The 57,500-nt window shown below is 44.5% G+C and overlaps 5 protein-coding genes and 4 non-coding genes across 14 annotated transcripts in view; 2 read left to right on the top strand and 7 right to left on the bottom strand.

Annotated features, from left to right (window-relative positions):
• The window catches only part of fgf18a (fibroblast growth factor 18a), an 11,445-nt gene extending 10,833 nt beyond the window's left edge, over window positions 1-612 (top strand). The window contains exon 5 of the mRNA XM_062524513.1: window positions 1-612. This exon is cut by the window's left edge and continues 1,219 nt beyond it. The gene's annotated coding sequence lies outside the window, so the exon portion shown is untranslated.
• Window positions 613-2,469: 1,857 nt separating this feature from the next.
• Window positions 2,470-19,417, bottom strand: fbxw11a (F-box and WD repeat domain containing 11a). Of its 2 annotated transcripts, XM_062525300.1 has the most exons (14): window positions 19,268-19,417; window positions 17,122-17,226; window positions 14,376-14,447; window positions 13,923-14,142; window positions 12,671-12,857; window positions 11,397-11,487; window positions 10,420-10,557; window positions 10,053-10,171; window positions 8,523-8,772; window positions 6,897-7,015; window positions 6,524-6,634; window positions 6,291-6,369; window positions 5,706-5,870; window positions 2,470-4,119 (listed from the first exon to the last, which is right to left on the bottom strand). In XM_062525300.1, exons 1-13 carry the CDS (start codon window positions 19,367-19,369, stop codon window positions 5,709-5,711), a joined length of 1,755 nt encoding a protein of 584 aa, XP_062381284.1. In that variant the 5' UTR covers window positions 19,370-19,417; the 3' UTR covers window positions 2,470-4,119; window positions 5,706-5,708. The 2 variants fall into 2 exon arrangements, with proteins under 2 accessions (XP_062381284.1, XP_062381285.1); XM_062525301.1 differs by lacking the exon at window positions 17,122-17,226 and having other exon boundaries at window positions 19,268-19,411.
• Window positions 19,418-20,535: 1,118 nt separating this feature from the next.
• Window positions 20,536-28,914, bottom strand: etf1a (eukaryotic translation termination factor 1a). 3 transcript variants are annotated; one of them, XM_062525303.1, is made up of 11 exons: window positions 28,779-28,914; window positions 28,296-28,398; window positions 25,993-26,168; window positions 25,519-25,658; window positions 25,218-25,356; window positions 24,136-24,326; window positions 22,992-23,121; window positions 22,574-22,747; window positions 21,999-22,063; window positions 21,032-21,179; window positions 20,536-20,927 (listed from the first exon to the last, which is right to left on the bottom strand). In XM_062525303.1, exons 2-11 carry the CDS (start codon window positions 28,379-28,381, stop codon window positions 20,845-20,847), a joined length of 1,332 nt encoding a protein of 443 aa, XP_062381287.1. In that variant the 5' UTR covers window positions 28,382-28,398; window positions 28,779-28,914; the 3' UTR covers window positions 20,536-20,844. The 3 variants fall into 3 exon arrangements, with proteins under 3 accessions (XP_062381287.1, XP_062381286.1, XP_062381288.1); XM_062525302.1 differs by having other exon boundaries at window positions 28,775-28,914; XM_062525304.1 differs by lacking the exon at window positions 28,779-28,914 and adding an exon at window positions 28,561-28,614.
• LOC134069517 (small nucleolar RNA SNORA71) lies at window positions 21,365-21,485 on the bottom strand. The gene has a single exon (XR_009936818.1). It is a non-coding gene; the product is annotated as a small nucleolar RNA SNORA71 (small nucleolar RNA).
• Window positions 22,208-22,329, bottom strand: LOC134069520 (small nucleolar RNA SNORA71). The gene has a single exon (XR_009936821.1). It is a non-coding gene; the product is annotated as a small nucleolar RNA SNORA71 (small nucleolar RNA).
• Window positions 23,365-23,485, bottom strand: LOC134069518 (small nucleolar RNA SNORA71). The gene has a single exon (XR_009936819.1). It is a non-coding gene; the product is annotated as a small nucleolar RNA SNORA71 (small nucleolar RNA).
• LOC134069519 (small nucleolar RNA SNORA71) lies at window positions 24,809-24,930 on the bottom strand. Its single transcript, XR_009936820.1, has one exon. It is a non-coding gene; the product is annotated as a small nucleolar RNA SNORA71 (small nucleolar RNA).
• Window positions 28,915-30,210: 1,296 nt separating the features above from the next.
• On the top strand, window positions 30,211-41,038 carry LOC134069127 (NLR family CARD domain-containing protein 3-like). Of its 3 annotated transcripts, XM_062524993.1 has the most exons (17): window positions 30,273-30,287; window positions 30,779-30,808; window positions 30,936-31,012; window positions 32,008-32,103; window positions 32,204-32,299; window positions 32,771-32,866; window positions 33,127-33,171; window positions 33,302-33,388; window positions 33,542-33,643; window positions 33,776-33,825; window positions 33,960-35,733; window positions 35,837-36,007; window positions 36,102-36,275; window positions 36,445-36,618; window positions 38,901-39,065; window positions 39,158-39,204; window positions 39,320-41,038. In XM_062524993.1, exons 3-17 carry the CDS (start codon window positions 30,978-30,980, stop codon window positions 39,823-39,825), a joined length of 3,618 nt encoding a protein of 1,205 aa, XP_062380977.1. In that variant the 5' UTR covers window positions 30,273-30,287; window positions 30,779-30,808; window positions 30,936-30,977; the 3' UTR covers window positions 39,826-41,038. The 3 variants fall into 3 exon arrangements, with proteins under 3 accessions (XP_062380976.1, XP_062380975.1, XP_062380977.1); XM_062524992.1 differs by lacking the exon at window positions 30,779-30,808 and having other exon boundaries at window positions 30,211-30,287; XM_062524991.1 differs by having other exon boundaries at window positions 30,269-30,287; window positions 30,534-31,012.
• A 10,692-nt stretch (window positions 41,039-51,730) lies between these two features.
• spock1 (SPARC (osteonectin), cwcv and kazal like domains proteoglycan 1) overlaps window positions 51,731-57,500 on the bottom strand; it is a gene marked incomplete in the record, with an annotated part of 207,378 nt that continues 201,608 nt past the window's right edge. The window contains 1 exon segment of the mRNA XM_062524751.1: window positions 51,731-56,290. Coding sequence (XP_062380735.1) covers window positions 56,091-56,290 — 200 coding nt within the window.

Consider the following 57,500-nt stretch of genomic DNA (forward strand, 5'->3'; position numbering starts at 1 on the left):
GACTTGCAGACTTTGTCTTGTTCCATTCCCCTCTGTGCTTTGAGAAGTGAACTCATATGCGATGCTCATGTGTAAGTGAGCGAGTTGAGTGAACGAGTGCCCGTGAGGAAGTGCACCAAAGACCCTATTTGGACGCTACCACAGGGAGACTTTGAGGACGACTATTGGTGATCACTTCGCCACTCTCCTTTGAAGGACAGAACCCTACAAGAACTGGAATGTACAAATGAATAATACAAAAAAAAACATTAAGCACCCAGATATCAGCTGCACCAAAAAAAAAGAAAAAAATCCAATGACCAAAGACAACTGGAGACCAATGATGGACAAGATAGCCACACCCCCTTTTCAACCCTGCAACCAACAGCAAGCACTCAAACACAGGGGGTGGAGGCATATTCTCTTTGCATTTGCATCGCTATAGAAATGACACAGGGAACGATATTCCCAGTTTTGAGACAGTATGACATGCTGCTACGAGGACATTATGGATTAACCAAAGTCTCATACACAAATATTAAAGGGAACCCATTAAAAAACTATATAAAGATTCTATATATATATATGAATATATATATAAAGAGTAAAGGCTAAATAAGCAATATTATTATGATTGCTACTATAATTGTTGTTATTATTATGAAATTATTTCACTTATTTATTTCATCTCAGTGTATGGCAGCCTTTCTACAAGCCAGTAAATCTTCCAGAAAAACTGTGCATCAGAAAATGTTGCTCCTTTTTCCCCTCTCCTTCTTCACCTTCTCCACAGACAACTCTACCCTTTCTACCACTGAAAAACAAATCCAGGCTCTCATGGTTCAAACGCATAAGTTCACCCACCAGGTTTTTGCATGTTACTGAATAAGTCTTTTGTTAACAGATGTGTAGACAAGAAATCCCCCCAATCCATTTTTGTCTTCGGTCTCAGACACTTGTCTCACGAAGACGAGCGCCATGGCATGCTAGTTAATTGCCCCCCCTCCCTCCCCCTTCCCTTCTTCCCCTCTCAGCCTCATGTGGTGGTAACTGTAGATCTGTCACTTGAGGATGAGCCAATACGATCTGCAGGCACAAACAGCTGACTCAGTGGGAAAAAGCCGGAGGATTTCTCGATTCCGAAGGCAGGGATCCGGAGCGAGGGGGTTCTGGAACGGCGCTGGCGGAACGGTGGAAAGATTCGGGAGCCAAACCCAGGGTGGAAGGTGTATGGTAATGGTGTGGAGGAAGGAATTTGAAAAATGTGCGTGAGAACCGAGTAGTGACCTGAGACTTGCAGGAATTATGGGAAAAATCCCACAGACCCACAGGAAGCACACACACCCAGCAGACACATGCTCTCAGACACAGACACACACACGTCTGCCTAAGAGCAGACACACACACACACACACACACTAAGAACAAACACAGACAGGCACGAATATCTCGACAGATAAAAGGCTCCGATTGGATATGTATATGTACCACCCTGTATACAAACAAGAACCGATGTAGTCCACTCCACGCTGTCTTGTTTCTGCAGTCTCCTCACCAAAAACTATTCTGGCCCTTCTGCTGATATGTGCTGAGAAAACAGCTGAATGCAAAACTGGGCCCTAGCGTGCAGAAGTCCAGTGAGGAATTCCAGTGCTGTCTCAGGGTGACACAAAACTGCACTAACACAGCGCAGCACAGCCTGCAAATCTTAAAATGCGCCGACGGTGCCAAGACCACAACCGGTGCCAGTCAACCATAGGCCACTCATTCACAAAAGAAAGTCGAGGCAGCCAGGCTATCTCCCACGTTTCAGGTCTTTATTTCAGTCATTATGGGAATCGATACAGACATCTCGAAAACATATGGCTTTTGGACACTAATATCTTCAAAATGCTAGATGCCCTTGAGAGTAAACAGTCCAGTTCAGCTCAGGCATGCAAGGCCTTGGTTTGACTCAAATGCTCTAGACATGCCTAATGGGTTTTAAAAACTGAGGTTCTAGCACCATCTGGTGGACAAAAGACAAGCACGGCAGACAGCAAGGTTTGGCCATACAGACACACTTACATGGTATACTGTTCATGTTCTTTTGACAGGACTTGTAGCTGTTAAAGGTAGGCTAGGTGTGCTATCTGTAGAAGCTTTTAGGAACAGTGTAATTAAGACGGACCAGTTGTTGTGAGAAGGCCGTGGAGGTGACGGCTGGTCATGTTTGAGCAGTTGTGCTGGTAATACCACACTGAACCCCAACGCATACAAATACACACACAGATGGTTTCACGCAGCTCAACAAATACGTTTACATTCGCATATTTCTTCCGCTCAATAAATCAACAACCGCAATGGAGAAAAGAGAGAGAAAAAAACAAAAAAACAAGATAGCTTACAGACTAATGTCACAGAGATACACACGTAAGTCACCTCAGGCATAGCGCACGCACGCACACACACACACACACACACACACACAGAGATTATATGACGACACTCTTCCACAGTAAAGTGTTTTATTCACAATATTTTTTTTCATCTTTTAAAAAATCATTTTAATATACAACACAGTTTTTGACAAGACAGTTCTGTTTACAGCTAAACTCAGTTTCAAGACACAGGACTCTTAGAACAAAAGAAAAAAAGCAGGCAAGTACAGGCAAACCAGAGAGGGGGGAGAGAGAGAAGATAAGAGAGGAGAGAGTGAGAGAGAGAGAGAGCGAGAGAGAGAAAGAGAAGAGAAAACAATTGACACTGAATGAAAAGAGAATTACAATGTCTAGCACAATCTCACCAAGAGAGAAATGACATGTCCAATTTAAAAAGGGTGGAATATGAGGAAAACAATATGAAAGTAATAGGCAGTTACAAAAGAAGAGAAAAAAAATCACAGAGGCTTGGCAGGAAACTGCTTCTCCCTTTGGCCTCACATGCACAGCAATCTCCTTGATGAAAAAAAAAAAGAATTAAAAAGAAACAGAAAACACACACACGCGCACACACAAACATACATACACACACACACACACACACACACACACACACACACATATACATACAAACAAACAAACAAACAAACAAACGTCACGAGACACGGTGAGGGGCACACCCCCCCACCTGAAGTCGGTCACTGCAGTTCAATGCTGCAGGCTCGTCCGTGGACAAGTCCCGCTAGCAGTCCGTATGTCCCTCGCTCTGGAGAGAAGGCCGCCGCCGGGAGTGTCAGCTTTCCCCGGCCCCCAACGCACAGAGAGAAAGGAGGGGGTGGGCGCCAACGGAGAAAGACTCAATTTCCTCCATTTCCCTACTTCCTCACCCGCTCCTCACACAGTCATCCCATTTGCGAATCCGTCCGCCAATCACTCACTCAACCCAACCAATCAATCAATCAATCGGGTCCTCATTACCTGAGGCTTGCACAGAGTCTCTGTCTCTGACGTGCGGTTGTGTCGTGTGTCCATCTGTGAACGTGCAACAGTCCTGTCCATGGAAAGGAAAAAAAAAAAAAAAGAGCAAAACGAGGGGAAAAGAAAGAAAAAAGGGACGGGGCGCGCGGTGGAATAGAGTGTGAGAGAGAGAACGTAAAGAACAAGTGCCTCTGCAATATGGCTCGTGCCCTGTTTAAGTGAGACGTAGTGGGAGAACTCGGAACTCGGATGCTGTTTAAGTTAATGCTAAGCTTATCATCTTATCTACAGTGGCACCTCTACGTTTAGGACCCAACAGGCTGGACTTAGATGGAGAACCCCATCCCGAGAACTGGGGAGGGCTAGTGGTTAGGAGAGGGGGGCGGGGCAGGGTGGGGGGTGGTAAGAGTGCAAGTATGTGCTTTTCAGGACTTTTGTTTAAATAGAGCTGGCTTAAACACGATCTAGATCGAGGGCCGTGCTCCAATAGTGATCGGGGGAGAGGGGAGAAGAAAAGGGAGATGATCTTTCCCAGGTGAATGTAGTTAAGGTTGAAAGTACAGGTCAGCGTTCGTAAAGTGCCGTTTCGGATTGAGGAGCCACCACGGGGATGAATGCACAGCAGTGAGGAGGTGGATGATGATGAGCAGGAAGAGGAGGGGTCCCTGGGCTCCTGTCTGGGCCAGCCACAGCCAATCAGCTCTCAGCTTTCCCAGGACACACTGCCGCAGAGGAGAGGCACCTGGAGGACGAGAAACCAGATCACACACCATGCAGATAGAGTGTGTGTGTGTGTGTGTGTGTGTGTGTGTGTGTCAGAGATAAGGAAGCGGTGTAGGCATCTGCGGTGAGTTCCATTTTCTCTGCTAGGGGTGAGCTGATGTCACCACACTAGACACCAGTGCTGACCGCACATGTGGATTATGATGCGGCCGGTGAAACCACAGGCATTTTTATGGGCTTCTTGGGATGACCTTCCTTAGTCCATGTGGTACCTCACCACAGACACCGGGACCATCATTTGACCTCTGCAGTGCTATATGGGGTTGTAAACGCCGGTCAATTTAAGACCCCATTAAAACGCTCCTTCCCTTTAAACATGACTCCCCTTGTATCTCAATACGGACTCCGTAGGAATCGCCGTCCTACAGAAAAGCGTAAAACGGTGCCAGAAAAAGCGATTTAATACTGTAGCAAACAGTGCAGCCCCAGAGCACAGCTCGTGTTAAATGAAAACTCTAACAAGCGGTGTAGTAAGAGCTCAAAGCACAAGCAACAATAAAACATGCAGGGATAACATGCATTTTCATATCTCGTTTCATACTCTGCCGCATTGAAGCCAAAAGATTTAGTCTGATGAGAATGTGTGTGTGTGTGTGCGTGTGTGTGTGTTAAAGTGAGTGTGAGAGTGTTTTCCCCCCATTTACTGGCACTGAGATTAAACTTGTGAGGTGATTTATCAATGACAAGGTTTCTATATGAATTTTGCACAGTAGCTCGGAGCTATTGTGTTGTGCGGAGTGCGGTGTCGAATTTCAGCGGCACACATTACACTGGATACAGCGAGCGGCGCAGTCGAGCCTTGATGAGCTCATGGGATATACATTCTGAAATGATTCACAGCTCCACGTATGTTGTGGGCCGCAGGCGATATGCGCAGTGCATAAAAACAGCGCGCAGGACACACTGCGATGACGGACGGTGGGATCTCGTTGTGTTTTGGCCTCAGGCTCTAAACGTGCGGATACTATGTGCAGATGGCTACGGCTGGTCACGTGTCCCAGGCAATGGAGGACGTGGTGCTATGAATGAGTGGAGCGGAGGCGCATATCAGCGGTCTCCGAGTGCTCGTAAATTAAGACGCTTATAAACTCCGGTGCAACTGTGGAGGACCGAGGCGCTCGGAGAACTTTGGTCTCGTCTCCTCCGCCAGAGAGCCAGCCATGTGGAAAATGTAAAGGACGAGCGGACTATACATTAAACCGGTCAGTGGGATACTCGGAGGCTGTAAATCATTCCCAACTGGGGACACACTTAACGTTGGAATGGGTCAGCACTGATGTGCAGCGCAGTAGTCTTAGCATGGACACACACGGACACGCACACACACATTTGGGTGCAAAAGTTTGACAAAAAGTGTCACATAAAAATTGTGTTGACAACACATTTATTTATTTTATACCTTCTGTCATTTTAGAGTAAAGGGGATGCTGTATGTACACTTGTGTGTGTCTATGTGGTGGGATTGGTTGATAGAATGGTCTTGAAGGGCCAAGTGTGTGTGTGTGTGTGTGTGTGTGTGTGTGTGTCTTCAGAGTGCGTGCCTACCTGCTATCTGGAGATGTACGTGTAGGTGCGGGAGGGCGACCGGCCCTCCGACTGCCCGTTGGCCGACACGTTGAGAAAGTCCCAGATGAGGATGGTGTCGTCGTGGGAGCTGCTGATGATCTGGAACTCGTCGAACTGGAGCCGGAACACGCGGCCCGAGTGCTCCTGCCAGGTCGTCATGACAACAGGAATTAGAAACGGGAATCGTGGTGTCCTTCCCACCACCACCACCACCACCACCACCACCACAGAATTATTTTTCCCCTCACAGGCGGATGCCACAGAGAGAGAGAGAGCGCGGTGTTTACTTCAGGGCTACATGGGAATTGAGGGGGGAATTGGCTTGTGCTTTAATCTGGTTTTAAATCACCTGGCTGGGCAGAGGGCACAAACCGGTTTCACTGAAACTGCTATGTAACATCATCTCTGCACGGGCGGACGCTGCCAAGGAGCACTGGCACTCAGAAAATGCAGGCCTTCACCCGGCTTACTGGAGGAGATTTCTTTTGCATGAAACATACAGTCAAGTCACAGTATTGGTTGAAAGAAACACACACACACACACACACACACACACACACTTACCACTAGTGTACGCAGGCAGAGAGTACTGGCAGGGGCCCGGGGATCCAGGGCAGCTTGTAAGTCCCAAACTTTAATTTTACTGCAGAAGACAGAATGGACAAGAATGAGCAGCATGCAGCCGTAAGCAAAACTTGAGTCGAGTGTGTGCGAAAGAGAGAAAGAGGGACACATCTTGTTTGCGTGCGTGCGTGTGTGTGTGTGCCAAGATACACAGATGGGAGTGTGCTGCTGACCCGTCGTACGCTCCGCTGACGATGCGCTTGTTGTCGAAGCGAATGCAGCGAACCAGCTCCTCGTGGCCCTCCAGCACACGCAAGCACGCCCCACACTCTATATCCCACAGCCTAGAGAGAGAGAGAGAGAGAGAGAGAGAGAGAGAGAGAGAGAGAGAGAGAGAGAGAGAGAGAGAGAGAGAGAGAGAGAGAGAGAGAGAGAGAGAGAGAGAGAGAGAGAGAGAAAACAGAGAGGACACATGAGGACACATCCAATCATATGCACGAAGAGTCTTCAGAAGATCTCAAACCCACCACCACCACGTACTCACACGCCACTTCCAAAAACCAGAGCACAACAAAGAGTTCTGTCCAATAAAACACGCGTGTGTACCTGATGGTGTTGTCCGAGGAGCCGCTGACCACCAGACGATCCCGGTACTGCAGACAGGCGATGCCTCGTTTGTGGCCGTTCAGTGTGCGCACAAACTCACACGTGCTGGTGCTCCACACCTACACACACACACACACACACACACACACACACACACATTAACATCCTGCCCACATACAGCCATAACAGTCCTAATTAAATCAAGCCCCAACACGACCATTGTTTTTGAAAAGTCCAATCTCAAGGAGACCCGAACAGGACGGCTTTTCGTAACACGAGAAGGATCAGGGTCTCCAGCGAGTCCCTCGACCCAAAAGCCAAACAGGGGGAGAGAGGGAGAAGAAAATAAAAAATAAAAAAAAGAGGGAGAAACTGTCGAGTCCACAGCCCTGCCAACCAACACAGGCCGCCCTCCTGGCCCTCTTGGCCTGGCCGGCCGCTGAGTGATATTACAAGACCGGCCCAGCCGGGACACGCACACAGGGAGCGTATTGTTCTTGTGATGTTTTATTCATGCCGACCCGGCGTGGCCCGATCAAACGCCAGAGGTTCCCATGCGCCCCGCACGGAGCACATCAAGACGCCGTGTTCTGGCCTGGGATTGTTTGGAGTTCTTTTCTTTTCTCTACCCCTCGCTTTTTTTTAGATAATAAATGATGTTCCGGATGAATTTCGGCTTGGACGAAGGAGGAGGGAAACAAAAAAAAAAAATGGAGACCTTCCTGTTGCATGTTACCCATGCCCCTCTTGGCATGAAGTTCTTAAAACCAACACTGAAAATGTTCTGTTTTTCCCCCCATTTATTTGATTTGAATAGTACTTTTAAACACGGTTCTCCACCATGCAAACGGTGAGAACTACCAGTGAAGAAAAAGTGCCAGCCTTGTCAAACATGGGCCAGCTTCTCACTTCTTGAACTTCCTAACACTGTTCAATGAAAGCAAACCAAGTCATGGCCGTTAGTTTGGTTATTTTATTCACAATTACTCACAACATACTGTACGAGCGGATTTCAATGGTGCTTCCTGGAAATTCAATGTCTGCCTTTGCCACTGCTAGCTGCTAGGACTACCATATTGAGACGCACAGCTGTACAGGTGTACACCTCACTGCATACCAACAATCTTATGATAAACATGGACCCCGCAAAAGAAAGGGGAAAAGGCCACACTTAATTAATAAAGTTAATAGTTGTATTATACTTCTTCAGGAGCACACTGAAGGAATTGCGCTGAATTGCATATGCCGCGGCACATGCCGTTTTCCCAGCACTCGCTCAGAAGCTCAGACATACCACCACCCCCCAACCTTCCACTCACCTTAATGGCGGGGTCACCTTAGGTGGAGACGGTAGGGGGATTCGACTTGATGTAGCCGTCTTAAGGCGATTGCAAACGAGATTATTTCTGAGATTCTGATCAATCAACCATAACGTATGCACAATTCCGGTGAGAAAAACAGATCAGAATCTCAGAAATCATCACGTTTGCAGTCGTCTTAAGACGCCTACATCAAGTCGAATCCCCCTAATGTACTTATCCCTTCTGCATACTCCCAGACTTCTAACCTCTCTTCGCCTACACTTCCATCCCATCCACCCATCCACTCCCTCGGTCTCCGGCTCACCTTGATGGTGCGGTCGCCCGAGGCGGAGACGATGTACTTGTCGTCGAAGTCGACCACGTTGACGGCGGCGCGGTGGCCCACCAGCACGCGGCGCAGGCTGATGTCGGTGGGCGAGGCCATGTCCCACACGGCGATGGAGCGGTCCTTCGAGCACGTCACCATCAGGCCGTTGCAGAAGCGCAGGTGGAGCACCGCCTCGTTGTGGTGGATGAGCGTGTTGAGCACCTCGCCCGAGGTCACGTCCCACACCCTGCAGGACACCACGGGGGGGGGGGGACGGAGACAACCGGTCAGTGAGAGAGAAGGAAAGAGAGAGAGAAAGAAAGAACGAGAATAACAGAAAGAAACTAAATCGATATTGATAACACTAGACACAAAAGGAAACGGAGGAAGAAAGAAACAGACAAAAAAAACAGAAAGAGAGAACGAGAGAAAGGAAGGAGAAAGAAAGAGAAAAATAATAAGACGCACTTCAAGAGCGAGTGAAAGCATATGAAAGGGTGAACGGTGAAAAAACAGGGAGTGTGAAAAGAGAGGTAGCAAAACAGAAAGAGGGAAAAGACGGAAAGTAAGAGCAAGTCGGACTGAGCGAAATGTTAATGCACTTCCTCCACGTCTGAGCGAGTTAGCTTAATAACCCCCTGAGAGAGGGCTTCAAAGCGCCTACTTAAGTCAGAACATGATGCTAATGCTCTTTCCATTACAGGCTGGAAACAGAAGCTTGTGTGTGCTGCCACCTAGTGTCAGCTAAGCCCCGTTGACGGGGGGGGGATCGAATTTAATTCTACACCCATTAACGAGAGGGAAAAAATTCAAAACACAGATTTGTCTTGGCACTGGTGCGGGGAAGATGAGAAGCATCAAGAGAGATGTGTGCATTGAAGCGCACACACACAACACACACACACAATTAGCAAACGCACACGCAGACACAAACACATATTCGCACACACACAAACACACACTGGAAAACATGACACTTGGGCCATACACATCTGCCTGCCTGTCACAGCGCTGGCTCAGGAAGTGAAGTCAGCCTTTCCGTGGAGATTTCCCAGCGAGAGCAGAGCAGAGCAGAACAGAGCCCAATGTGCACTTTTAAAGGCCTTTGGTGTCACTGCTGCTCTCCACTGCACTTGATTGATGTTACAAGGTCTTATGCTCCCTCACACACACACACAGGCCGCGAGAGTTGTTAATGTTTTCTGAGGTCAGGGTCATCTCGTTTTGGATTGTTCAGGGAGTTTGTCCAGGACAAATATTAGGCTAAAGTCAAAAAATGCTAAAATCATGATGTCAGCCAGAGCAACACAAATGCACTTACAGTCTAGAGATGGCAAGGGAGGACCCAAACAAACAAACAAACAAACAAACACCAAACATAAACATAAACAGAGCATTTATATCCGTGTGTGTGTGTGTGTGTGTGTGTGTGTGTGTGTGTGTGGTGTGTACACTTTAGAAAAACACATGACAGAAAAGGAGTGTGTGCATGTGAGTGAGGGCACCTCCCTGCACGTGTCCACTGACCTGACGGTAGAGTCGGAGGAGCCCGTGACTATGACCCGCTCATCGTACTGTAGACACAGAACCGAGCCCGTGTGACCCGTCAGAATCTTCAGACACTCCAGAGACTGCTTATCCCAGATCTGTGGTGGAGGGAGAGATGGAGGGATGTAGAAGTAGAGAGATGTAGATAGAGAGAGATAGAAAGACAGAGAGAGAGAGAGATGGAAGGGCAGAGAGACAGTGAGATAGAGTTAAAAATAGAGGGCAGAAATGCATTATTACCTCAAAAACCAAATCACCAACTTTGAATTATCACCACCTACATCTGGGATCTCTTGGTAGATAGCAACTCTCTCTCACACACACACACACACACACACACACACACCTTTATGGAGTTGTCTCGTAGGCCGCTGATGATCTTCTCGTCGTCATACTGAAGGCAGTAGACCCCCTTACTGTTCTCTGAGCGGCACTGGATCCTCTGCAGGTTGTGCCTTCCACACCGCCAGTTCGCTTCAATGGTCTGAGGACAGAGAGAGCGGCATTAACTTTAGAGATATATACGTGTGTTTGTGTGTGTGTGTGTGTGTGTGTGTGTGTGTGTTAGAAATATGTACATTTGTGTGCATATGTATGTATGTATGTATGCAGCATGCATGTGTTTATTGACGTGTTTGTTTAAGGGATATTCCACCATTTTTGGGAATAAGCTCATTTTCCACCCCCCCTCGAACAAAACAATCGATATTTACCTTTTCCCTGTTCATCCAGCCATTCTGTGAGTCTGGCGATACAACTTTTAGCTTCAGCCTAGCATAGCTCATTGAATCGGATTAGACCATTAGCTTCTCGCCTGCTAGAATCATGCTTAAAAATGACTGAGATTTCTGGTAATTTTCCCATTTAAAACGTGTCTCTCCTCAAGTTAGAAAGTGCAGTAAGACCAACTGAAAATTAAACCTGGCGTTTTTCTAGGCTGATTTGACATGGAACTACACTCTCATCTGGCGTAACAGTCAAGGGAAGTTGCAACCATACCATGGGCGCAGTGATATCTGAAAATCGTCCCCATAGGCAACAAGCAGTAAGTAGTGCGTGATCTCACTTCGCCCATGGTACATTTGCAACTTCCCTTGATTATTACGCCAGAGGAGAGTGTAGTTCCATGTCAAATCAGCCATGTAAAATCAGCTAAAAGTTGTATCGCCAGACTCACAGAATGGCTGGATGAACGGGGAAAAGGTAAATATCGATCGTTTTGCTCGAGGGGAGGTGGAAAATGAGCTTATTTCCAAAAATGCTGGAATATCCCTTTAATATGTGTGTGTGTGTGTGTGTGTGTGTGTGGAAACAGACACTCACCTCTATGTCCTGGATGATTTTAGGATAAAGTGAGTGGTAGTAGGAGTTGGGCGGGACTTCTGCTGTGCGGTTCTTGAAGAGGTACTTCTCCCTGGTGACAGACAAGAGAAAGCAACCAATCATATCAATTCAGTCAGTCTTGGGATAATAAATACATTTCTGGGTGCCTTCTTGATCTCCAAAAGAGTTAACTCTTACAATAACGCCACAACCAGGTCCCAAGTTACACAACAGAGGTTCCAATGTACAAGTAGTTCACAAGTAAAAACAAGAGCAACAAAGTCTTGGACACCATTAGAGCCATTATTTGCTTATTATCAAGGGCACTGCTTGGTTGAATTGTTCTATTGTGATGCGCTCTTTATAAACATCAATTGACTTTCAGACATTTGCACACCTATCAAGCAGTTCCAGTTTTTATGCCACATTAGTCACTTCAACAAAACTCATTGTGCAGTTGAAATGAACCATCACATTGCAAAAGAGTGCGATCTCACAGATGTTTTGAGGAGAGAAGCATTGCAACATTTGACTGCGATGGCTTTTACCGGAGATGCACTGCATTTTGGAATAAGTACAACAGTGATTTTACAAAGCAGAATTCTGGGATATGCTAACTCAGCAACGATGGAACTAATGACTTGTCTTTGGCCAAAGCAGAAATCCATTTAAAACTAGTAATGGCAGTTTGCCCTGTAAACTGAAAAAAAAAAGAGTCAATGTGTGGCGGAAAGAAGTAGTTCTACAAATAACAGTTTTAGCGATCAAAAGGCGGAACTTATATTAGCAAATGAACACAACACAAGTCTGGCAACAGTGGTATAAGTGGGATAATGGACTCCACAGTATCAGAATTAATGCACCTTGAGGTGTAACGGCATTACCACCTCAAACGTGCATTAAACTGCTGATACCCAAATGCCTCGTCGTCCATTATGCCTTACATAAAGGCTAACATATACCATCAGCCATAAAATAGGCGGGTTAACGTCTTTGTAAGTCAGGTTCATTTTTGATACATTACTTTTCACCCCTGACTGACGACATGCGGCGGTCACATCCGTGCAGTCCTGCTCTGCATGCTCTGCTCTGGTTCCTGCTCTGCTCTGGTTCCTGCTCTGCTTTAAAACCCCTGTATCAGCACAAACCATTCAAGCCCTCCCCAAGCCCTCCCCAACCCAACCCAACCCAACCCCTCTGTGGCCGACAGAGCCAGGGTCTCCTGCAGCTGGGCAGCCAACTGTCGTGGACGGTGGACGGCGTGGTCCCCTCACCACTGGTGTCTTTCGGAGAGGCCCTTCCAGAGCGGGTCGGTGCGGACCATGCGCTCGATGAGCTTCTTCCACAGCATGCCCTCGGAGATGACCCGCTGCCACTCCTTGCACACCAGCTCGGCCGAGCACAGCGAGCGGGCGTCCAGGAACGACAGGATGTTCTCCGCTATGTGGTCCAGACCTCGGGCTGCGGACAGGGGGCAGTCGAGATGAGCGGTAGGGAAAAGCGACCGGCGACACAGTTAACATTACAGATACAAGTGGAATGCGAGGGGACAAATTAATCTGAATGGGACATTTCATTGGAATGCCACAGTTCCCTGTACGCCTCACAGAGGGATTTAACCGTTACAAGAACATCTTTAACCGTTACAAGAACATCTTTACCACAACCAACCAGCCAACTTCTGAAGTTAATCGTGACGGTGTAAACTGAAAGCAGAGATGTAATGATACTATTTCTGAATGCAAGACCGGCTTGTAAGGACATCAAAGCAAAGAGGTCCATTCATAGCACCGATTTCACAGGGCCTGTCTGCATGGCTGATTTTATTTGCTGTGAGCCCAGGGAATGCATGCTATAGCTGGGGCTGACCTCTCTGAATCTATGTGAACTGCTGCAGGGTCCATGCAGGGGGTTAGAGAGTTTACTAAAACCCTCAAGCAGCAGAGGGAATGTGGAGATTATGTTACATGCTGTGACACATAGGTAGGGTGCTCTGGCATGGTTTTAATGGGGTTGGAAAGCGTGTGTGTGTGTGTGTGCCTGCGTGCGTCCGTGCGTGTGTGTGTGTGTGCGCGCGTGTGTAAGAATGAGAACAAATGTGTGAAAAGTGTGTACCATAGCAGCATGGCCTTGAGGCAGAATTTGAAGAATGGGTTTATGAGTCTGTGTGTGCAGTCTCTGAGGTCGAGCTCATGTGTGAAGCTGCTGCATACACCTACCATGCCTACGCCTGTTTCTGTGTGTGTGTGTGTGTACGCCGGATTCTGTGCAAAAATGGCTGTGTTTACGCTTTTTTTTTAGCTATTTGTTTGAGAACATTGAATGAATGTGTATGTGTGATGAATGTGTATGCGCGAGATGTGCTTGAGTGAGAATGTGTTAGTGTATATTTACATATATTCGTATCTCGCATAAACATATATATATGCTGCTATTTGGAGAGCATTGCTCCAACAGAATTTCGCTGCATCACATGCGACGATAATAAAGATCCATCTGTCTGTCTGTGCATCTCTGTCTGTGTACCTGGCAGCGCTGTGATGAAGTCCCTCTGGAGCATGGGCTTGAGGTAGGAGTTGATGTGTCCGTGCTGGTAGTGGCACATGCGCGAGATGAGGTGCTCCACAAACTCCACCTGGTCGCCCTCCGACCACTGGTCAAACAGCTGGATGCACACGTCCTTCTCCTTGTCGAAGTTGCACTGCGACGGCCGCTTCCGTGAGCCCGAGACCACTCCGTTACCGAGCTGCCGGACGCAAGGTAAAGAGAGGAGTGTTTTACTACAACTCAAAACAGTACGGTTCGCTCAAAATGTTTTTGAAATGTCCAAAAACACAAATCCCAAATGTGACACTCGTTTAACGAGACAATGCATGGTGTATAACATCATGTGGAAAATATGCATGAATGTGCACTGCGCACACACACACACACACACACACACACACACACACACACACACACACATGAAAGACTCACCTTGAATACTGTGGTCTTCTTTGGCGAAAGCTCATCTGAGTGATTATTTTGAGGCTCCATAACCGTCATATTCTGTGCAGAGACGCAGAGGGAGAGGGAGAGAGAGAAAAAAAAATACACAATACACAGACTGAGTGAGACTGGACAAGCACGTAGGGTATCTGCATGAGACAGATATGGAGAGAGAGGAGCGAAGAGGGGAGGAGAGGAGATGAGATAAGGGAGGAGTGTCTCTACAGGCTACTGGGACACAGTACATCAGTGTAAGAGGACATTAACAGGAGACAGACAGATAAGGAGGAGAGGGGGAGCATTTCAACAGGCAAATAGGAATGGATACAGAGCCAGCGGTGAGCCACAAACACAAGGGCTTCATTGGATCCAGGGAGAGGGTCACTACAGCTCACTCATCCATGACTGGGTTAAGGGGAGGTGACGGGGCAGGGGAGGGCCGGTCTAAGCAAACCCATGAGGTCTAGAGTCTAGAGCATCAACACACCTGAAAATTACCCTATGCAAACTCGCTGTGCGTACAAGATGGGTGACTGAACACAGATCATTATAAAGCCCAATTTAAGTCGGTTGTGCATTTCCACAGGGTTTTCGTGTGTGTGTGTGTGTGTATGTGTGTGTGTGTGGGTCTGCAGTGCCAGGTCTGAAACCTATGTTCCAAAAGCATGCAAATGCTGGAGCGCAGGATCTGAGAACAGGGTGACCTTGGATGAGCTTGTGTGGGAGAGCTGGTAACCAGGCAGCAGAGGTCTGACCCTCGCTAATCACCACAAGACTCAAGCAGAGAACACAGCCGGAACACACTGCATGAGGTGAAATGGCAGTATGAACATTTACAGAGGGTGTGTGTGTCTGTGTGTTAATTAGGAAGACTGCATTTACCCTTCTCAAACAGGGCTAATTGCCATGTTTAACTGTGGCAAGGTTAATGTTGAACATTACTCAAAAGGCCATCAGTCACTTCCACCTCACGATCATAGACTCTTAATTTGATACCTAGATCATCACCGCACTGCACATGTTTGCCCTCCCTAAAGGTTTTCAAAGCTGACCATGAGGAGTTTAGCAGGATCGCAACTGAAAGAAACCAAAAAAAAACCCACTCCTGCCTAGCTAGCTACACGTTAAATAATTCAACCCTGGGCACTAGATCATGACTAGGCCCTAGATCAATAGCTAGGCTCAGCTATTAGGCCTACATGTCAAAGATGAAAAGAATGCAGATGTTGTTCTCAAGACTCACAAGCTGAGAGTACACTTGCAAGACTCAGGCTAGCTCTTTGAAGAATGTGATCCGGACACATTAGCTCAGACCTCAACATCCTGAGCATCCGGCCTGCTCCGATCTGTTGCCACTCATAATTCACAAATTGGATTCTTGGGAATGATGATAATCAGGTTGCATCCTGGGCTGCGTAGTGTCTGACTCTATGCGGAACGTCAAGTCCTGTTCCCGTTTGTCTCTTCCTCCCGGGGAGAGATATGATCTCTGCCGAGTCCCCAAACCAAAATATCTTTTTCCTAACTTCCCTTCCCACCTTCCACTGCTCTCACACACACAGACACAGACACACACACACACACAAAACCTGTTGGTGTAGTTCCACATGAAACCTAGCCCAGAGTAAACACTGTATGCTGCACAACTGTAGGCTACACGTCTTTCAGCTACACACAACACAGTACTGGAAATGTTTGCAAAAGACCATCATGGAAACACTGGACATTCAAAACTGATCAGCAGGCCGATGACAAAGGCGCTGTCAAGTGTTGGGTGAAGGTAAGCAAACAAACACAGAGAGAGGGACAGACAGACAGACAGAGACAGACAGACAGACAACACACAAGGACACGAGACGCAGACAGGAGGTTAAAAGAAACACACAAAAACAAACAAACAAGCAAGCAAGCAGGACAGGGCAGCAAGCACTAAAACGCAGCCGGAGGAGACAGGCAGCATCATTTGAACGCAGGCACGCAGACAAGGAAGGAAGGAAGGCAGGCAGGCAGGCGACTGGTGAAGCCAGAGGAGCAGGCCATGTGTCTCCCCGTTCTCAGGCTAGTGAGTGGGCCGCGGGCCACGCCGGCAACTCCGCCCACGCGCCGTCAGAGCGAACGTGCCGAGCCACACCCAGATACGGCGGTGAGACGGCAGGCCACCTGAACGAGCAAAGCCAACCAGGACTTCCCAGGGATTTGACACTGAACATGGCAGCTTCATATATTATCGTTTAAGGGGCAGAGGGTCCATATTTTCAAATCTTATTTGCAAGCTGCTGATGTGAAATATGTCTCTAAGATGCCACTACGGAGGTTTATGATTGGAAGGCTTTAAAGTTATGACGCTGCCCCCCCGACTCTCTCTAACATCGCAGTTCAACTCTCCTCTGCTGACTACAGCGACGTATTAAATAATAAATCTGATGTGGCACCCATAAAAGAGAGAAGAGGGGAGAAGGAGAGTGCTAGTGAGAGAGAGAGCTTGCCAAAGGAACGAGCACTAGGCCTGTAACCCCAATCAAAAACAGGAGCTGGAGGAACCAGCCTCCTGCAAAAAAAAATGGAGGGGGGGCTGCAGTGGTGTTGCACAGGGGTTGTGGTGGGGTGTGAGGGTGAGTGAGTGTGGGGGGGACGGGACTAGGGAGACACAGCACTAGGAACAGAGGAGGTGATGGAGAGGAGATGGGAGGGGTGGGGTGTGGGTGGGTGATTTTTAAGAGGAGGAGAGCAGAACCTGGTTGTGGGCCCGGGAGGAGGGGAGGCTCTGCAGGCACCTGAGTGCACACAAACTCTCTGCCACCGAGGAGCAGCCCAGCCAGAGAGAGCGAGGCACAGAGCACTGTGAGAGAGGGAGAGAGAGAGAGAGAGAGAGAGAGAGAGAGAGAGAGGAGAGAGAAAGAGAGAGAGAGAGAGAGAAAGAGGGGAGTTGGGGAGGGGGCAGGAGAGCAGGAAAGGGACAGGAACAAGAAGCAGTTGAGTGACCAAGTGAGACAGTTGTAGGAGAAAAGAATTCAGAGTGAAAGGAAGAGAGAGAGAGAGAGCAAGCGAGCGAGAGTAAGAGATGGGCAGAGAAGGGGTGAACCAGATTAAAAAGAAGGGGTGAGGGAGAATTGAGAGAACAAAAGAGGATAAACGGAGTGAGACAAATATGTGGGGGCCAAGGAGGAGAAGAGCGGAAAGGAGTTAAGTGTGGGAAGTGAGGGAAAAACCAGTATTAGAGCCCACACACACGCGCACACACACACACACATACATACAGTTAGCACACAAACAAACTCACATTATAAACAAACACACATATACACACACACACACACACACACACACACACACACACACACGCATGAATGCAGTCACAAACAGTGCAAAGGCACATACATTAAAGACAGAAGCATTGTTAAAATATGGAGTGGATAAAGTTGTGAAGAGGATGGGCACAATCAGCATGATCAAATATGAAGTGTACTGTAGAACAGTATACTGCATAGAGGTTATTCCACTTTGGGTTTGACATGCTCTTGGGTGAGCCAAAGTACAAATAGAACAAACAGAATCCCACCCATGGTTTAAAATCCCAGCATTGTGTAGACTTTAGTTGTGTAGTATTATGGCGTAACTTTCTTTACATAGGTTAATCTTTATCAGGGCACAGTTCATAGTTTCGTTAGAATAAACTTAAACGTGTGTTTTACACAGAATGACAGGAAGGAGGATGTGACTAAGTCAAGTCATGTTTTTTACAACTAATATTGAGACAGATATATTTAAACTCGGCGTAAGCTGGATAACGCGAGAATAAGACAGCATACAAACATGTTGAGAGAATTATCAGACAAAATCTACAGAAACAATGTAACCAGTTCTCGCCTTAGGGTTAACTGTAGACCAAGCAACGTTTTTGAACAATGCGACATTTCCAAACGAGTTATTGCCACCAGGCTTGCTTGGGGTTAAACGAATGTATAGTCTACGTGTTTATTCACAGCATTAACGTCAACTGGCTGTCAACCTTCGAGAAATAACGAGGGTAAGCTTCAATACAGAAGTTAAAGCTAATAACGTTAACGTTACTACTTGCGCAGAGTTAGCATTGTGAAATGACAGCTCATGGTGTTCGTTGGTATTTTCAACAAGTGTTTAAATACATTTCATACATCACTGCTACATACCTATAATTGACATAATATCGTCAAACGGGGGCAAGTGAAATCACCACTTCAGCTAGCTAGCTAACTAGCAGTTACCCTACGGGCTACTGTTAGCTGTGGACACTTCCTTCTACGCAGCAATAAAAACTCCATCTCACGTTTGCGAGGTGTTTCAGAAACCGTTCTTTCATACAGGGCTTGATGAACACATATGCTAGGAAAACATTCAAGTATTAGAGTGAGGAGCCTGGACTCAACGAGGCCAGTGGCTAAAGCAACTACAAGCTCATCACAAGCTCGCTAGACATGACGCTAATAACAGAAGTGGCTAGCTAACGTTACGCTACAGCAGGGCCAAATGGCGCAGCGGTACTGCAATGACTAGACGCTCCCTCGATTTCTGTCATTTTCGCTAATTATTGACGGCCAACAATTATCTAACTATTGACACATCCACCTTGACATATATATGATGCGAGCGTTGTGGATTCGGAAAATAAACAACTGTAATAAACGAAAAATACTTTTCCGGGCCTGAAACTGGCGTTGTATTTGTCTAGTTTGGTCTCGCTGATTTCCCTGTCCTTTCCAATAATGTCTAACGTCACGGAATGTCGACTCTGTTTTGCCGCTCATTGAAATACATTGGCAATAGAATAAATGGTGATATTTATAAACAACCGAAAAGCGAATGTTTATAGTAAGATTGTCTACTGTGAATTGACTGCTTACCATTAGCTCCAACGTTTTGTCTTCCATCTCCGGCTCCATATTGTTGTTCCGCCCGAAACTCGAAGCGAAAATGGAAACCCAGCCCTGCGTCCCTGTCCGCATCTGAGTATACGTCACAGCCCACGGCTGGGAGTGTTTTGTGCTTGTAATGACCCGACAAAGGCACTCAAACGCCCTCTCATGAATAACAACTATATGATTGGACAGGCCGTGATGGAAGGCGTGTTTTTCTAGCGCATGGTTTAATGTGATTGGCCTCAAGAACCACTACGGCTTTCCCCAACAACACTGTTGCCATTTTTTTTACCTTCATAAAGACCTGGCAAAATATCACATTCATGAGACTATCATACATAAACAGGCCCTTCTAAAGACTAGTCTATCGTGTTGCTCTCAATAGAAAGCTTCAAATGTCACATGGCTAGACATGCATAGATTTAACATACATGTGTAGGTCTGTATAATGTAGAAAATGTTTTTGAATTTTGATTTGGCTGTGCCCAAATGTTGACGTTCAAACACAGCGCAAAGGTGACATTGTGTTCACAGAGATAGTGTAAAACATCGCTCATGTTAGCATAAAACAGCCATATACAAGTCTTATCTGAATCATTTTTATAGTACCCTTGCACTTTCAAGATGAAAACAGCAAAAAGTCAAAGGGTCTTATTTGGGAATAGCACACTAAAATGCATTTCATTGAAACATCATTAATTCCCCTTATTTTTCTGCTATGCATCGCTGGCTACATATGAATATTCACATGACGGCTTCTCACTGAATGTACTCTCTGGATTGTCAACACAGACTGCTTGCTGGACAGAGAAAATCTTGCTCTTCCATCTCACTGGCCATGCAGCATTGCTGGAAAGCCATCCAAAAGAGCAAAAAGAAGACACAGCTGAAAAAGTGGGAGTGGATGAAGGACCATTGTTGTTTTTTGTTTTTTTAAGCAGTTCAAATTTAATACTTCTTTGTCCCCCATTCGCTACAGAAACCCAGGTAAAAAAAAAAAAAAAAAAAAAATTCTAAACCATCATAAAATACAGCAGCAATTGCCTGTAAAAAAAAGAAAAAAAAGAGAAAAGAAATAGAAATGCAAAAACGGACCCATGGGGAACAGAAGAATCAGGGGAGTCAGGGGAGAAGGGACATAAAGAAAAATATATAATATATATATTTCTGTATAAGAGGAGCGAGTCCAAAGTTGTCTTCAGATGGGGCCATGAGTATCTTGGGCACGTGCTGTTGCTTTATTTTTTCTTTAAAAAAAAAAGAAAGAAAAGAAAAGGGAAAAAAAGTAGATACATTGAACTTAAAAAGGCGAGTTCAATCCAATCAGAGTATTCTAAGGCTGGGGCGTTATTTTGTTGTTACTCATGAAGGGTTCTCTCTCCTTGTGATTGACAGGCCGTCACTCCTCTTCAGCATATGTATTTGTATATGTATCTGTGTGTAAGTGTTTGCAGTTGATAAGGGGTCCATGTTCTCTCCCTGTGTGAGAGATTCTTTTTCATTCCGTCCTTCTTCAATTTCTTCATCCATTCTTTCATCTCCCCATATCAGTCCCCGACTACCTAGTAGTCATCCAAATCGAAAAATTCATCGTCCTCTCCCTGGTAGTCCATGCCCTGGAAATCCACCCTGTACCTCAAGATGCCTAGATAGAAGTAAAAAAAAGAGGGAGTCAATGAGGGAAAATGAAAAAGGATGCAGCACGCAGAGGAAATACAACAAGTCTGGGCATCATTAAAAAACTCTCACCCCCAATGCCACCGAAGCCTTTGACAAACTGCGATCCCTCCTGGCTCTTGTCTGTGACAATCTCCAGCGTGGCGCCGAACTTCTTGTAGCTATTGGCGAACCATTCCAGCAGAGGCATGCACTCGATCAATTCATGCTCCTGCCCCGTCTGTTCACGAGCACACACACAGATGACAAAAGGTGAGAGGTCATATCAGAAGTTGGCATCAACGATACGAACATCCTCGAAGTGTAACTCCGGAGTAAGAACAACCTAAGGTCTAAAGAGTTCTATAGACTCATCACATGAGACTCATCACACCGACTTCTGTCTGACACAACAACGTAAAAACATGTCTGAAAGATACAGGGTTTGGCAGAGATGGATGCTCTAGCAAACACGGGACTTTCAATTGTTCTTCCTGCGTATCAATGACCAGGCAACAATCATGCCATAATCACTTTCGATACAGGGTTATATTATGAGCATGCAGATAATCCTTCACCATATGCATAGCCTCATAACTGATGGTGTTTTGAGCAAGACCGTTTATTCACATCATCACTGAATGGGTTTACAGTGATGCTGTATCTGTAGGGGGGAAAAATCCATGGCTTTCTGGTCCGGTGTCAAATCAGTGGGTGGGTTTGATCTTGCAGCACTGCACAGGTCTGGCTGAATCTTAAGTGCCTTACGTTTAGCCAGATCTGTGCAGTGTTGATTTGATCGAACACACCTGTTGATTTGACAATGCCAGGCCAGGAAGCCATTGAATTTTCTACCAACAGATACAGGTCATGTTAGAACTTCTCTGTACACTTTCAAAGTTTACGATACTCGCAAATAAATGGTCTTGCTCAAAACACCACCAATTAACATAATTTTGCTCTCAATCAAAATGTTGAAGTTCTCAACTAGCGTAAAAAGACTCTAGATTGCCTTTACTCCGGAGTTGCACTTGAAACATAATGTAGAATTCACACTGACCTCTTTGTCTGTGAAATGGGACTTGTCTTTCTCCTGTTCTGGCGTCAAATAAATGGTCTTCTCATCTAAAAAAAAAATTGTTTTTAATTGTGGACTTGGTGAACAGGTTGTGAACAGGTCTTCTGTTGGATGTTTTGTGCCTTGAGCTTGATCATCTATATTACTATAAATTAACAAAGACTCTTATCGAAAACTACAAAGTAAACAATTGTCTGAAAGATACAGGGTTTGGCAGAGATGGATGCTCCAGCAAACACGGGACTTTCAATTGGCTCTTCCTGCGTATCAATAACCAGGCAACAACCATGCCATAATCACTTTCGATACAGGGTCACAGTCTGTGCATTTACATGGAGGTGCTATATACTTTAACGTTTGCAGTGTCTAGTGAGGACTACACTTTAATTAAAAAGTGATAGGAATTTATATGAGAAAGCCATGAAAGACTGTGCATTCCTGATCCTCAGGTTTTCTGGCCACTCTTTTCGGCCTTGCTGTTTTTACCATCAATTCAAATATAGACTCAACAAGTAGGTATGAAGTGCACTTGTTAAGTGATGTTACAGCCAGTGTACCATTCTCTGCGTCGATGGACTCTGCTCCATGGAGTCTCAGGATGTATCTCATAGTGTCCAGGTTCTCATAAACAATGAGGATCTCCACAGCTCCCATCTCCAGGGCTTTGAGGGTGTCGTCCACACCGAAACAGTACTTCCCCGTGTCCTGGCTGATCTCATCAAAATACCGCCCTATCGAGACACAGATGCAAGAGTGGGTATAAAATAACAACGCTACAACCATTGTAATCAACCACCACCCCAAACCCCTTGCGTCCACTACTGGAGCCAACACTGATGGCTTTGCTCCCTGTCCCATGGAATTCATCCAGGTTATTTTCCATGACAAAAGCATTGGCCCTAAATTATGTTGCTAGGATCGTGGCTTGAATTGAAGCCATAACACACCCATCCAAATATAAACACAAACACACACCTATGAGTTTCTTCTCCTGGATGAACTTGACGTTTGACAGCACTTCTGCGGAGAGCTCAATTGCTTGGTTGAATCCATTCTCCCCTCCGTATGAGATGTCTACCAGCTTCAACACTTTTGCTTGTAACCTCTGTAGAGATAACACACCAAAGGCAGCAGACACATCAGACAACCACAAAACAGACATTATAACAACCATTATTTCTAACAAATTAACAAGCATACAGCCAATAACTACAAACACCCCTCAAAGAACTGGGCATGCCAAGTGCCAGACAAATGAGTAAGAACAACCTAAGGTCTATAGAGTTCTATAGACTCATCACATGAGACTCATCACACCGACTTCTGTCTGACACAGCAACGTAAAACATGTCTGAAAGATACAGGGTTTGGCAGAGATGGATGCTCTAGCAAACACGGGACTTTCAATTGTTCTTCCTGCGTATCAATGACCAGGCAACAATCATGCCATAATCACTTTCGATACAGGGTTATATTATGAGCATGAGCAAGACCGTTTATTCACATCATCACTGAATGGGTTTACAGTGATGCTGTATCTGTAGGGGGAAAAAATCCATGGCTTTCTGGTCCGGTGTCAAATCAGAGGGTGGGTTTGATCTTGCAACACTGCACAGGTCTGGCTGAATCTTAAGTGCCTTACGTTTAGCCAGATCTGTGCAGTGTTGATTTGATCGAACACACCTGTTGATTTGACAATGCCAGGCCAGGAAGCCATTGAATTTTCTACCAATAGATACAGGTCATGTTAGAACTTCTCTGTACACTTTCAAAGTTTACGATACTCGCAAATAAATGGTCTTGCTCAAAACAAAAAAGCATAACAGTGGTTCAGCTTTTGAGTCCATACACATGTGCAGGGTGAGGAAGTGTGTGAGCGTGAAACCACAGCCATGGTGGCTCAACACTGAATTCACAGACTAGCTAAAACCAAGTTCAACAGAGTTCAGCTCTGTTCACTTGAAGTAAACACAATTGGTTTGACAGAACTACTGTGAATACAATAGTAAAAATGGTAGATCGCACACTAAAGCAAATATACAACAGCAAGTTCAAATTGATGCAGAAAGGTGCCGTGCCAGCGCAAAACAGTGTGCCATAAACCATACCATACACGTACCGGGTCAAACATGTCTGACTGACTCAGTTCAGTTTTGAAATCAGCAGAACCAGCCAGGACCATGCCGGCCACGTTGACCTTGTCGTTGGACACAAAGAGCTGGACCGCCGTCTCAGCCACCTTCCTCACGTAGTTGTGCCTCTTCTCCATCCTCAGACGGGCAAAACGCAAAGCTGACTGTCCTCCTCTGCCTGAGGTGTGGGAGAGAGCAGACATTGTTTTTAGCCTCCACCTTTAAGACAACGATTCAAACATTTATTTTTCCCCTTTTTCAGCAGCGAGACAAATCGGGAGTCAACCTGCGCACAAACCACATGTGTTTGGATCTTGACATTGAGTTACTGGTTGCTGCTTTAAAAAAAAAAAAAAAAAACATGCCAGGCAAGACAGAACAAATGCCTAACCTGGTTATAAAGACATTGTGGTATTCCTGAACAACACACCTGATTAAACATTCCCATTCTGCCGGGCAGGACACGGCTCATTCAATGGGTAAACCCACAGCTGTTCCAACACACTTATTTTCCTCAAACGGACAGACCGCTGCATCTCAATTTACGTCGGAGTCTACAAAATTTCACGGATAGAGTTCTAGCCCTGGACAGTGTGTATTCCAAACAACAATGAGACTTTCTTCACACCGACTTCTGTCTGACACAGCAACGTAAAAACATGTCTGAAAGATACAGGGTTTGGCAGAGATGGATGCTCCAGCAAACACGGGACTTTCAATTGGCTCTTCCTGCGTATCAATGACCAGGCAACAACCATGCCATAATCACTTTCGATACAGGGTTATACGGATGGCCATTATGAACATGCAAATAATCCTTCACCATTTACATAGCCTCATAAAGACTGAACTTAAAGTGATATGAATGTGTGATGGTATTGAAGGAAGAAAGCAAGTGGTGAATTCAGTAGCTATAAAGACTTACCGTATCGATTTCATGCATATACATACATAGAAAATGTTCCACAAATGTTCTAACAAATTTGGTATAGCGTATGCAACATTTCAGCTACAGTGGCCTGTATTGTTATGTGGTCTCATGGTGGTGATGGTGGAGCTAACAGCTTACCGTGCTTCTTGGGGAGATCCACGGTGAATTTGTGCAGAACTTCCCTGGTGTTCCCTTGCAGAGTCCCGAACAAAGCTCCGCTCCCATCAATCACAATAAAACCAAACTTGCTGTCGTCGGACAGAAGGGCCGTCAGCGCCTGGGCAACGAGAAATATGAGAGACGACGAGATTACCAAAGCTTTGCCTTTAATAACGCCCAGGAAGACTGAACTCAAGGAGGAATGTCAACAGCTGCTACAGCAGTCAGTGAGTCTCACTCACACATACACAGACACACACACACGCACTGCATTTCACACCTCAGTGTGGAACTTGTTGTCGCAGAGATAGAGAGAGGTGTTGATGGGTTTAAAAGGCTCAAAGTCAATGTTGACTTTCTTCTCCTTGCCCTCCTCAGTGACGATGGTGCCACAGTACACCACTAGGCCATTAGGGGGAACTGCAGGAAAAAAGGGAAGAGGAAACCGGTCAACTCTGAAAAAAACTACTGCTGGAGTTGTAGACCTCACATGTAGCACTTTAAAGGCATAAATACATTGCTGAGATTTCAAATATGTACACGTCATTTCTGTTTACTTTCAAGATGGGATACCCCCTGATTAATGCTTATGCTTTTGCTTGAGTCTGAATTGTAACAAACAACAATTATAATTGTGTGTGTGTGTACTTTATCAAAAAGGAACAAAAAATGGGGTATTTTAATCTGCCAAGCTAACATGAATGATGCCCAAGGACCAACCAACAGCGAGAGCCAGTCCTAGCTGAGTAGTCACCTTTGTTGTAGAGCTTGAGTCTCTGCTGTACTGAGGTGATGGCGCCGAGCACAGACAGCCTGTTGACTCTGCTCTTGATGTTGGAGGCCGTGCCGAACTCATCAGCCAACATCTTGGACACTCTGGAGATCTGGTCCTTGGGAGGGATGATGAGGGAAATCATGCTGGTGCCATTCCTGCCCAACGAGAAGGGAGAGAGAGCATGACTACCTATTCATACTATTGGTCATCATACTGCATAGTAGCCCAAACAGAGAAAAGCACAAAGCAATAGAGGGTAAAAGTTTGTTCTTGTCACATACATTGACACCGTCATAAGTGATATGTCGAGTTGTTGGATGATAGGAACTTCAGAAATGAAAATGAGTTCAAAAACGCACAAAAGTGGCTCATTGTAGCATCATAAACTACTAGCACGGAGAACAGGTTAATATTAGCACAATGTCAGAATAATAAGTAATGTGAAGAGTAGTGAAAGCAAGGCAAACATCTCCCTTTGTTTTCCTACAGGACAAAAAAAAAGTAGTATATCCTTAAGCAGTATACAACACCTGTTAAAGTTAACCAATTCTACATCCATTTACATGTAGACCCAATCTACACCCATTTACATGTAGAACAAATTATGCTTGAGCAGGGACACACACTCTGCAACAATAGCAGTTGTATGCAGGTGTTTGACCATACCGCAACTTGAAACCAATCTGCCTCCGTACATTTCATAGTACTACCTACTACCAAACATGACGCACAGACCAAGCCATGAGGTGACCTTGTGTGAAGGACTTGACCATAATGACACATTGTATCTTTTCTCGCATGCTACCTGTCAAAAGGAGGTGAAAACCCGGTCGCGCTGACGTTGCATTTACGCAACAGAGACCTACCAGTCAATGTAGGGCAGCCGGGTTGAACGTAATGTGTCAGCCGTACCAGCAATTCCATCACCTACAGCCCTTGTAAAAATCTACTTGACAGTTCTAGTACAACACCACAAATTACCCAAGCTCATTTGCATTTACAGTAGCAAAATTGTTAGCTTATATCTGTATTATCGTGAACACCGTAAATCTGGTCCATATTGGGGATAGAAAGCTTTGTCAAATCTGTTAAAACCCCCATTATAAACTATGGACGTCTCGCAACGCAAGTCAAACTACTAACAAACTTGAAACTTACAAACCGGTCACAAAGGATTACACAAACTCATCCACGTTTGGTTCCATTAAAGTTAAGTTGGTCAGGGGGGTAATTATTGCGTGGTTGAAATCACTGGACACTTCTATAATTACTACGACATCTGGAGACTACCACATCGGTGATTCGGTGCACAGAAGAATCTGTTGTACAGTATATGTATATAATATGTTTAATCAAATCTAATTGTTCATGTAATTTTCGAAAGCCATCATCCCCATGACAGCTATGCTTGGTTATTATGTCGTATTCTTGACTGAACTATTGACGGTCAAAACTCAAGAGTGACAAACTCATCAACTGCACCGACTACTCGGTTACGGCATTTGAGCGAGCTTCATTTTGTCTGGGCATGGAGCTAACGTTGCTAGCAGCGTCAGGGTAAGGGCCCTGAAGTACTCAGCTGGAAATAACGTCGCGCAAACCACAGAGAGATTGTTTTTTAAAACAAACTCTTCTCGCGACACGCTTTTCCCTGATATAGAACACATAGTGTGACCCAAGGCCAACACAAGACCAGTTTCGGCCGGTCTGATACAGTGAAGTTGGGAACATGCGACAAGATTGCCATCAGATTCTGAAGCCAGATCCTTCCTACAAGCTAACGCTAGCTGCGCTAACATGGCGCAATTCATTGTCAACTAAAGCTATGTCATGCTTAACGATGGCAAATGACACTGACAAAATTACAACATGACAGCTCGCAACTCCAAAGTTTCACCGCGCTAACAGGCTAAACCTATTAATTAAAACGCCACAGCGTGCCATGAATCGCGTGAGAAAGAGGCCTGCATTGCGGCCTCCAATACCGAAGAATCCTCCATTCGACAAAACAATCACACTACAGTGGTCGAGCTAAATACTGAAGGTACAACATTTCCATAAGGAAAAAATAAATAAAAACACCACCAACCTAAACCGAGATCTATGGCACGGAGTCTCGTGGCTGCACCCCCACTCGCCGGTAGCCTGCTCCTCCCAAATCCCCGGCCTTCTACAACAGCTGGCTAACGTTACCAACGGTCTACCCGTACCTGGGCTTTAACCTTGTGCCAATGCTGACACCACGAAACCGAACAAAGTATATCCAAAAATTGTTTACGTACCCTCTTGCTGCTTCCAAACTTTTGATCAGCTTCTTGATTTTCCATATCTCCACGTTCCTGTCCGCCGCGCTCGGGTCGTCCGCCATCTTTCCTGTTGTAATCGCTTAAGAAAGAGTAACAGACTACATATAAAAGCAGAAAATGCAGCTTCGACTCAATTCAGTTAGAGGAACACTTACAGTTAAAACAAAGGCAATGTTATATGGTCTAGCATTGGGTCGTGGTACTGCCCCAATTCCGATAGCTATTTCCGCACGGGTCTCACCTGGCGTAGGCAACCACCCGAGATGGAAAGACCCAACACCGGCTGACGGTGTCAGTAAAGTGCGCGGCAAAACTAGGCCCTCTTTCTCCCCAGGCCCTAGCGTCCACCCGATTAGCTACCACATATGTTGCTTGCCCATCCGCTTTCAGCGAAAATATGTTTTTAAAATATGGAATTCCATAATGTATTGAGGAGAAGATCAATTAAGTTTTACCTGCCTCTGGCTCCGCCGCACCACTCGGGGTCTTTCTGCGCTACGGCCGCCGCGATTTTTGTTTCGTTCGTCTGCTATGTGACGTTGCCTCTCCTTGCCGGTTCCGTCTTCCACGAGCTACGCGTGGTGCGAAAGTTCACATGGGGAGGTGGATCTCAAAATTTTCACTTCCTAGAAACCCGCATAGAAACGTGACGATAGCACACTCTGATTGGCTGGGCTGTAAGCTTGTCATAAAATAAGAGGTCATAGGCGGGATCATACATTTCAATGCCTCATGGGAGCTGTAGTGCTTCGAATGAAACCACACTGTTGAAAAATGTCCTCACTTAGGTACAAAATATAGGACATTATGAATTCTGACTTGATTTATGATTAGAAAATCAAGGTCACAAGATGGTACAAGATAGGCCTATTCCCTACAAATGCAGATTTGCTTAGGCTATATTAAACCTGAGGCGTACTTTACCTGAATAGCCTAATTCCTCTCACATTTTTTTGGGTAGCAAGTCAAAAAGCAGGCCATTTAAAACCATTCTTCATCATGGCCCTTGAATAAATAATGAGCTAGTTGACATATATGATAATTAAACCAGTGGAAAGGTGGCGGAATGGTTAGTGGACTGTGATTTGACTGCACCCCAATCAAAGTAGCCTAATGTGCTAACTTGGATGTCAAGTACATGTAACAGGTTAGACTGTACTCTTATAATTGAATAATATAATTGCACAAGAGATCTAGTGTAGTTACTGTACAGCTTTAACCTATTAGGCTACTCCACACTGGTGGTGAGGGTCTCTGGTAGCCCCTCCTCTCCCCCTTTGTCTTAACCCCCTGCTTCCCCCCTTCTCTTTCCTGTTTGAAATATATGGGAAGAGGTAGGATGAGTGATTTCAGCCTCATAAGCAATCTGATAAATATAAGTATTACATATTGTCATTCATATGATTGCTTCACCTTGTAGGCCTATTGTTTGTATTTGGTTTATGTATATTATTTTTTAGTTACTTTTGGGAATGTAGCATACTTTTAAAATGCACTGTTTACCTTTATATACTGTCACATGCCAATTAGCCTTACAGTGGTGTGCAGTACTGTAGGTAGTAGCTGGTATACTGTAGCACATTAGCAATTACTTGTGTGAACTTTTTCAGGAGCTACTGGAAAACCAAACTCACATTGTGTATGTTTTGCTGTGCATGTGTGCAGGTATGTCCTGTTTTATTCTTAATTTTATTGTATTTTTTACTCTGGCCTGTTTGAAATCTTTATGGGAAGAGGAGCTACTGGAAAGCCAAACTTACCTTGTGTATGTTTTGCATGTGTGCAGAATAAAACTTCAGCAGTATCCCATGCTTGTTCTGGGTCGTATTTATTCATAAACAACACAACGCAGAAGTCCACCCGGTTACACACGTTTCACATTGGTGGAACAGGTTTGACTGCAGCCACTAAAACGTCTTCCTGGAATCAACAAAAATGAAATCAAGTCAACATAGGCTCCGGCCGATGGTAAGTATAGGCTACTTTAATATAACTTGTAATCTACATTTGTAAGGTAGGCTGCTTTCATTGAAATATATACAATGCAGTGACATCTAAAAATGAGAAATAGGCTTTCTGTAAAATATTCCTAATGACACTAAGGCACAACCTATTTCAAGAATATTTCAACTGAACAGGTTAGCTTTTGATGACACACAGCATGGATTCAGAATAATTTTGGGAACCTCATGCTACGTTTCTGTTACCTTGCAGACTGTGTTTCCATTCAGCTCTGTTTGTTTGATGTGACTGAATATTGAAATTGAAGGAAATTGCCTGACGGATGCATTATCAATGAATTATAAATTGTGAATCGTGATGTCTCTACTCTCTAGGACAGAGACTGAATCACAAAATCTCAATTGACTCAATCAGCTTGTGTTGCTTCAAAGATGGAATAACCCTGCATGTTTGTTTTCCGATTATCATTATTTTTTCCCATTGTTGACTCCATAAAGACCAACATAAACCAACATTTAGAGCAATATGTAAGAAATAAATCATGTCTGTGACAATTCAACATTGTTTACTAATTTGAACAGTATGGATAACTCAGTGACACATACAGTATATTGAGCATGCAGTAGACAGCTATTCACCTGACTTTGCTTTCAGTAACACCAGGGAAGGAGACTATTAATATGAAGCGAATGAATCATGGCTGAATCAGGAACAATACCAAAGGATGCAAGGTAATTTTAAAAAGATATAAAAAAAAAATAGAAAGTAATAAGGTCAGGTAACTTTTATTTCTAGCACAGTTTTGTAAGTGAACCTGATTGTAATGGTATTGAGCAATACATGCGTTATATTGCTTGGAATGCATGTGCAATTTGAATGGAATACACAACTGTATCCAAAAGACCTGTTGTTCTAGTTATAACTTGTTGCATTACATAAAGATGTTTACTTTCATTTTCTTTCAAAATAGACTCTAGCCGTTGACAGTTGAAAAGATTAATGAATATGTTCTCTTTTCCTTATACATTCAGAAGGGTTTTTCTTTCCTGAAAAAATCCCCTTCTTATAGTTTTAATGTAACTACACCTTCTTCTTAAATTGGGATTGGATTGGGTTCTGGCCCCACCTCATTTCTACACACTGTTCATATGCTGCTGCAACAGAAACATTTAACAGACAAAGAAACCTTTCAAACTATTCCAAAAGGTTCCCCAATGACTGTAGAAAACAATGGACAGCAAATGTTCAATCAAAAGTAGGCTATGAAGGTGCCAATAGTGATGACGGAAATTGAAATTAATATTGGTTATGTATGGGTAGTAGTCTTTGCTTGCTTAACTCTGGCTCCAATTTTTCCAAATGGCCAAACTATTTTCATGTCATTTTTTAGTTTCATCTGAACATTAACTGCATCACACGTTCAGTCTAATGTTTACCAGTGGGAAGTCATTTTCAGGATGAAGGCATACCCCCATTCCAGCATAGGCACTGTGGTATATCAGCACCATTGGTTAATGTGGGATGAGCTTGACTGAAAGAGAATGCATGGTTATGAACATAACCATGGTTCTCTGAGGGAAGCACATGAAATGTTAAACCTTTCTAACCTCACTGGCTCTCTGGACCTGGTCCATTGGATCACTTCAGAATGACTAATATAGTTTCTCAATGATGTTTGATGCAAACCTGATCTGGTAATATTAATATTTGATTTTATTCTGAGCAGTCCTGACCAGGTGTCATCTGAGCAGACCTCATCTCATCATAAGGTTCCGATGAGTGACCAGATAATTCACAGGAAAGAACGAGACGTGGATGCAGGGTATGGAGACACAAACACACACATGATGTGAGAAGAATGGCAATGTGTTTGAAGCTCGATGTTTCTGTGTAATATGCACATTAATGTCATTGTTCTTCAGGTCTGCAGTTGATGTGGCAAGGTCTACATCCCCTACACAGAGCTGTTTGTCAATGAAAAGTGGCAAGTCCATGGAAAAGGTCGTCACATTTAAAGGGTATATCATCTTTTCAATTAAGTTTTAGTTTAGTTTGTTGAGTTGTATCCAAACAGCAGCTATATTTTAAAGTTAAATTAAACCACTGCATTTTGACCAGCATTTTACCAAATGGCCAAACTATTTCCATGTAATTTTTTTGTTTCATTTGAACATTAACTGCATCATTCATTCTCTTTCAGTCTAATTCTCTATGTTTACCAGTGGGAAGTCATTTTCAGATGACATAAACCCTCATTCCAGCATTGCTAGATACAGTAGAGTACTGCTCACAATCAAGTCACACTAAGGGCCTGTCCCATTTCCCCCCACTATTACCTTCCACTTAGTTTTTACTGCCCTTGACAGCCCCCTGTGACAGTCCCAGTCCCCCTGCACGAGGGAAGTGGGGGTGAATATCTTTCCCTATGAAATGGGACATGTGAGAAGAATGGCGATGTGTTTAGGCACATCAATGTCATTGTTTTTCAGGTCTGCAGTTGATGTGGCAAGGTCTACATCCCCCACACAGAGCTATTTGTCAATGAAAAGTGGCGAGTCCATGGATAGGATCGACAAATTTAAAGGGTATATCATCTTTTCAATTATCGTTTTTTTTTATGTTTAGTTTGTTGAGCTGTATAACTGCAGCCATATTTTAAAGTTAAATTAAACCACTGCATTTTGAATAGCCTATCTGTTCTGTTGGTTATGATTGGTTATGATGATGATACATTGTTATAAATGGTGATAATGGTGATTAATGGTGATAATGACTCAGCAGTGCAATAAATTGTATTTATTCAGTACACATTAGATGGTAATGTTCAAACTTCTATGCTTTTCAGGGAAAGCATTAAAGGGAGTAATGCAAATGATCCAACTATACCCAGGTAGACCCATTTTGATATTAAATATAAAAGTCCCTGATTTAAGATGCATTAAGAGAGTTTAAGATAATGCAAGACTAGGAAGCTCTTTTGCTGTCAGCAAAATATTAATCTCCTATTGTTTTGACCACAGAATCATTGTGACTGAACCAGGTGGAATTTCTGACTATCCATCAAACAAAATTGGAAATGGTGCAGGTCTTCTTACTACTGAAACAGGGTATTGTTTGCAATACCAATAAGGTTGTGTTGGTTGACTGGTTCTCTTTGGATAAAAAAAAACACCAACTCCAAAATAGTGATTATGTGAAGCCCATATAACATGCAAATATTATCGTAAAATAAGTGGCACGTGTCTTTATGATTTCCCCAGAGGTCAAACAGAGAGAGCAGGTTCACCAGACACCTGCTATTCATCAATGCGCAGCTCATCTATGGAATCAGTACAAGAAACACATGATACTGACATTGAGAGGTAATTCAAGGACAGTGGGAGACGTCTATGTACAGTTTACAGAAACTATCCCATAGCTTATCAGCTGTCAAAGTTACCATTGATATGTTGATGTCGAGCTGTCTTAAAATTTGAATTTTGTCCTTATTGCAGCGATAATCTGAAGCAGGATCTTGATCTTTCAGAAATACAAGCAGGAAATGGTAGAGTTCATCAACATATTCATTTTTATTCCAGTATGGATGCCAAATTATGAGTGTACATGAATTCATGCAAGTTTGTAGGTTTTAAGCCACTGAGTTCCATTATGATTATTTTCTTTTCATTTCCCTTACAGACAAAGCTATGAAGGATCTGAAAGAGAGATATAAAGAGCAGTTCCAGTATGCCTGTGAAGTTATGGAAAATTCGAGTGTTCCCACTCTTCTGAATGATATCTACACAGAGCTTTACATCACTACCGGTGGAAGTGGCAAGTTCAACACAGAGCATGAGGTCTGGCAGCTCGAGAGGGTGTCTAGGCTCAAAGCAACTGGAGATATTGCCATCAAATACAATGACATCTTCAAACCCTCCCCTGCACAACAGATTAATCTGAAAACAGTTCTCACTAAAGGGATTGCTGGCATCGGAAAAACATTTTCTGTGAGGAAGTTCATTCTTGACTGGGCCGAAGGAAATGCCAATCAAGATGTTGACTTTGTTCTGCTGCTTCCTTTTCGGGATCTGAATTTGAAGAAAGGCGAAGAGCACAGTTTAGTGAAACTGATTCACCACTACTTTCCAGAATTGACAGATGTTATGATTGATGACGTGAAGGTCATATGCATCTTTGATGGCCTGGATGAATGTCGACTTACCCTGGATTTCCTCAACCATCCAAGTTTGGCAGAAATAAACCAGCCAGCGTCAGTGGACATCCTGCTAACAAATATCATCAGAGGAGATCTGCTGTCCCGTTCTTCCCTTTGGATAACGTCTCGGCCTGCAGCCACCAATCAGCTGCCACCAGAATATGTCCAAAGGGTCACCGAGATCAGAGGGTTCAACGACGCACAAAAAGAAGAGTACTTCAGGAGAAGGATCCAAGACCAGGCTCAAGCTGAAAGCGTTATCAAGCACGTAAAGTCATCGCGGAGCCTGCACATTATGTGCTACATGCCCGTGTTCTGCTGCATGACAGCCAGCGTCCTCCAGACAATGCCATGTGGACCAGAGGGGCACGAATGTCCCAAAACCCTGACCCAGATGTTCACGCACTTCCTTTTGATTGAGCTGAAACTGAAGCATGAAAAAGATCAAGCCAAGAATCTGACGCAAACAGAATCGGATCAGAACATCCTGGTCAAGCTGGGAAAACTGGCTTTCAAAAACCTGGAGGAAGGACGACTGGTTTTCTATGAGGGAGAGTTGACTGAGTGTGGCATCGACTTTGAAGCACACAATGGACTGTTGGCTCAGATGTTCAGGCGAGAGTCTAGCATCTTCGAAGAAAAGGTCTACTGCTTTGTTCACCTCAGCATTCAGGAGTACCTTGCGGCTTTATATGCAGTTATCATGTGCACAAGAGGGGAAGTTGTTGTGATACCTGATGAATCACTAAGCTGCACATCTCCTGTAAGCATATCTCCAAACATGTCTTTAGACAAAAGTCTTTCTTTGTGTAAGACAGCAGTGGGTAAAGCTTTGCAGAAAGAGAATGGACAGCTAGACCTATTTCTCCGCTTCCTTCTTGGTCTCTCGTTAGAGTCCACTCAGAAGATCCTGGGAAGTCATCTGTCTTGGACTGGAATCAGCCCAGACACTGTGGAACAAATCACTAAGTTCATAAGGAGGAAGACAAGAGAGAGTCCATCACCTGAGAGAACAATTAACCTGTTCCATTGTCTTCATGAGATGAATGACGATTCATTTGTTGAGGAAGTCCAGGAGGTCATGAGCTCTGGGAAAATGATGAGAGAGACTCTAGAGCCAGATCAATGCTCTGCCCTAGCTTGTGTTCTTCTGATGTCAGAGAAGGTACAAGATACATTTGATCTGAAAACATACAACACAACTGACATGGGGATTCAGCGACTAATACCTGTGGTCAAGTCTTGCAAAACTGCCATGTAAGTCTAAGTCTTGACAACTGACAATTTGTTTTTTTTTGCCCCTGAATTACAGAGAGATCACAGGAGACTAATGTGAATGTTCTTTTATTTATCACTGCAGACTTCATGCTTGTAACCTCAGCGAACTGTCTTGTGAGATCATAGTGTCAGCTCTCGAGACAGTCAACTCACACCTGGTTGAATTAGATCTGAGCTATAATGACTTACAGGGTTTGCTGAAGCTTTTTTGTTCTGGGATCAAAAGTGAAAATTGCAAACTGGAAAAGCTCATGTGAGTATGAGTATCTGTGAACAATTTCATTAATAGGAATAGCATAATTCAAAGGTAAACACCATAACCAATCTGTTTCCTGTTTCCTTTTCAGTTTGAGAGTGTGTAATCTTACCAAAGACACCTGTTCAGACATCTCTTCAGCTATTCAGTGTCCACATTCTCACCTACGAACAATAGATTTGGGTGGTAATGTTTTGCAGGATGAAGGAGTTCAGCAACTCTGCACTGCACTTCTAAGTCAACACTGCAATATAGAAGAACTCAGGTTTGTGAATTAGGAACATATTATGAAATTGATTTATGTTATTAACTGTTTTAAAAAGCAAATGGTTTGCTTTATTGTAACCTTCTTCTACACTGTATTACTGTATAGGACTGTCCTACCAGTTGCTAGCTGCTGTTCTTTCTACAATCTCTTGTACTCTGTTCCACAGGCTAAGTGACTGCAGTCTTACCAGGAGCAGTTGTACTTACCTGAGCTCTGTCCTTGAGTCACCTCACTCCAAACTAAGACACCTTGTTTTGGACAACAATGACCTTCAGAGTACCGGGATAGAAATACTTTCCTGTACACTGAAAAAGTCAGCCTCCAATCTGGAAACACTTGGGTAGGTTAGACACTGAAGGCCAGATGTACTAACGCGATTGCGCCTGCTTCAGGCATATTTGTTTCGGAGTGTGCACATAAAAAGATGGCGAGGTTTGTACAAACAGACCACACTGAGGTGAAGGCACAGACTGCCTGTCGTGGGAGCTGAGAATGTCAAAATGCGCTTTTTCGTCTCATGCATGTGCACATAGGTGTCAGGGGAAAGTGGGAATTTTGTGTAAAAAGAACATAAAATGCGCCCGAGAAAATGCGCTCAATTATGTATTCCCCTGTATGTACTAAAACTGCCCATGAAAGCGCACGTCTATATTTTTGCGCCTGAAAAATCATGCTGTAAAATGGATCTATAAGATTAACCTGACTCTCACCAGATCCTTGTAGTTCGCTGTCTGCTTCACACAAGGATCTGGGACTTCTCGATAGGAGATGTATTTCTGAAGGCGGGGCCTTGTAAAACATCCTTGCATGTCATTTGATAAACCACTTGTCTGTTATCTTGAATGACGTGCTAGGCTTCTTCAAGCTCTTGCCAAACCCGGTCGCAAGAAGAGTAAAAACATCCTTGGCACCAATAAATGTCTTCAAAACCATTATCTGTTCATCTTTTAAAGAATGAATACTCGATAGATTCGACAAAACGGTTGAAATAGCAGAATCAATGTCAGCACAAGACTCCTCGCTGCGTGCCGCCATTGTTGTTTGAATCAAACACTTGCTTCGGCGCTCCTGATTGGTTCATCATTTTTTGCTCCCTGGAAGGATGATTGCCCTCGAGTCCAGACCATAGACCTAAAAGAAATGGACAAACAGACTCCGTTGTTCTCAATGGAAGGGGGCTGAAACAAATGCCCTGATGAAGGCCAATATGGCCGTAACGCGTAGGCCCATGTGCTTTTAATACCCTTGCCATGAACCATTAAAGGCTTTTTATATTTCTAAACATCTCGGAGTGCCTCTGCTAACCCCTTTTTTTCCTTTGGATTCTAACCTCACCCGTAGCAGAAGAGCACCTGAGTAGATTTATAGACTCCTGAGCGCCCTAAGCCCTTTTGTGTCTTCTCGGGGCTGAAACAAAATTCCGTTTACTTTCCGTCGTACTGCGCAGACTCGTACTCACTTCGTGACGTTAGCCATGCTGTAACTCGTCTGATAGATCGAAAACCTCTGAAATTGTTAACGTTCGTTTTTAATATTATTATTATGTCTACTTGCCTCCAAGTAATGCTTTACCCCATCAAACAGTAGGCTACTGTAGGCTACACTCAATTTCACTGATCTTGCGAATGACTTTCCGTCATGGTTTTCGTTCAGGCAAACTCAGCTTCTTATCCAAACATTACGGGAAATCTCCCCTCGAACGTTAGCTTCCCTTCAACCGACATGCTAACTATACTTCTTTACGAGAAACCAACGTTAAATACGAGGAAGAAGTGAATTAGTTTTGCCTTCGATACCCTATATAGAATTCACAGAAGCTATAAGGGCGACACAGGGCACATGTTACATGAAGTTATGGGATCGCAAACAAATCTGCAATCTATGGCCGTCCATGGGACTTAGCAGAGCGTTGATCACCGATCATTTCGTGTTTCTACTTCAGGGAATATGCCTGCCCCCTTGGTCCAGACCCTTGTGTGGAGCTCAGCGAAACGCCTCTGGTGGAGCATGGCGGAACTACAAGGGTCTGGCCAGAGTCAGGCTACTATGAGATAACCTTTAGGAGGACAAGAAAACAGATACAACAGAATCGCTAATTAGATCACCAGTTTTGCGTCTATGTACTATATCAAATGCAACCTCAACTTTCGTTGGCCTTTTGAATGTCTTACTTTCACTTTCACGCCATCCACTTAAACTTTCCTATTTGCTAGATTTGACCAAGCTTCCATAGCCTACGTGCACAAGTAGGCCTAGTTTGAGTAGAACTACTGCTCCTCATTATCTTCCTGCTTGTTGACATCGTGCCTCGTATCATTTCATGATGGTTAAACGTTTGATTCCTTTTAATGTTACATTCAACTGTGCTCCTGATTGAAGTGTCGTTCAGTTGTTAACCTTAATTTGCGGTAGGGGCGGAGAAAGGTGCTGTTTACCTGATAAAGCCCTGGTTTGATATACAGTATACAGCGTTAACGCAAATGTGAGAGTGCGGTTTCTGTGGGTTGGCTATGGCGCTGATAACGTTGCATATGAAATGTACATCTGGCCCTAAATATGCCTGTGACAAAAGAAATGATTAAGCTTTCTTGTTCTTATTGTATTTTTTTTTTTTCTTGACAGGTTGTCAGGTTGTCGAGTCACAGAAGATGGTTGTGGTTCACTCATGAATGCTCTAAAAACAAACACTACAACTCTTCAACACCTGGATCTGAGTTACAACCACCTTGGTGACACTGAGACACTCTCTGCTTTACAGAAAGATTCCAAAAATTTGAAAACAGTATGGTAAGTGCTGATAATCCTCACAGGGCATATATACATTTTTCTGGTTTCATTTTTTGGCTTCAATCTTTAATTTTCACCCTCTTTTCTTTTAGTTTCGAGTTTTGTGGCCAGAGCAGAGACAAACCTGGAATGAGGAAATGTATGTTGAAATGTGGTCTAAACTTGTTGTAACAGATGGTATAAATAGAGTTACAGCATACCAGTTTTCTCTTACGTTGTTATGATATTTTAATTTCCATCGATTGCTATTCTAGATGCTGTGTGCCTCAGTTTTGACCCAGAAGCCACTGACGACAGCATCTCTCTGTCTGATGGGGACACCAAAGCCATTCAAGGGGGAAAATGCGGGACAGCTCATTGTAGGGCTGGACTGAGAGATCGATGCTACTGGGAGACTGAGTTGACTCGTGAAGCTCAGGCAGAAATCTCTGTGGGGCTGATGACTAAAGGCGAGAAGGGCACAGAGAAGCACTGGAGTCTTAAGTGCACTGCAATTGGTGGCGATAGTTTCTATGCAGAGTATTTCAGCATCATGGACTCCATCAAGCAGCGGTCAATCGAGATCGAAAGTCCCCTATTCAAGAGATTAGGGGTATTTCTGGACTGGTCTGCAGGTACAGTGTCTTTCTACACAGCTGATCCTTTGAACGGTCCTCAGACTCTTCTTTATACTTTCCATATAACCTTCACAGAACCACTGTATCCTTTTTTCAAAATCCAAGGACCACAGTCCTCCGTCTCCCTCTGTAAAATGGAATAACAAAGCAAAATTGAAATGCCTGATCAGACTGTTTACTTTGATTAAGTGTTTTACATTATTATACTGTTATGAATTATTTTTGCTATTCACAAAAATAAAGCACTTTCATTAGGCCCACTAGCCAAAAATACACATGGTTTAACTGCCATGAAGTTATATTTGTTTGTCATTGGTGATATGATTTGTAATGTATGTGATATTATGCATATTATTTTCAGTTGTGCATCTGCACAGTGTAGCCTTAAACCCAGCTTGGATGTAGATGAGTTGATGGCTGTAATGGTAGGTAGATGGTACTTGGCTGTGCAGTAGGCCTATATGTCTGTTAGGTAAACCCCCTCCTGATGCCTTAAAGGACAAATCTGGCTATGTTTCACATCTCTGTTTCTCAAAGTACTGTAAAATGCGAGAAACCCCTCTGAACATAATCAGTTCTACCTAGCTCGAGTTGCTGCAGCCAACAGCTAGAGGAGCCAGGCAGTTACAGTACTAGCTTTTCTCTGCCTATAGACATGCCATAACCTGCAAACAGTCAACAGATCAACTATGCTGACCTATCTGTTACATCTCATTGCCTAAATACTGTATCAGAGATGCACTCACAACTGAAGTTATCTAGCGGTACAAATTGGAGACAAATCTCTGACATCATCAATGCTTACCCAGACTGAGCAATGTTGCAGGGCAACCACCTGTCTGGATGAATGATAACTTTATCAAGAAACTAATCTAAGTTCTCAAGAAATTTGAGGTTGGTATGAGAGGGGGGGTATGTGTGAGTGTGTGTGTGAGCAACCTAAATCTCAATATTGTGATCAGCTCTACAATTCATATACAATAATATAACAGCTTGGGGGCCATTGTAAAAGTTAATTGTGATAATATACTAAGCAAATTTGCATATAGGGTGTTACAACTGCTTGTGTTTCTTGTGTTGTGTGTTCCCAGTGCTGTTTGTCCCTGTTCCTCTTCCGTTCCCTCTCTCTGCTCAGGTGCTCTGCTTGCAACGACCTTGATTGACAGCACCTGGCCTGGTGATTGATTGGGAGTTAAAGGCTCTAGGATCCAGTTTTTGTTGTGGGGACTACTGTCTTACTGCCTCTCAATCTGTCTTGTCATCTTGATTTGGACTTTTGTCATGTCTTTATTTTGTGTTTTGTAATTTTGTGTCTTAATATGAATAAATCCCAGTGGTTGGGTAATTTTAAAAGCTGTTACTGTTTATTGGGATTTGTGGTCAGTGAGGGTTTTTTGGTCACCCCTAAAGGGCCATGTAACGGTGGGGTGTAACAGGGGAGAACCATATTGCAGTGAAAAGCAATCTGAGCTATATTGGAGATCACCTCAGTTCCTGACACCACCTTAGTTCAATGTTTGTGCCATGAACTTCACAAAGCAATTCCAACCACATACATAACAGTGTAAGATCTTATCAATCGTGTTCAGTATGATGGAAATTCTGAAGAGTTTAAACCAGGCATAACTTTGGAAATTCACTGGCTAGACCTGCTCTCATTGTTGGTTGTGCTTCAGTAGCACTCATGCGTAAAGGCTTCTCATGCTAGATGCGTCATATTTGACTCTCACAGACATTACATAAAAAGTGACAAAATATAGTCACCTGGTGGGCCAGGATCGTTGGTCTAATTGGTTGAAGGATTATCCTAATGCATACAGTCAGAGCGGTAGATAAAACAGAGTGGCGACACTCCCATAGACTTCCATAGGAAAAAATGGCAGCGCTTTTTCCAGGCTATTTCCTCGTTATGGGGCTTTTGGAACTGTTTACAGCCAATCTCTTGGTCAATAGTCAATGAGTTAATTGATTACACCTTCCAGCATCAGAAGTACATCCCACCCTCCTGCGATTCAGCCATTCAGCACAGGTTTTTTTGGAACTTTTGATCGTGGCGGCAACATCAAAGAGTGTCGCAACTCTCTCTATCTATGGCTCTGCATACAGTCATTTGAACTATGCCTGTTGACCACACCTCTTGAGCTGTAGAAAATATAGAGCAGACTCTCCAGACTAATGTTCAATCTTAAAGACTGAGCTTGGTCTGGTGAAAGCCAGGCTAGTTATAACTGCCAAACCTTACAGAAACCTAGTTTGGAGTTTGATTCTAAAACTACAGTATATCTATCCATCAATCTACGTATCTAAAACATTGCAAACTCCACCAACAGCTCAGTTGGTAGTGACAAAAGCATGGTTGTGTGAGGACATTTCTGTGTGGTAATCTGATCCGCACCACAGACCCATGTAGGCTAGCGCATAAAGGGTGGGCGGCTTGTGGGAAAGATGTGTGGTTATCTTGACACAACCACATTCCATCTGAATTCATTTGAATGTCACTCCGAAAGTGGTTGCTCATTGACCTCAAAAGTGGTAACCTGTTGCATAGTGCTGCTGTTGCATGCACATTGCACACAAACAGGCACAATTTGAATGAAATACGTATAAATGTAATCAAATTTGCTTAAAGGGATAATCCGGAGTGAAATGCACTTTAGATCAATTTTTCGGACTATTGGGAGTACATACGTTGAGTTGACACCAAAATCATGTCATTCGGATGTATTTTGAGAATGTTCGAGTTCACCGTTTTTAGCCAAAACCTGGAAGTGACCGGGGCAGGTCCTTTCGCCGCTACAAAACGCTATTTTTATACCTCTTCTACTGTTCCAACCAACACTCCACTTACGTGGTAGTGAGTACAGGGTCCCTAAAGCCAAACCGAAGTATCCCCACGTCTTTATGTGGTCGGATAGAGAGTCCAGAATGAATTTAATCGAGTCCGTACCTTTCCGGAAATGTTATTAAAATGTTGTTAACGCGTTGCTAGCTGCAGCAGTGACATTTCCGGAAAGGTACTGACTCGATTAAATTCGTTCTGGACTCTCTATCCGACCACATAAAGACGTGGGGATACTTCGGTTTGGCTTTAGGGACCCTCTACTCACTACCACGTACGTGTAGTGTTGGTTGGAACAGTAGAAGAGGTATAAAAATAGCGTTTTGTAGCGGCGAAAGGACTTGCCCCGGTCACTTCCAGGCTAACGAGTTTTGGCTAAAAACGGTGAACTCGAACTTTCTCAAAATACATCCGAATGACATGATTTTGGTGTCAACTCAACGTATGTACTCCCAATAGTCCGAAAAATTTATCTAAAGTGCATTTCACTCCGGATTATCCCTTTAAAGGTAGACAAAATATTTTTTTAGCATCAAGAATGCACACTTACATTTATAGGTGTTTTTTTTTTTTTTTTACTTTTCTTTCCAGTGCTACAAAGGCAATTTTCCCTTTACCTTTAAACTTGTTTTAGTAAATACAGTAAATGGTTTGTATTACATTGTGGGCAGATGAAAACCCACTTAAAAACCCAAATAAAAGTGAGTTTTGTATTGCGGAGTTGAGAGTGAGACTGAGGGGGCAATCTATCGTGCACGATCCTCTCTCCTCCTCAGGCCCATGGCTCTGTGCCAGAAACATCAGTCTCGCCCGAACTCCACCTCACTACAAATCAAGACAATTTCATGTCAAGCAACAGAACCAATATCTGGATATTAACGAAACGATTTCCATTAGTTCTGAAATGAGAAAGCGTTGAGGTCCGATGATAAAGCTGAAAACTAATTACACATGCCTGTAGAGACATGCTTGTTCTCATCTTCACATCTCATTGACACAATATGGAAATTGACAGAAAGATATGGATGGAATTAATGAGGAGAAAGATGATAAAATGCTGAAAAAGCCCTCCATATCCAATTATGTCTGGTTGATGTCATCCTGAGTACCTAAGAAAACAAAGCAAAAAGCATGATTGCTCCTGTCCCAAAGTAGCCCCTCCCACCTAGTATCTCCATAGACCTCTGAAGATTGCCTTCAAAAAAGCTGCCATCTTTGAGATTGGTATCTTGCAATTTTTCCAATGGGAAAATAACATTTTGAATTATCGCACCTGTTAAACTCGCGGGGACGAAGAAGTCTGAAACACAGACGTTTTGCTCATCACATTTTTGCCCTTTGCTCTGTGATCTGCGGTACGTTAAGACGGCATACTTAGATGTTTTCTACCCCAGAGACAACTTATGATGCAATTTGCCATAGGTAGTTAGCTTCAATTAACACCCGGATCTCCTTATATGGGCAAAGATGGCAGTTTTGGCTCTTTTTTGTAGGCGAACTTCAGGGGTCTAATCATTTCACTGCATTTGTCCCTTAGCCTCTAAAGTGGAGGACCAATCAGTGACAAGATGGGATGACATGGAAGTGACTGTGGTAAATGCCTGCAAATATCTGCGAATGTGTAGATTTAAAGATTAATACATTGTTTCCTGACTGCCAATACAGCTTATCATCAGTTTGTAAAGGCTAGATGAAGTAGGAAGTAACGCTAGGAACCCTGATTAATGCGATCGATTAGGCTGGACCAATGACTTCAAAGTTAGCGCAAAGTCTACGCCCATTATGATGGTTAGAAACATTTCCCGTTGATGAGTACCCAGACTTCATGAAGTGAAGCGAAATAGTGAGTTTGGTGAAACCAGGCTAAAGCCAAAGGTGTTTAGTGACGGCATACCTTAAGTTAATGCAAGTGCTTTAAAGCTTATGTACAGTGTTGTATTCTGTACAGTGTTCAATATTGGAAATAAAGTGTAGAATAACAGCAAATCAGAAGCAAACAGGGTAAAACGGAGTGACCATTTGTTCACCTGCTTGATAAGAAGCAATGGTCAAACACGGCTAAGTAAGCTTTGACCCTGTAAGCCTCAGAGTAACATACTTTATCCTTCAAAGAGGCTGCTGTTATTTCAAGGGTTTCTGAACCTCACTATCTCCCACTCTGTCTAGAAATACCCGATTGGTTTTGATATCTCAAGCAGTTGGGCCTTCGGAATCATTTCAATCATCATCACCTCTACAGTATACAACAGCTATTTCTCCAAACATTAAAGTAGAAGTGAGCTAGCCTTGGGCTAAATAAGTTATTTTGATAACCCTCTCAAAGATGAGAGTATGATATCTTGCATAGCCTTGGGCAAAGACTGTCCTTTGACCATATGTGTGCTTGTGTTTGAAATGAAGCAGCTTAAAGCATTGAAATGTATCCTACCACATTAAAGATGTTTGTCCTCACACACTGTGGATGTTATTTGTCTACAAAGATTGGGAGTAAGCAGTATTTGATGATAAATATTTATTGCATTCAAATATCTTTGCAATATTTTCCTGTAAAGTAATGTTTCTGACTCCCTATTGTGTGAGCCATGGTCCATGGATGAGAACGGGGGAGAGCAAGCTCATTTCAGATGCATTTGGTGTAAACTAAGGCGCACTGATTGAAATTGCTTGTGACTTGTTTTTGAAACTGGCTCGCTGTTATTTATATATGTTGCATATTCCAGAACTGTAGCTCTTATGTAGAGAAATTGCGTTCTTGACCATTTTAGACAACTGATAAATAAGATAACAAATAGAGACGCATTGTAAAGTCTTCAGAGGATTTCTCCACTAGGTGGCACCGTTATCATACACATTTGAGAGGAACAAGTGTATGGAATTGGTTGTTTCAACTTAGGTTTAGGACCTAATTAAAAAGGTAAGAGTGAAAGAGATAGGGGTTTATCCATTACCCACTATTTTCTCTCATTTCAGTAGGAAATGAACAACCCAGAGATATAAGCTGGCCCTTACCCACGTTCTTTAAGTAAACACTGTAGGCTACAAAGCTTCATTGATTGGATTTCGAATGACGTGTGAAACAAAACTGCCTGTACGTCAGTGTTACTGACTCGAAATTCACACATTTCTCAGAACAGAAAGAGATTCCCAGTTGGCTCATCAGAGCAGTTGCTTCGTGGCCCTGTCCAGACAGATGTAGATTGTGAGACTGTGACCGAGGGTGAGAGGAGCCGTGATAAAGCACAGAGATCTGTTTACAGTAAGGCTGGCAGCTGCTGCTGCTGCCACCGCAGCTTGGACTGCTGATCGTGTGGCGAGGGGAGAAGCTACGCCATTCGCTGATTCTCTTGGAGGTGCTCTACTTTCAGCGCATGCCAGCGTGGCGCGGCCCGGCCCAGCTTGGCAGGTGGGTATGGGGCCTGCGATGAGGTGGGAGGCTGGAACGGCTCCTGGATCGCTGGTTTGGGGGAAAACAGAGAGGCGGCCGTGTTTTTCCTCAGGACCTGCTGCTGTCTCGGAGAGACTGCACTGGCAGCACAGGTGTGCACACAAACATGCAAATACACACAGTAACACACACACACACATACAAATATTACATTCAAGGGTGTATGAATATACAAACTGTGCAAATGACACAAACACACACACACACACACACACACAAGGACAGACAGACAGACAAACAAATAGATAGATAGATAGATAGATAGATAGAGACGAAAAGAAAGAGTCAATTCCCCAACCATTATGCACAGTGCAAAGAGAAGAAATGACACAGCACTTTTTTTGTGTGACGAGTCTGTCTTTGTGAAAGATTGTCTCCCATACACACTGCAATCCATCATCCTCTGGTGCCAATAACAGGCCTTATCTGACAGGGGGAGTGGTGTCTGTTCCCCTGTCCGATGGTACAAAAGCTGATCAGCTTCTCCATCGGAGAACACTTATAGGTCCCGATCAAGTCAGACCCGCCTGTCAGAGTCTATATATGTCTACCAGAGAGTGGCAGCTGAAGGCAGCTGAAGGCAGGTGAAGGCAGGTGAAGGCAGGTGAGGCTAGGACAACAATAAATAAGTCCATGGCTTCAAGGCTGCCTGCTGCCTCCCCCCCGTGAAGCGGCCCAAAACAGGAGAGCAAAGTGAGGCTGTGAGATTGAAGCGGTTACAGGGTTATTTCTTGTCATGTTCTGTGTAATGGAAGTGCTGGAGTTCACCGAATGAAATCAGAGGCAGGATAGTTGGAGGGACACTGGGGGGGGGGGGGGGGACGGAGAGCGTGGAATCAGACATCTGCAGGGTGAACCCCAATAGGCCTGTTATTGCACAAGCCATCATATACTCCACCACCTCATCCCATGGCCATAAACGTGTACACACACACACACACACACACACACACACATACACACACACACACACACACACACACACACGCACACACACACACACACACAGATGCCATCAGGTCCGCTCTCCTCCATTCTCCATCTGTGGCCATCTGCTGTGCTGCTGGTGTGGTGGGGCTGTGCTTTCAGGGTTTCAAGGGCAGCCCTGCCTTCATCATCACTGATCATCACAAAAAAGGGTTGTATGTGTCTGTCTGTGTCTGTCTGTGTGTGTGTGTGTGTGTGTGTGTGTGTGTGTGTGTGTGTGTGTGTGTGTGTGTGTGTGTGCCTGCATTTAAGTATGTGAGTGTGTGTGTGTGGTTTATGTTTACTGGTACAAAATATACCTCCACAATTATTCCATCAGAGACTACCTTCCTTCCATTTCAAAAGGGACACACTGTCACACACACACACACACACACACACACACACACACAGACACACACACACACACTCAATCTCTGTCTCTCTCTCTGCACTGTCTAGTCGGGCTGCAGATGTGCCAGGTGCCAGTGGGCCAGTGGAAGGGGACCAGGCGTCTGAGTGCTTATCCCCAGTGCAGTGGAGCAGCCCCTGTCTGGGGGAGGTGGCAGCTATTTTCGCCGTCCCCGGTGAATCACAGCACAGAAGTAGGTGATATCGTTAAGCCAGTCCGTTGCTGCTATCAGCTCTTAAAGGGGAGACAGTAATCCTGACAGTTTTTTTTTGTCTCAGCAGAGAACCGAGAACCTGAGCTGAACATAAATCTCCTCAAACTCTTGCTCCTGCGCAGTGTGTGTGTGTGTGTGCTGTGTATGCTGTGGTGTGTGTGTGCTGTGTGTGTGTGTGTGTGTGTGTGTGTGTGTGTGTGTGTGTGTGTGTGTGTGCGTGCGCTGTGTGTGTGTGCTATGTGTGTGCTGTGTGCTGTGTGTGTGTGTGTGTGTGTGTGTGTGTGTGTGTGTGTGTGTGTGTGTACATGTCTGGTGTCATGTGTTGGCAGGATGGTGACATATATCTTTGTTACTCCCACCCCCACGAAGTCCTGGAGCACTTGGAGTTCGGCGAACGTCTGCGGTCAGTCCGTCCCCACCCGCTCCCCTCTTCCTTTTATGCTCTCCTCTGCTTAATCTCCACGGTGGCATTCCCGTCACATCTCTCTCTCTCTCCCCACTCGTCTCTCTCTCTCATCCTCTCTTCTCCCTCAGTGAGTCACGGCCAAGATTTATGCTCCTGCGCTGAAATATTAAGTAGATTAATGAAGAATTTAAGAGCCGCAGTGTCATAAATATAAATTATAGCTTCCGAGGCGAGGGGTCGAGTCTCCATCCTGTCCGGAGTATGTACCTATTCAGAGTTTATTAGCGCGCAGGATTAGACTAAATCGCCGCTATTTAACAGAGGTGGAAGTCCCTGTCCGTCTGAATGATTCATGTGATGGAGGTCATGCGGATAGCCTATACACATCAGGAAAATCCTCTCGGAGTACAAAGTTTCGCTCTGTCTGAAAATTTGTGGAAGATCAAAAGGGCTCGGGGACGTGTGTCAGATCAGTTTCCCCCCCCCCCTCTCTCCAACTGAAAATTGTGGAAAGAGAGTGTCTGTGTGAGAGTGGTGGGTGTACATGTCACAGGCAAGATGGCTTGAACACCAACAACTAATAATACGGCTTGTTTTTCGGCTAATCTGAAAAAAGAAAGAAGTGTTTTCGTAGCCTACCCTTGAAGCCCTGCTGTGCTGCATGCATCGGCTAATAATACCACTTCACTCCAGACGGACACTAATTGTTGTGTACACCCTCTGGGGAGAACACAAGTGTGAGCATATGCCAAATCCATCCACACAACTCCCCACGGGATGCTTGGACGTGTCTCTTCTCCGCGGAATCATGGAGGAAACATGACATGTTGCAGTCGACCATTTCAATCGGACCAGATGGATAATGTCTCCAAGCGACCCGTTGCAAAACAGACACAACAACTGGTCATATCTGCCTTTTTCGGAAGCACTCTGGCCACCGAGTTATGCATATTTCATGCGATGAGGATGAGGAAAAAAAAGAAGAGAAAATCCCATGGCAACCTTCTTTTCATCACGTTTGACAGAGGGAGAAATCAAACAGCGAGCCGTGGAGAGCAAGAGATGAAGTGGGCCTTGGGAGACAGACACAAGACACGAGGCACAAGACACGAGGCTAGATAGTGAGAGCCAGGAGGTCTGAGGGAATGAAAGCTCATGGAGGGGGAAAAAGAACAGAGTCCTGTGGGGAGGGAGAAGACAAGAGGAGGATGAGAAGTAATGAGAGAGAAAGAGAGAGAGAGATAGAGAGAGAGAGAGACAGAGATAGAGACAGAGGCAGAGAGAGAGATAGAGAGACAGATAGAGAGAGAGACAGACAGACAAAGAGAGAGAGAGAGAGAAGTGACAGCATACACTGCAGGAGTGAAAATGACAAGAAAAAAAATGCAATGGAAAATGACAAGGGGAAAAAAAAAGTGATTTCTCCCGCTGGCCCTCATGAATCAAATAGAATAAAGCAGGTCTCCTCAAATCGATAGCAGAATAAAGCATATTAAACGAAGACAAAAGGATAATGTCGCCGGCGTTTGTTGGAGGGAGTTAATGTAGATGGATGGCGGAGACCAAGCTCAATAGCAATAGTGATGAGAGACATCAACGAGGGCTATAAATCCACACGCTGACCTCTCCTCAACCAAAGGCCTGGAGACAAATTAAAGGCACCATGCACACACGTGGCCCCTGGAGAACATCAATACGAGCCTCCATACGAGGCCGTCTTTAACTGCTCACAGCTGGCCCTGCACTGAGAGGCCGCCCTGGTCCATGCAGGTGGGGTCAGCTGCTCCAACGGCATCACTCATGGACTCTGATGGGGCGCTGAAGGGGTTAACTTACCTGGCCGCGTCGCTCCAAAGCCTACTCGAAAGCAAACTCTCAGACACATGTTTTAGCTCTGACTGTATCTATGGTCATCCATCAAGCTTTGCTGGTAACACAAGATGCGTTATAGGTAAATCACTGAAACTTCATCAGCTTCATAGGACTTCATTAAGAGTGTATATTATAACTACCAGAATGTCATGAATCACCAGTAGGCTATGAGTATAGATACTTAACGGCTTATTGTCAGGTGTTCATTAATTGTAGTATCATCCTGTCATGAACGATGACATGACACTAGTATCACTGTTCTCAGAATCATTTATTAACAGGACATGATGTCTATTATAACGAGATTATGATGTTTATGGTAGTCTTATGATGAAGGGTGTCTACAACTTACCTGGTTATGGTTTTCTCAAGTAGAATGTTTCCACCTCACTTTATTACACAAGTGAATGCGGGTGATAGATTGAGGAAAGTGATGGAGATGTTCTCATCACATCTTCCATGAGTGATATTAAATCAAACAGCATCAGTGAGCCGTGTCATCTTTACCAATTCCACGTACAGCGCTACTGTAAAGGAGTGTTAAAGAAGACCTCCACGTTGACAGCTATCAACGTGAATGAATAGTGTTCAGCTTCACTGACACTCAGTTTTGGCATCGCAAAATTAATTCCGCCGGGAGTAAAAGAAAGTTAGAACTATTTAGAAGTTTATATCGCCATCGAAGAGTGAGACTCAATAACCAGTGTCAATGAGTCCACTGTGCACCACAGCCTACACTTGGCCAGTGTCATGTTTCTGAGGACAAGAGCTGAAGTATGGGCTCCAGGGTTTGTTTGTTTTACTTTCATAAGATGTGACCTGCCCTCTTTTTGAAGTATTGGAACAAACAAGAATGCGTAACCTGCTTTGTGTCCACAGCTCAGTCCCACAGCAGACTCACACACATAATGTTAAGCTGGAACATTATAGGCAGACTTTCAAAGAGGCTACGGGTAATTACTCTGTCAGTTAGCATTTGGCTAGCTGGGTTACGCTTTCGAACTCCTTAAAACCAGAAGTTTCTCCTTAAACCTTAAACCGGAAGTTTTAGAGATAAGCATGCTAAGATGAATGTGATTGCTGTGTCAAAAAAGTGTGGGTTCAGCTGATATGGCGCTAAGCCATGTGGATACCAGAACAACAGTATGCTATCCTGATCATACAGGACGATACGAATGCCCCGTAAGTTCATGCCAAATGCTATCAAAACCCCCTACACAGACTAAGTAGACATTACTCCCACTATTTTTCCCTTAAATAAATGAACTGAAATCGAGGTAAAAACCCAGCAATAGATTAAACCAGAGGTGCTGATGACACAGCAGTGGGAAGGAGTCAAATGAGGTCTTGCCTCACAGGTGGGTTCAATTCCCGGCTTCCACCGTTGTGCCCTTGAGCAAGGCACTTAACCCCAAGTTGCTCTGAGGACAATGTAATCCCTTGAAATATAGTTGACATATGCAAGTCACTTTGGATAACCGTGTCTGCTGAATGAATAAATGTAAAACTGTGTTCGACTCTAAAAAATGGCTAAGCTAGTGACAGTGCAGTTGCCCCATGGGCTTTAGCTTTTGTTCGGGCAGTGTGGCTTACACACCACACAGCTTTGTACTCTCTGGCTAATGGTACCAAACTCTGGGAACTGTTAGCTTACCTATTCTGGGTAATAGCAGCAATGAACTCCAATATAACCGGTATTTTCTTGACAACACATTCTACGAAGCGCAGTTTACTGTACATTGGTGGTTTGCACGTTTCTGAAGGTGTCACTTAGATTACTCACTTCACAGCTCGGTACCTCCTCCCCTGTATCTACTGTTACACTTGCACTGACTTTCCATATGGTCTAGCCTATATTTAATGAGAGGACACAAAACTGCAAGACACAAACGAGAACAGGACAGGACAGACTCGAGTTTTATTTCAGACAAACATCATTTTCATATCTTGTTATGGAATTTTGTTTTTCTTTACAGTTAAAATCAGAACAAAAAGTCATCAGCCCAGCACATCAACATTCCGTTTGGACTCGAGAGGACATAGGTGGGGTGGGGGTGGGGGGGGCAGAAGAAAAAGACAGATTTTTGAAAATAAAAAATAAAACCTCACTACACTACAAGAAAGCAGGAAAGAGGAGCGAGGGAGAGAGAAGGGGGAGGGGAGGGGAAGAGAGGAGAGGGGAGAAGAAGAGAGGAGAGAGGAGGAGAAGAGAGGAGGGGGGGGGTCTATAACTACAATCAGGACTACAGATTTATACACACTCAGTCTCTGTGATGCAAATGGACAAAGCCACACTACTGCATATTATATTACATCTCACGGTCAGATAGTACTTTTTTTTTCTTATTCTTTACAAAGTAAAAAATATATAGAATTAACAAAGGAAACTCTTGCAAATATGGCCATTAACTGTTTACATGTGCCAGTCAAGAGAATGGTGGTAACAGTAGTAGTGCATCTGTAGGGTATGTAATATGGTTTGCAATTGTCTGTATAGGTGACCTCTGAAGTCAGGCCATATAACCACACCATAAATACAAATAAAAAGATGGACAGGGAGGGGATCCTATGAGCCAGGGCACATCAGGGAAGGAGAGAGAAACGCAGCTTTCATTGATGTTGAGCAGGCTACAAGCACAATATAGGGCCAACAACAATATATCCGTTTATCACATTGTTAGTGTTGAGGGAGAGCAATATCAGATGTCAGAGTCAGAGAAGTGTGTGTGTGTGTGTGTGTGTGTGTGTGTGTGTGTGTGTGTGTGTGTGTGTGTGTGTGTGTGTGTCAGAGAGAGAAAGATGGAAAAAAAGAGAGAAGAACAGAGCCCATGTGAACGTGTGTGTCTGTTTGTAACAGCTACACAGCCTTCATAAATAATCAGCAAGTCCATTTTGGAGAGAGGGGATCGATCATAAAAAGTCTACAGTGTGATTTAACATTAGCAGCCGACTGATGGAGGAAGCAGAAACAACAAGACAGATGGCTCTCATTACACTTGCTGTTAAAGTTTCAGAGGCTTCACACGTGACAACATTCAAATATGTACGATGAGTAGACTCTGATTTCTCAGCGCGTGTGTGACAGAAAGCGAAAGAAAGAGAGAGAGAGAAAGAGTGTGTGTGTGTCTGAATGTGTGTGTGTCTGAGTGTGTGTGTGTGTGTGCGTGTTTGTGTCTGTGTGTGTGTGCGTATTTATGCGTGTAGAGGTCATAGAGGAGCGAGAACAGGGGAAATTAAGAACCAGAGAAATTTTGACAGGGAACAGTGAGAGAAAAATACTGTGACAGCAAGAGCAACAAAAGGTGAAGAAAAGGAGAGAATGAGTACATGAGAGAAAGAGCAGAGAGAGAGAGAGAAAGACAGAGAAAAATAGAGAAAGAAAGAGAGAGAGAGAGAGAAAGAGAGTAGAATTGCTGAAGCCAACATAATATCCCTCTTTAAGGCTTCTTTTCACTTTGCAGGGTCCTGTGGGAGGTCGGGCGAGATGAAAGCCTCCGTCCCCAGGCGTCTAATGGCCTCCTATTACCCATCAGCCCCTTGTGCTCCCCTGATCACCAGCCGTATCATCCCTCTCCGTGGAGACGCAGGAGCCCACAGGAAATGCTCCTCTCGCCCCCGTGGGGCTTCCCTTTGACTTGCACGCTTAAAATGCTGATGACCATGGTCATCCCACCCACACACACACACATACACACACACACACGCGCGGCAATACAGCACACATCTCTAGGCCCTAATGCACTCCAACAAATGCACGGAGAGCAAGAAAACAACAAAAAGAAGGGAATAGAAGGGAGCTGAAACCCTAGAAAGTGAACCGTTCGGAAAAATGAGGATGAAGATTGACTCAGGGAAACAGAAATACTGTAGTGAACCGGAGGCTGCTAGAAATAGAGAGAGAGAGAGAGAGAGAGAGAAAGAGAGAGAGAGAGAGAGAGAGAAACCGCTGGTGGGCGTGAAATACTCATTTCATCCACGGCAGATCGGTTCACGGTGCTGCTGAGCTTGGTTAACTCAATGGCTCGCGTCCATAGATCAAATGACATCAAGTCTGCATTTCCTCAAATCCCGCTAATTGAAGCAGGGGGGTTTTGATTTCGGGTCTGCCGCTCGGACTTAGTGTCGCCCGCGCCTGAACGCCCCTCACTAAATCAGCGAACGCTGCTTAACAAGCTCCGCGCCGCAGCGGGCTAATGCCATGCATCGATTACCTGCTGCTGTTGCGATATGAGCCTGGTAATGAATAGTCATAAAGAGATTTATGAGACGACAGAAATACTAGCCTGTGACACACACACACACACACACACACACACACACACACAGGGGGTGGAGAAATAGAGAGAGAGAGAAAAACTCACATAGCCTACATCAGTACTTTCAGTCATCTGGGGCAGCCATTTTAAAAGTTGAATGGAGCTGCGCACACAGATAGCACTGTAGATGCTCTAGCTAATGTGACTTGCCGTTCATCTGGGACTTGTGATTGACTCTCTAGCAAGTCATGTGGATGTTATTGTGAGACATTCTCTGCGAAACTTACTTGAATGAAGAGACCCTAAATGCACTCTAGAAAGTTCTGTCGTAGCCTAGCCTACCTCCTCAGTAGCTTTTCTCTGACATTTAAACTGGTGCAGAAACGTTTCCCCCTTTTAGCAATGACAGGGGTCTACCGAAGAGCACAACACAATATTGTTTTTTTCCTCCTTCTTTCACGGCAGATAGAAATTGAACATTTTCTTTCAGTTACTTCTGCAGCTTTACTTCACAATTCATTTCTGAAGAAAGGTCTTTGTGTAGCTTTGAAAAGGTCAAGACGAATGACCAACTGATTTTGTGCCGTTCCTACTGAAAATGTCCGCTACACCTTCTCAGGTCATCCATGGCGAGGAAAAATACACTACCAAACAACACAAAAAGCAAAACGAACATCCCCAAGCAAAAAGGGCAAAGCCGGCCAAAGCATCCCTCTCAAGGTGGACAATAGAAAACAACCTTTAAGAGCCGCGGAAAACACTGTTCCACAACAACAAAGAGAAAATTTGGCGACTGAATGAGTTTTTGATCCCGAGTTTGTCAGTGTAGTCTAGTAGATAAGAGTCCTCTGTCTCAAGGACAAAATGTCTCCCACGGAAAAAAATGATTGTTTGTCTTAAAAGGAGGAGGAGGAGGAGGAGGCGGAGGAGGAGGTGGACGAAGAAGACACAGGATCAAACAAACAGGAAAGCTGAGGCATCAGAAATAAGCGACAGAGGATGCAGCAGAACGGCAAACGTCACCGGTATCACAAAATTAAAAATGCATCTTGTACTTAGAGACGGTGAGACTTGACTATACTTGTTGTTTTTTTTCTGAAAAAGAAAAAGAAAACAAAACCAAGTCAAGCTGCCAACCCAAGCCTCTTGTTCCCCCTTCACAATGGGTAGACATGCATTCAAAATGAATAAATAAAAACAGACAAACAAAACAGAACCCACTGTAAGTCTCGCTGAACGCTCTCTAACCTCGACCTTAAGAGCTCCCGGAACATGCTGTAAAAGAGGAGGACTGGCGTTCTACGGGGTTCTCCTGACACCTCTGTATTAGAACACTCTAGAATGCCTCCTTTGAGAACATCAGGAGAGAGAGAGAGGCAAGAGCAAATGCTCCCTATCTGGAGGAGGGTAAAATATATACATCCAACACCTCTCTGGCGTCAGTCAGACTAGCAGAACGACTGAGAGACTGAGAGAGGGATAGAGAAAGAGAGAAAGAGAGAGAGAGAGAGAAAAGGAGTTATAGAGACAGGGATGAAAAGAGAGAGAACGAGCTCAAGATAGAGTGACAGAGACCATAGAGAGTGGATGACAAGAAGAGAGGGAAGAAGTAGGTTCAATTGAGAGTTGTGGAGAGAACAGGGACATACTCGTTTAGCTGTACTGGCTTAAAGGTCACAGAAGGTCACAAAAGAGTCTTTACTGATTCCATAGAGTCCCGTAATTGTGAGGAGAAGAACTGGGGATCGGTAGAGAGAGAGAGATGGGGGTAAATGGGATAAAAGGGCAAAACAAGAGCGAACTGACACAGGGGCAAGAAACAGAGAACTGTGCGAAAAAGGAGAAAGAGAAAGAAAGAATGGATGAATAATGGTTGAGGAAAAGAGGAGGAATGGCTTTAGATCTGTGCAGTTGAACTGGGGTCCCTGGTAGGCCAATGGTAGAGAGAGAGAGGGAGAGATAGAAACAGAGAGAAAGAGAGAGAGATGGGTAGAGCTACTACAGGAAGCCGATCTCGTCATCTTTGTCGTCGTCTTCATCCTCGTCATCCTCAATAGCGCCGCGGGGGCGGAGTCTGCCTCGTCTCTCCTTCTGTCGGACACGCCCACTCATGCGGGGCTCCTCCTCCTCCTGGTCGTCCAGTAAAATCACGGCGCCTCCACTGCCAAAATCTCCAGACGTCTCCTGGTCTTCCTCTGCTGGGGTACACACACACACACACACACACACACACACACACACACACACAAATGTACACACATCAGAACTCAAATGCCACATTTATAAATGTTCACAGACACTCACTCATGCACCCAACCACCCACACACCTACATGCTTCCACACACACACACACACACACACACACACACACACACACACACACACACACACACACGCACACACACAAATGTACACACATCAGTACTCAAATGCCACATTTATAAATGTTCAGACACTCACTCACGTAACCACCCAACCACCTACACACACACACACACACACACACACACACAAACACACCCACACCCACACACACATACACACACACACACACACAAAGCAGAGATAGAAAAAGCAATTTCTGCATAAAGACTCGGTGTGAATGCAGCCTATTACGGCCACAGTGGGCCTCACAGCTGGCTTATTTCCCCAGCAGAGCAGCATTGTGAGGGAATCGGGGGATCTTTTCTCTGTGTGCACTCACTGCTTGCATTCTCACCGCTGCAATACGCCGCTAGTGGAACACCAGAGCCACGTATACCACAAGAGCTCCTTGTGTGCATATGTAATTACACACACACACACACACACACACACACACACACACACGCATGCATACACACACTCAAACACACACACTCACCCGCACACACACACACACACTGATACAAGCACGGACGCGTGCACACACACACACGCACGCACGCAGGCACGCACGCACATACCCAAGCACACAAACGCACACACACACACACACACATACACAGATTTACAGACACAGACAGACATACATACACATGCACACGCACACACACAGATTCACAGACACAGACAGACATACATACACATGCACACACACACACACTCTGGTGCATTCTTGCAGTACAGGCACGTGTTTGATGATCACAGAGCTGACACCTCCTGTGTGTCTGGAGGCATAGCTGTGAACACCCTCGGTGTTTGGCACCTCAGAGATGAACACACACAGACACATACACACACACACACACGCACTCTCTCTCTCAAACACACACACACACACAGGCACACACACGTGCCCCAGCTTCTGAGCTTACTGCCTGACAGCCCTGGGGGGAGGTTACACTTCAATCTGGTTTTGTGGTGTTTTCATGAACCTATGTGCGTGTGTGTGTGTGTATGGTGTGTGTGTGTGTGTGTGTGTATGT

Source organism: Sardina pilchardus, chromosome 21 (assembly GCF_963854185.1).
Source record: "Sardina pilchardus chromosome 21, fSarPil1.1, whole genome shotgun sequence".
NCBI lineage: Eukaryota > Metazoa > Chordata > Actinopteri > Clupeiformes > Clupeidae > Sardina > Sardina pilchardus.

What these genes read in the sequence shown, in the direction of transcription:
- fbxw11a (XM_062525300.1), bottom strand. Translation starts at nt 19,369, where the DNA reads ATGCGGACAGGGACGCAGGGCTGGGTTTCCATTTTCGCTTCGAGTTTC. An exon ending in CCTCCCGGGCCCACAACCAG is followed by an intron (nt 14,448 to 17,121) that starts GTTCTGCTCTCC and finishes GTCTCTGCACAG; the next exon opens with AATATGACGGTTATGGAGCC. An exon ending in TCTGCCTGCGTACACTAGTG is followed by an intron (nt 5,871 to 6,290) that starts GTAAGTGTGTGT and finishes ACGACCTGGCAG; the next exon opens with GAGCACTCGGGCCGCGTGTT.
- etf1a (XM_062525303.1), bottom strand. Translation starts at nt 28,381, where the DNA reads ATGGCGGACGACCCGAGCGCGGCGGACAGGAACGTGGAGATATGGAAA. An exon ending in AGTCAGACATGTTTGACCCG is followed by an intron (nt 23,122 to 24,135) that starts GTACGTGTATGG and finishes TTATCTCTACAG; the next exon opens with AGGTTACAAGCAAAAGTGTT. An exon ending in CCAGGAGAAGAAACTCATAG is followed by an intron (nt 22,748 to 22,991) that starts GTGTGTGTTTGT and finishes GTGTCTCGATAG; the next exon opens with GGCGGTATTTTGATGAGATC.
- LOC134069127 (XM_062524992.1), top strand. Translation starts at nt 30,978, where the DNA reads ATGGCTGAATCAGGAACAATACCAAAGGATGCAAG. An exon ending in AAGGTCGTCACATTTAAAGG is followed by an intron (nt 32,300 to 32,770) that starts GTATATCATCTT and finishes ATTGTTTTTCAG; the next exon opens with GTCTGCAGTTGATGTGGCAA. An exon ending in TCCAATCTGGAAACACTTGG is followed by an intron (nt 36,619 to 38,900) that starts GTAGGTTAGACA and finishes TTTTCTTGACAG; the next exon opens with GTTGTCAGGTTGTCGAGTCA.